General features: G+C 37.9%; 2 pseudogenes; both read left to right on the forward strand.

Moving 5' to 3' along the window:
• The first annotated feature begins 3,754 nt into the window (after nucleotides 1-3,754).
• On the forward strand, nucleotides 3,755-51,872 carry LOC149193607 (SWR1-complex protein 4 pseudogene; annotated as a pseudogene).
• A 19,380-nt stretch (nucleotides 51,873-71,252) lies between these two features.
• LOC149193608 (abscisic acid receptor PYL9 pseudogene) overlaps nucleotides 71,253-72,089 on the forward strand; it is a 1,142-nt pseudogene continuing 305 nt past the window's right edge.

The raw sequence follows: 72,089 nt of genomic DNA on the forward strand, positions 1-72,089 counted from the left end.
CCTGCTATGGCCACGGGGTCGTGTCCTTTGAATGGCAGTCGAGAAATTTGGTGAATTAGGTCGGTCGTGATGGGAATCAGCTCCTCCAGCCAGAGATACCCATCATGCACCAGGCACAGCAGCTGCCTGATGATGAAATTGGTGATGGGCGTGTGGTGGTAGTGGGGTATCCATCGCAGATGGAGTAACCCAGCCTTATCCACACCGCGCAACCATTTTTGCTTCATTAACTTCTCTACGGCTAGGTGTGGGAACTTCTCACTATCCGTGAGGTCCCAATTCTTGAACTTCATGGTAGGTATTCATCCCAACGACGGACCTTCAAACCTTATACCATGGGGGAGGAGTGGGGTTTGGAGCGCACTCTTCATGGCCTCCAGGTCCTTTGGTATCTTTGCTTTCCCCTTCCATTGGGGGACGTACGGAGGTAACTTTGTCGCAGAAGGCAATTGTGAGACATCCTCTACCTCATCATCTTGTGCCTCAATTTAAGTGATCAGAGCTTGCAAGTCTTCCTCCTCCTTGTCTATTTCAATGGTGATGACTTTTCCCTTCTCTGCCATTGACAATTTGTCAAACCGTGGATTTCTTGGGGATACATGGATTAGCCCCATAGTTTGCTTATCTTTCTACGACTGTGACATTCGTGGTGATTTTGGGACTTCTAGCATACCTACCACCTCTCCAGGCTCCTCATGTGTCATATGGGGCTCCGCGGTATCCTCGGTGAATCGAACTCTTGTTATAGCAGCAGTCATCGTATCTATAGTCAAAGGTGGTAAGAGTATGTGGCACTCACTGCTCTGTAACTTCTCAATTCTCACAAAACAAAGTGTTCCTTCAAGGCTAGCCCCAGGGATTTTATAGTATCATTTGAATTTCAATTTGACCATTCCCCCCACTTCTGAGCCATCAATGCCTTCTTGGTGGCAGATTGTCCGAAATCTAGCTCTTAATTCGTGTCTTAATTGCCCACCACCCGCTCCTTTTTTCCTTAAGTTGAACCTCTTGTCATGAACAATGACACCAACAGTCACTTCCCAATCGGTTCGGACTGCTGGTATGTGCAGGTCCCAATCGGTTCGGCCCGCCTGGTGTACCCTGTCCAGGATTTCACATACCTTCTTGAATGCTTCTACGTGGAACATTTGTGGTGTGCATCACTTTTCCTGTTGTTGCATCATGTTCTGATTTTCGATCCTTAGTTCGGGGTGTGTTTGTGTGGACTGCACAGCACATGTCTGTACCCATTGACATAGGTGGGTGCGCAAGCTACTCTGTCATGGCTACCCGACTCTCATTTGAAACTGGAGGCTGCCAAAATGTAGGCACATCATCCTTCTACATCCACACCAATCCTCAAAATTTCCTTGATGTGTACCCCACCATCGTGCGGGTGTTGCGCGTAATGCCCACTTCAACACATTGAACCGTTGTTGTTCTAGTACTGCGCTTTCAAATTTGCTCAGGAATTCATCCACCACTGTCAGTCCATCATATGTCAGCAGCTCTCATGCCTCTATTGTCATGCACCGCAGTGATCTAACCATCATGTTGCAATTCATCGTTGTCACTTTGTGCAACCAATTCTGTTAGCGCTCTACTTCTTTGTCTGAATCCGAAGTGCAAGAGCTTTCACGCTCCCACGAGATTCTCCCATCTATAGTCGGATTCACCCAAACCTGACCCCATGTAGTTATCTTGTAAATACAATCTAGCTTATCATCGCTTTCATCGTCACACACTGGTTCAGTGTAGCGCGTTCCTTCAGCTAGGTCTAGCGGGACTACTACCCGTAGTGACTTTTTCTCAAATATCATTTTGCACTTCTTCAGATTGATGACTTTGCTCATATCAATGTCCTAGTCGATTCCTAATAGCATAGGATAGGGATTGTTGTCATCGAAAATATTTATCACTTCAAAATCCATCTGTGTGCTCACGCCTTCATTATCAACTGTTACCCCTTGCAACCTTCCCATGGGCAAAATCTTTTGTTGGTTCGCCATTCGTAATTGAATAGGGGACCACTGTAACGCGGGCCTGCCCATACATTCCCATGTTTTCTTTGGTAATACATTCATGTCTGAACCCAGATCTAGGATTACATGATCCATTTTTTACTCACCAATCTACGCCTTCAATCTCATCTCCCTTCTAGTGTGCAAGGCATGCTTTCCCAATTTTTGGACTACACACAGTTCCCCTGACCCCGTGCATCTGGTGATCATTTCCTGTAGCCTTTAACCACCTTGTTGTCATGCAGTAGTTTCATGCATGTCTCCAGGAAGGTAGTAAACATTGAAGGACCCATTCCTGGCTCTGGTTGATCCTTACTACCAGAAGTGGAGGCCTCCGCAAAGCTCTTCTTAGCTTCCATGAACGTCTCCTTTGTGCGTTCTAAGTCAAACTCAAGTTCCTTTGTTGGAGCCTTGCGAACCCATGTATCTTCCTCGGGCTGCTTCCCGTTATCCTCCCCCATGGTCACACCGCTTCTGAGCATCATGTTCACATTCGAGTCTTCATCACGTGGTTCAGACCTCACCATTTGTATATTCTGAGTCGGGGGAGGCTGGAGTACTCCCTTTTCACACATTTGTGTGATCAATGTAGGACAATCTATTGTTTCATGATCAAACTGAGCACAGTATGAACAGGATATCCTCATTGGGTTGGTACAATCACGAGCATAGTGCCCTGGTCCTCCACAATTGTAACATATTAACTGTCCGCAGCCCCTTCCTGGTCCCATTCCTCCTCGTCCCCGACCTCGCCCCTGAAATCCAGCGTGCGCCATCCCCACAGTTGTCGAGGGCTCATGTTTCTGTTTGCATTCTATAAGATGGGGTCTTATCCATCATTAACTTGTAGCTACGATAAGTGTGCTCATTATGGCCTACTGACCTACAGAAATTACAAAACAACTGTTGGGGAGTCTGTGTATTCTTCTGCAACAAATGACAATTATTCGTCATGTTTTTTCCTCCTATCTAATAGATCGCACACCATAACGCGAGTGTCACACTCTGCCTTGCTTGTTCCTCTGGTCTCAACGGCATTGGCCCCCTTCCTGCCAAGTAGTTCGCGAACACTGGGTAGTGATCCTTGTCATGGCCCTGGCCATTGCATTTTATGCACCACACTTCCTCGCGCACCTCTGGCCGCGGTGTTGTATCTTGCTTAAAACTTTGCATTTCTAAGCATAGATTCTGTATTTGTGCGTGGATTTTTTGAACTCCCAACCCAGGTCCTGTATTAGGGTCTCATGTAATCTCATCACCATCTCCAATGCTTCGGCCTGGGTAGAAAGTTTCTGCTGTGATAGTGTTGTCCTCAAGTGTGGTGTCGAAAATGCTACAAACCATGCATGATGTTGTGCATCCGTTAGCATCATATTGGTCTCGCAGATCATACTCTTCAGTCTTTGGTCTAGATCCCAAGGAGTCTCGCCTGGAAGCATCGCAATCTCTTTAAACCTGATGATTGACTGCGTCTTGGATTTAGGCCTGCTAAATTCTCTATTCAACGCATTCTAGATCTCTGTTATCCCTACATTTGGGTGGTCGTTAGAGTGCTTGATGTACCACGTCAATGTGCAATCCTGCAGTGCACTCACCAATGTAGCCTTCTTAATATTGTCATCCGTGACACCTTGTGCTTCCCATACTGCTCTTACCATGAACCAGAATTGGTCCGGATCCTCATTCCCTACTCTTATGAATACCAGTAGTTTGATCGCTCACCATACCGAACTATGGAGGCGGTGGAGGTGAAGTGGGCGGGGATGGAGGTGAGGGAGGTGAAGCAGGTGGCGAGGTGGGTGGAGGTAACCATAAAATCTATCGCCTTATCAAACTGACCGCGCTTCTCGGAGAAACTTTCACGAGCTCATCCTCACTCTCCCATGAGGGTGAAATCAAGGGATTGTTTTCTAATTCTTCACTACTTCTGCTTCTGTAGATTCTTCCGCTCCACGTAGTCCCAAACATTAATTTATTCGCATGACCTGTTTTTCACATAAGAGCATCTTAATCTAGGTCTTCAAAAGATTTAATATACTTACCTCGCAGTCCCTTGAGAAAACATCATTCTGCCTCGCTGTAACTGACAGTCGTGTCCATCACAAACTCAGTGATAAATCCTCCTATTATTCGGTCAAGCCAGTGGTTCACAGCTCGCGTTATCTTATCCTCTGTGGCTTCTAGTCTGTGCACTAGCTCCAGAGTCCACACTATCGGTTGGTCGAGACTACACCTCCCCTAGCTATCTTCTAACCTCGTGATCCACTCATTTAGCTCAGACGGAAAGGATGCAAAGAAAATCTCGTTGATTTCTGTATACACGTAGCGATCCAGTCACCTTTTCTTAGATACTTGTGGAGTTCTGTTTTCCTGTGTCGTGAACTCATGAATCCTCTTATCCAACCACTCTTCAATTTCCTTCTTTGTTGGGTTCCAATGGCACAACATTAGACATCCCTTATGTAGATCTTAGTCCCGGCAACGGAACCATTTGTTGGCTTAGTGGGGCCTGATCCAGGTTCGGAAGTGATTTAGCCAAGCAAATCCTGGTACTACTAACCCTTTCGGCAACAGTCCGTGGAGCGCAGGCTAAGGTCTCACCCAAAGTAGTATTGCAGGGTGTTGGAACCAGGTTTTCACACCCTGGGGATGTCTGATATGTGGTGATTGGTACGCGGTCCCACCTTTGCACTCACTGTGCTATGCACACCTGCGGACACCTCGCGCCCTATGATACTGCCTTCGCTCAGTTCTATCCATAGCGCAACCCGTGTTATTTACTAAAGTCTTCCTGATTTAGTCTCCGTTAGCCGATTAATTAGATTAAATTCTCTTATAAGCAATCATACATGTAATTATCAATTACGCGCAGTAAATAAAAGAGTACAGTAACGCATAACATCAACATACATATTCGAGAATAGATGCACAAAATAAACTTCTCTTTATTAGCTTTCAAATCCAAGTACAATCCACTGACAGACCTGACTCTGCCCTATGCACTCAGCTGCAAGGGTTCGCGCACTCAGCTACGGACTCTACTAGGCCTCTGCACACTCAGCTGCAGAGCCTCTTCCCACTACTATGACCCAATACACTTCACCTTTCCCTCTATGCTCTGACCATGCCTTTGCATCTGTTTATTACTTTCTTAATTTCCAAAAACTAACTTTACACTTAGAGCCTCGCTCTATTTATATAATCCCATGGTCCGCGGACCATGGGTAGGCCGACACAACTTTACATTATTTTACAATTCTTAGGGTGGACAACCCTATGACTCATCCTAAACTTTCGCACTCCGCGTTGTTATCGACATATTTGGGTACTGCAACCCCAATCATATATGTCCATAAACCAAGGGCTTCTAAGCCCCTAAAAGTGTTGTTTCATACCCTAAAGGAGCAAGGTCAGCTGATTACATCATCTCCTAGAAGTTCTCCATGAAAAACTACTCAGAACTGGTCAAAGCAGGACCATACAGACTGCCCAGTGCTAAGGGTGCGATGCATCTCACCTGCCACATGAAAAAAGTGTGATGCATACTAGAAAGCCCTTCTATAGGATGCGATGAACGAGAGAAGACAAATGGCACAAGCAGTTTGCTAGGTGGAGACCCTGAGAATCTTCTAGAAGCTTCTCGTTTGACACTTTCCTCTCTGAATTCGTCCAAGGATGAGTAAGAGATCATGAAATCTCTAAGTGGAACCAAGAACTATCAGAGAGATGACACTAATAAAAATCCTAGAATCTTACTCATCCCCCTGCAAACATCTATATATGAATCCCTCATCCCAAAGATCCAAAGGCTGGGATTTTCTAATTTTCAAGGAAGTGCTATTGGTTTCTCTTTGAAGACATTGTTGGGTGATTTTGTTTTGTATGAGGTGAAGAGGGATTTCATGCTGGGAGGATGGTGCTGGGTTAGACCAAGTGGTTGTAATTCTCTCTTCTACTACTTCTATCAATAAAGCTATTTGAGTTTTCCTCCATATTCTTGTGTATCTCTGAATATTGTGTTGATATATGCACTTGTATGGTTAATATATATCTGATAATATATTGTTTATAGTGATAGATCTATATGCTTTGATGGTATTATGTTGCTTTGACTCTACAGGTGCTCTTTGAAGCGGGACAAGTAAGGAAGTAGTGGCGAGATTCTATCAAAGGGGAAAGGAAACAAGCAAGGAGCCAAACGAAAGACTGAGGTTGGTACTCTCTGCTTCTTTCTCATCTATCTCTCGTAAAGGAAAACACAAGTGACTTTAGTTTGTTTGTTTCTAAGATAGCTACCTGTCTTAGTGGGACTAGTAGCTCTGAATAGACACTAGTTTTCCTGATAACAAAATGGTGACTTTGCTAGGGAGCGAATAGTTTGATTGCTTGTCTCTATTTGTTTTCTTCATAAATTACAGACGGAGCCTAAAGTTAAGCCAGCTAGCCTTTGAACTACATTTTCTATGCAAATTCAAATTAGATCAACGCTGCTTCAGTCAATCTCTGGGTTTGTTTATGAACTAAACAACTAACTTGCAAACATCATAAGTGCCCTAGAGGTAGCTCAAGTAAGCTCATTAGATCAGCCCCTATTACTTTGTATTTACTGACTTTCATTAGCTCAGCCTAAATCCCTGAACTAAGCTACAAACTGTGACCAAACACCAAGTTAAAGTCTCGTCCCTAGACCATCACATTGTCTCCTTTTGGTAGACTGGATGCATCGCACCTCCCATGTGCAGTAGTTGGGATGCATCCCTGTTTCCCTGTGTTACAGGTGCGATGATCAGACAACATTGTTTATGCCTCCAGATTTTGGTTTTTTCTTCACTGTCTTCAGCTTTATTCAGGAGTTTTGTTGTCTGTGATCAGTATACCACTGTTGAAACTCCCTTCCTTTGCATTATTCAGCCTCCATTGTACAAAGAATTGTGAATGTTTTATGTATTTTTCGCCATTTACGGTTCTCCTTTACAAAATAGTAACTTAATCGAACTATCGTCTTTTGATGTGAAAGTGTCGCAAGTGTCTTTTTCATTCAAAGAAAAGAATCCTTCTCTTTTTTATATTCAATTACATTGTTAATCTTGTATTTGATCTGAATTAATAGTATTTGAAGTGTCGAAAGTAGTTTTCAATTCAAAATCGCAAAGTGTCATCTTGTCTTCCTTTCGTTTTTTTTTTTAAAGAAAATCGTTAGTACTGTCGCTTTGAAAGAAGAAATAATTCAGATTTGTATTTAGCATTCTTTTTGTCATTCACACATTAAAAAAGCGGAAAACAAATACATGCATGTGCATTTGCATTTAGACTACTTGTTGATTTTGATTTAGGACAGCGCATCTAGTGTGTGCTCTCTGCTCTGTGTTGAAAGGATTTCACTTCTCTTTCCTTAGTAGCTAGGATTTTCATTGCAAAAAGAAGAGTAAACGACTGTTTATCATCTTAGATTGCATATTTAGGAGTTGTATATCTACATCACGCAGTGAACCTTAAAGGAAAACTTCTTAAGAAAGATCAACTGTAAAATAAATTCAATGAACATAAAAACGCTTTGGAACCTAACGCACAACATCTAGAAGTCTAGGCTAGAGACGTATTCCGGCGTCATAAAGCCTAGTAACTGTCACTTTCATTGTAGGTTCGGTGATTCCTCCTCTTTGAGACGACAAGTGCCAGTACAGACTTGTTCTCCCATGTACCATCGAGTATATATTGGGAGACCACAATAGGCTATATCCTTTATCCTTAGGAAGTTGTGTCTGCCGCCCTATCGATCGCAATGCACTGAACACAGCATTCGGGAAGATTGACTGTCGTACCATAAAAATTATTCTGTAGTTCTGTGATTGGTTTGGTAATCCCTCTATCTAGATTTCCAGAGTAGTCTCTTTTATTCCTTTTCATACTCCTTAAAAGAAAAGGTCCATCTGAGCACTTGTCACTTCAGGCTCATTAAAAATTGAAGGCGACTAGAGTCATCTTTAGCATTTTCTCGACTCTTAAAAATTGAAAAAGAAAGTTGTGTCAAAGCGTCTAAAATTAATTTTAATCGGAATAACATCATTGTTCCCTCGTTGATATTAGGTTGAGAAAATGGATTCCACCAATCAAGGATTTCCCCTTGGAGGAAATCCTAGTCCTTTCTCTTCTTGGGGAGATGTTGGTGCACCACATATGGCCACATTGTCCCTTCCAAGATTGACAATTGGCCTACCAATATGGCTTTTCTCGACCTCTATCATTCAAAGCACCGTGATTCCTAAGCAATCGAATCAGCAACTAGATGATACTAGAGTTGCCCCCCAACCTTCTACTTCATTTGTTTCTCCCTCTCCTTCTTCCTCTTTGCTTGGTGAAGATAGTAAAACTAAAAACCAAGTAACTGAGAAGAAGAAGAAAGGGAAGGAGAAGAAGAAGAAGAAGAAGCCAATGGCAAAAAGGGGCAACCGTACATCGTCTAGTGAAAATCAACACACTGCACCATCCAAACCTAAATCTCCATGTGTCATCTGCAAAGGGGACCACTATCATCAAGATTGTCCTTGCATCCCATGGATCTTAAGGGATTGGTCTCCCCACTTGCACAATCCGGTGTCGTCAACCTATGAAAATCATGTTGAGAGTACACCGTCAACTAGTGAAAACGAAGTCACCGGACAAAAAGGAAGATCTAAATTTCCTTGCAGACTGTTTGAAGGCGATCATGCCCTCCACCATTGTCCCTTCCTCGATGAAGCTAAAAGAGTCTTGGATAACCGTCCTGCTTCACTGTAGTGACTTCCTCCTAGATACAAGAAGCTCTTGCCAAGTCCATTGCTAGTTGAAAATTCGACTGACACACCTTTTTTGTCGGTCGAAGCACCTATCATTGAAGGTAAACCCTCTGAGTCCACATCAGACCAAAGTCAACAGGTCAAGACAGTAGTCGACCCCATCTTGTCTTCAGAGGATTTACCTTCAGATGATACAGTCACCAAAGAGGATGAGAATGACACCGTTCAAATTCTTTTTGTAAACACAGACTCCGATGAACATGGGGGAAATATGCCCATTCCTTTACCGTAGGAAGGAAGTTCGTCAAAGGTGTATCTGGCCATTTATTCAGTCCCACCTCCAAGCAACCTAGTCGTCTCCTTTGATTGGAATCTACTAGGCAGACCCCTTCTACCATCTAATGTACCATTCCGAATCATAGTGCAAACTTACAAAATGGTCATGGTTGGTACCATCATAGATGAAGGGGCTTCTGTGAATATCCTTTCCTCAACTGCTTGGAAAGCGCTTGGTTCGCCATCGCTTTTGCCTGAGATGCGAAATCTAATAAGCTTCGATAAAGGAACTAGTCGACCGTTAGGGATCCTTCCAAATTTGCCTATACCTTTGAGAAGGAAAACTGTTTATCTGAACGTAATGGTAGTCCAGCGACCTTTAGATTACAATCTACTCCTTGGGCATGACTACATTTATAACATAGGAGCTATTGTTTCCTCACTTTTTGGAGTGATGTGTTTTCCGCATGAAGGCAGAATGGTCCAGCTCGTAGACCAACTTTCATTCCCCGGTTCACACATAGCTAATAGTCAAATACCATCCCTAACAGGTCTTTTTGTGCAAAGAATGTCTCATCAATCTCCAGTCCGTCCACCTGATGAGCGCGAGTGATTCGGTGGTTGTGACTAAAACCCAGGTGTTGGGCCGTGAATACGACCACTTTTTAAACACTTATTTTATCCATTTTTACTCTTCTTTATCATGTCATTTATTATAATTTATTATATAAATCCAATTTATAATGATTTATACTCTTATGAATGAATATTATTTATTCTCCTTTATTTCTAATAAATTGATGATTATGCATGATTTTATCAACGATAGTTTTAATAAATTGGTTGTAACATTATTCACCATTTTTAGCCTCCAATACAATTTCCAGATTGAAGATTTGATCATTAAATATTCCAACTCAGAAATTCGCTGGAATAAGAAATGACAGTTTTTCGGTTGAAATTTTGGGCAAATGAAGAAGAATATAGAACATCTGGAACATGGGTTTTGTCCAGAACGGACCAAATTAACTTTAGCAAAGAACAGTTTGCCCAAATTGGGCTTTTATTGAGAGAAACACAGGGTTCTTTGAGCACGATTTTCTCAGATTTACTATGTGGCCGTTTTCCAAATCTCAGCTGCAAAGCGAAATTCGCCTTGCTCTTGTTGAAAGATAGATGGAAATATATTTTCTTGTTGATCAATTGGTTATAAGCAATCCAATTTTGTAATAGAAATCATGTTGTAATTATCTATGTTGTAACTGCTCTCTGATCTCTCTATTTAAATGAAAACAGAGATCAGAGAGAGGCATGGAAAAAATGATGGAATTGAGGACTCAGAATTAGAGATTCAAGAGAGATGATGGATTACTCATGATGGAATAGGATAGGATAGGGGGAGAGGGAGATGGAACGAGTATTATTCTAAACTGTAATTTTATTTGCAGACTCTCGCTGTTGAGAAGACAAAACTCACTGTAATGTTGTTCGATTTGATGATTAATATATAAGTAGAGTTATTATTCCTTCGCATCTTCTGAAGCACTATCGGCAGTGATCACTGGTGGTTAAGGGCCCAACCCAGTGGATTCACTTGTCGTTCCTATACCATTATTTCATGATCTTTACTGTGTGATGGTTTGATTTTATTTGTATTTATTGTAATCATGTTACTTTACTGCTTGGTATTTCCAGACTGAATGAATTGATCTGTTTTATATATTGTACTTAAATTGCATTTCTGTTCATTTCCTTCTTAACAGAGATCACTGCTTTTCGCCAGCATGTTGTTGTGCTGTTCATTTCATCTTCAAAGCTGCGCTGATCACTCTAGTAATTTAACAGTTTTTTGTTCATTACAGTTATATAATTTTGGCTGCTCATTTCTAATACTTAGCATTGTTGTTCATTTACTTTCTGCAATAATTTAAGCTTGCCTTTCAGCATTCTTCTAGTTAGCACAATCGTCTCATTTTCATTAAGTTGTAGTAATATGATTGATTTAATTCTTTGCACTTTCCAATTGGTTATTTAGTGTTGTGTGTGAGATCAACAACTGTAAAGGAGATTGGCTATTGCTGCCTAAGTTCTCAGATTGTGGATCTTATTTATGCTTGATTTAATTTATATCAGTTAAACAAGGATAGGTTTTGCTGTTCAATCCTATTTATAGAAGTAGATGATGTTCCATTTCCTGTCATTCGAAAATCATCATTGCTTTGGTGTGCAGAAGGTCTGAGACTGTAGTGAACATTAACATATGCTGTCTATTTCCCAGTTTGATGATCCTTCTTTTGAGTGTCTTTTTAATTGCATTAGTTTACAGAGGGAAGAGTTACTGTTACTGTACCCTCGACTGATAAATTTTTGTAGTTTTCTGAGTGAATGATTTAAGTTTCCGAGTGTTAAGTTTCTTTTAATTGTAAGTAGATTTTGTTTCAAGCATTCATTTACTTTTCGATTTTAAGCACTATACTGTAAAACATTACTCTTGAGTAAATAGCTGCCTCAGACTGAGTACACTCTTGAAATTAAAATTCGTCCCTGGGTTGACAATTAATGTGAAGGTAATTAGGAGTTAAAAAGACACCTTTTTATCGCTCGACATTTTGGCGCCATTGTCGGGGAGAGTGTAGCCATTTTTAAAGAGTAGTGTGCATCTGATGAGTGCTTTCTAGGAGAGAATTGGGTATTAAAAACAGAAGGTAAGAACCTACGTACAGAGCATGTAGAAGCCCTGCTCCCCCACCCACTTTCCAGCAGAATTGTTAATTTTTTTTTCTCTTCAAGTAGAAATAAATGTTTGAATTTTTGTGTGAATGACTAAAAAAAAATAAAAATAGAAATTTGAAAAAAACAAATCTCATGATTTCACTCAAGTGGTGATGTAAGCACCACCCATTTCACTAACTGATTGACAGGAACATTTGAAGAAGGAGCCTCGAAGAAACACATGAAGAACATCTTTTATTATGGTAAGAAATGACTCACATTTCTACTTTTGAATTTCCTATCAAAGATCTAGGAGGAGTGACACAAATGCACATAATTCCCCCATCTTCTCTACCAAATTTTCATGGCTTGACAAATGAAGATCCAAATACATTCTTATTTGAGTTCGAAATACTTTGTAGAGGATATGATTATTGTACTGACGATCAAAGGTTGAAAGTGTTTCCTCTTACTCTAAAAGGAGCAGCTCTCCGATGGTTCATGAGCCTAGGTGGGAACTGTGTCCAAACATGGGAGGACATGAAGAACATATTCTTGAAGAAGTACCAATACTATTGCAAGGCCAATGAAGATATTTTCAATATGATACAAGGGGAAGATGAAAGCTTGGAGGACTATGTGGATCGATTTCAATACAACCTTCAAAAATCAAAGCATAAGCATTTGGAAAAAGAGATCTTGAAAACACTCTTTCTTAAAGGAATCAAAGATGAATTTTTAGAACTCTTAAATCTGATAGGAGAAGGTGATGTTTTTCAGTTATCATATGATGATGTTTGTGAATTGTGCATAAGGTATTCAAGAGGAATCTCCAAGGTTGGTAAGAATTCTAGAAATGTTTGTTCTTCCTTTTCCAAATCTGCTACAAGAATAGGAGACATAAGAGCTGAAATCAATGCTTTATTTGAAAATTTTAAAGTTGATTTTATTAGCTCTCTAAATTCAAAATTGGATGTTTTGCAGGTTCATAAAAATCAAGAATTTGATGAAGTGTTTTTCACTCATGACTGAAAGGAGCATACCATAGATGATTTTTCTTCCTTATCTAATTTGGAAGTGGCATATCAAATAGATGGGGAAGCTGCAACAAAGTCAATAGGTTTGGTTCAAAACACTTCTTTTCCATTCTCTTACTTGCATAGTCCATTATGGAATACTAATGTGTTAGGGCAGACATGTCAATCTCAATATAACCACCACCAATCTTGTCTACAAGTTTGGCATGGTTCACCTTATGATTGCATGACTACTCTCCCTCATCTTGTAGCACAAACATATTCTCCATATTTTTCACTAGCTCTTCCAAAACATCCTGCTTGCATATCAAATTCATCCACTCAACCCAACCAACCACATCATCACAATGCTCCATTCCTTACACATTTTCCTGCTCAACTAATTCCACACCCTCACCATAATAAACCAGTACAACATGCTTACAATGTTGAACTGCAAAATTTACCCACCCTTCCCACCCATTCTATCTCACATGCGCCATTAAAGAAAACTTACAATGAGATTCAAAATGTTTCAAATTCAAAAATTATAGAAGTTATGGAAAAACATGAGGTTTCTTTTAGTTTGCATCAACAAGCCGTTTTAAAAGCTCAAGAACTTCATGATATGATGGATATGGAAAATCAAGCAAGTAAAGGATATATTGAAGATTGATTTCACTCCATCATTTGTTTACAGCATCACTCCATACTTCAACAATTTTTGACACCATCTTTTCAAGGGAAGTTTGCTTCTCATACCCTAATATTCATTAATATGCATTTTTCAAATTTGGGTATGTACATATTTGAAGCCCTATTTCGAAAATTGTTCCATTGAAAGTACTCTTATACGTATTAATATTTATTTTTCAATCAAAATAGGTTAGTGTAGAAGATAAAATAAAAAAAATGACATAAATACATTTTGTTGTAAAACTAGTTTTTTTTTTGTTGCAACACGCTGTGGGAATCAACATCGGTGATAATTTTTTTTAATTCACTTGTATATGTAGACGATTTATAATAGAAATAATAGTTCTACAAACACTCATATTCACTTTTATCACCAATTTGAAAAGATGCTTGAATATCATATTTTTTTGGCTTGCGGGCTTGATGACATTTCTAAAAACACAGTCGGGACACTCATGTTTTGAGGAACAAAAAGGGAATATTTTTAAAACATGTTTCTATCCTAGGTAGCCCTTGATTTCTACTTTCCAACCCAATTTTAATCACTCAATTTGGATTTGAAACAGAAAAGTTAGAACTGAAACATTGACAGGGTGTCTAGAGGGCAGCTCAGGAACAGAGTTGGGACAGTCTGTTTTTGGAGGCCTAAATGATCATATTTTGAAAACATGTTTTTATGGTAGATTCCCCTATGAATCTAGTTTAAATTTCAGTTTGAATCACTCATTTTCGATATCGTATGGGGAAGTTATGATCAAAATACTGACTGTCTATCGTAAATCAGCGCTCTTAAAACTCCGTCTTTCCAGATGTTCCTTATAGTATTTGACCTATCAATTCTTCTTGTGTTCAAAACCTGTTTCTATTGGAGATAAGTAAATGAATCTAATTTAATTTCCAATTTGAATCATTCGAATCCGACATCAAACGGAAAATTTATGCTTGAAATATCAACTGTTGGTCTAAGCTGGGTAATCGAAAATGACTTTGTTATGCAGGTTGTTCTAACTAAAATTGACATATCATATCATTGAATCTTTAAAACCTATTTCTAATGGATATAAAACTTTGAATTAGCTCTCATTTGGCTTTGGAATCACTCAATTTCAACGAAAAACAAAGAAGTTGTGATTAAAACACTGCTGGTTAGTATGGTCGACCACTGCTCTCCCGCAGATGACAAATAACTTTTACTTTGTTATTTTCTCAGTGGATTTGTTATACAGAGTAACTACTTGTTTTTTTTTGCATAATTCTTGGATTAGGAAAGCCTGATCACCTCTCTTTCTCCATGATTTAATGTTTTATTGCAGGTAGACACTCGTTTTTTGCAGGTCTTGGGAAAATAAAGAAGGTCAATTTATGGACAAGTGATTTTTGAAAGAAATTTTATGAAACAAAGGAATTTCATCCAACTCATTACCCAACGGATTCATAATAGAACAAATGAAGAATTGATTTCAATTTGAAGATTCATGTCTTATCACTGCTGCCAAAACATTTTTCAAAGAGATCATTTTTTTTTACATAATATCATAGCTGTTGTAACTTAATTTATTTATTTACATACTATTTTTGTTGTTTCTTTTCTAATTTCTCTTATATTTTGTGTTTCAGGTGTTGCTTCATTCAAAGTGTAACTCATCCTTAGCATCAATGCCATGAACAACTAATTTTTTTTTTTGCATGCTTTCATTTTATGATTGTCCATTTTGCTGTTCCTTTTTCACGTTTTGTTGTTCCTTTTCGAAATGGAACAACACTTATGCACTTTCACGTTTTGCTGTTCCTTTTCGAATGGAACAACACTTTTGCACTTTCACGTTTTGCTATTCCTTTTCGAATGGAACAACACTTCTGCACTTTCACGTTTTGCTGTTCCTTTTCGAATGGAACAACACTTCTGCACTTTCACGTTTTGTTGTTCCTTTTCGAATGGAACAACACTTCTGCACTTTCACGTTTTGTTGTTCCTTTTCAAAATGGAACAACACTTCTCCACTTTCATGTTTTGCTGTTCCTTTTCGAACGAAACAACACTTCTGCACTTTCACGTTTTGCTATTCTTTTTCGAAATGGAACAGCACTTCTGCACTTTCACATTTTTGTTGTTCCTTTCCGAAGGATAAACACTTTTACATTTTTGTTGTTCATTTTCAAAGGAACAACATTTTCACATTTTTTTGTTTCTCTTAAGGAACAACACTTTTTCACATGCATTTTTTTGCTATTCCCTATAGGGAACAACACTTTTTTGTGTGTATTTTTGCTTTTTGGTGTGAATTTCCTTTGTTATTTCCTTTAAGGAACAACATTTTTTGAGTGTTTTTGTTGTTCCTTCAAAAAAACAACACTTTGGGAATATTTTCGAGAGCAATCCTTTCTTCCTTTTGTGGGATTATTCCTAGTTCATCTCAACCACATTTTACTGATTCTCTTTCATGGCATGAAGTACACTACTTTTATGAAGACAAGAATTATGGATTCTTTTGAAGCGAGTTAATATCATTCATGTTATGATCTTTAACAGGACAGCTCCTTGATGATAGCTTATTTTCAAAAGGGACACAATTATTTATATACTACTTTACTGCATTGTTTTATGTTGTACATGATATTGATTGATCATCTTAATATCATGCTGGTTCCACCCTTCCTGGTTATAATCTTCTCTGTCTATAATAAATGAGATCATGGGTATATTTTTTTTTTCTATTGACATGTTCAACTTCTTCCACCATCCCTACTCTTAAGGAGTACTGAGCCTCCCTCTTTTTATCATAAAAATGTGTAATAAAAACAAAATTTTGTTCGCAGATGGAGGGTAGGGGGCCTCATTACGAGCCAACCTACCATGTTCATAAGGCTGTAACAAAGTGACATTCCCATTATGGCCACCACACCAGGGTTATGATCCATTGGATAGCCATATTATCCTTGGAACAGGAGGTCTCATCACAAGCTGGCCTAATCACTTTTGCTACATCCCAGTGAATGGCAGTGTGGTTATCTGGTTACCACGCCAGCACACTGATCTCTTCTGTAGAACAACACTGGAACTCTCCATTTATAACTTGAGGATCCTGGCTCATATGGGTTAAAAAGCAACCTTGTCGAGGCTATGGACGCCTGCTGGCAGCAGAGGCTCTGCTTATGCTATTGAAGTTATATCTTATCATCAATTATTACTATAATACCCTTTTCTTGTTTTCTTCTTTTTATCGGAGAAATTATTTCCTTAATTTTTTCCCTGTTTTGAACCTTTATGCATGAGAAATTGTTTTATGATCAATCACATCATTTTCAGCTAGAATATTGTCAGTAAAGAATCTTTTTGGCATCTTGTCGTCCTTTTTCTCTTTCAATCCAAAGCGTCCTATCTCTTATTCATAACTATCTTTACACACTCTGCTCTCATTATAACCATAACTCTCGCCGTACTATCATTAATATGTGTACTCTGCTTCATTTACTGCTATATTGTTCATTCCCTAGCCTTGTCGTCAGCATAACACCTCCATACGCTTTATGGTCATGGAATTCATTTTCTAATTAGAGGAGGGAATGTATGCATTATGGGATAGCATGCGATATGATTACTGCACTCTGCCATAACTTGTTGATTTGACAAAAGTTTTTTTGATTGAAAGTTTTGCATGCATCTTATCTATTTCTATTCAAACTTAACACTATGGATTCAAGAACATTGTATGAAAAATAGTGCTTTGTTTACAGGAGAACAACAAGTATGGGCAGAACTTTATTCGCAGCATGACGACACTATTGCAACTAACAGAAGAGGCTCAAGCAACTCGCGAACGTGAAAAATTCTTTAGACATGATGTGCTTGCCTGGATTCCACCTTTTGCATCACTTTCAATGCCAACTCTGCCTACATCAATTTCAACAAATGTCAGTACATATATGTCATTCCACATTTTTTTTTAGAGGTAAAACTTGAGGTAAAATAGCATAATTTTCTGATTTATTACAAATTTAGGAGAACTTCATAAAAATCCATTTTGAGCATTATTTATCATCCTTCAGTCCACATCTGTACCGCTTCCCATTTTTCAACGACATATCATATTTCAGTTGGGGGCATGTTGCTTTCATTCATTTATTTCTTATGACCATGTCATTCATATTCTTTATCATCCATTGCTATTCTTATTCATTCTCAACACCTCCCTTATTCCATGTTGCTTTACACCAAGCATAGACTTCAACAGATGGTAGCAACCACCTCACTTTTTTTCTAGCATCGCATGAGGGCATACTAATTCTTCAGAGAGGGGGAGGAATTGCTATGCATGATGGATGTTTTCTACTTTCTTTCTCATTTAAGGCATACAATTTCAGTGCAGAAATTGATTTCCATAATACTTTTAAAAACTATGAACTCAATTCTTGTGATCTCTAGAAAACACAGACGTATTATTAAAATACACATACCCAGATAATTTCAAGATAAATTGGTTCATAAAATTTCGGAAATCATGCACTCTCACCTACAGCCATTTTGTTTATATCTCATGATCCGTGCATCAAAACGATCTGATTCTTGGATCATAGAGGCATTCATATATTACAAATTTACTTGCAATGTTTCAACAAAAGCTGGTTTGTAGTTTTTGGGAAAATGGTTAATGAAGGTTGCTGTCACTTATATCATATTTTGTTGCAACTTCATTGTTATGCCTTCATCAAAATCGCTAAGTTTGAATATTCATTAATTAAGGAAGAATTCATTTGTTCTATCCATTTCATGAGCTGAGAAGAACAAATTTTTTATTGCTTGGTTAACACATGGGTTTTGTCTTTGGGTTGCATGAGGACATGCAATATATTCAATTTTTTGTTGCATGAGGACATGCAATATATTCGGTGTGGGGGTATGTTGGGCCGTGAATATGACCACTTTTTAAACACTTATTTTATCCATTTTTACTCTTCTTTATCATGTCATTTATTATAATTTATTATATAAATCCAATTTATAATGATTTATGCTCTTATGAATGAATATTATTTATTCTCCTTTATTTCTAATAAATTGATGATTATGCATGATTTTATCAATGATAGTTTTAATAAATTGGTTGTAACATTATTCACCATTTTTAGCCTCCAATACAATTTCCAGATTGAAGATTTGATCATTAAATATTCCAACTCAGAAATTCGCTGGAATAAGAAGTGACATTTTTGCAGTTGAGATTTTGGGAAAATGAAGAAGAATATAGAAAATCCAGAACATGGGTTTTGTCCAGAACGGACCAAGTTAACTTTTGTAAAAAATGGTTTGCCCAAATTCGGCTTGTATTGAGAGAAACACAGGGTTCTTTGAGCATGATTTTCTCAGATTTACTATGTGGCCGTTTTCCAAATCTCAGCTGCAAAGTGAAATTCGCCTTGCTCTTGTTGAAAGATAGATGGAAATATATTTTCTTGTTGATCAATTGGTTAGAAGCAATCCAATTTTGTAATGGAAATCATGTTGTAATTGTCTCTATTGTAACTGCTATCTGATCTCTCTATTTAAATGAAAACAGAGATCAGAGAGGGGGATGGAAAAAATGATGGAATTGAGGACTTAGAATTAGAGATTCAAGAGTGATGATAGATTACTCATGATGGAATAGGATAGGATAGGGGGAGAGGGAGATGGAACGAGTATTATTCTGAACTGTAATTTTATTTGCAGACTCTCGCTGCTGAGAAGACACAACTCACTGTAATGTTGTTCGATTTGATGATTAATATATAAGTAGAGTTATTATTCCTTCGCATCTTTTGAAGCACTATCGGCAGTGATCACTGGTGGTTAAGGGCCCAACCCCGATGGATTCACTTGCCATTCCTATACCATTATTTCATGATCTCTACCATGTGATGGTTTGATTTTATTTGTATTTATTGTAATCATGTTACTTTACTGCTTGGTATTTCCAGACTAAATGAATTGATCTGTTTTATATACTGTACTTAAATTGCGTTGCTGTTCATTTCCTTCTTAACAGAGATCACTGCTTTTCGCCAGCATGTTGTTGTGTTGTTCATTTCATCTTCAAAGCTGCGCTGATCACTCCAGTAATTTAACAGTTTTCTGTTCATTACAGTTATATAAGTTTGGCTGCTCATTTCTAATACTTAGCACTGTTGTTCATTTACTTTCTGCAATTATTTAAGCTTGCCTTTCAGCATTCTTCTAGTTAGCACAATTGTCTCATTTTCATTAAGTTGTAGTAATACGATTGATTTAATTCTTTGCACTTTCCAATTGGTTATTTAGTGTTGTGTGTGAGATCAACAACTGTAAAGGACATTGGCTATCGCTACCTAAGTTCTCAGATTGTGGATCTTATTTATGCTTGATTTAATTTATATCAGTTAAACAAGGATAGAGTTTTGCTGTTCAATCCTATTTATAGAAGTAGATGATGTTCCATTTCTTGTCATTCGAAAATCATCATTGCTTTGGTGTGCAGAAGGTCTGAGACTGTAGTGAACATTGACATATGTTGTCTATTTCCTAGTTTGATGATCCTTGTTTTGAGTGCCTTTTTAATTGCATCAGTTTACAGAGGAAAGAGTTACTGTTACTGTACCCTCGACTGATAAATTGTTGTAGTTTTCTGAGTGAATGATTTAAGTTTCAGAGTGTTAAGTTTCTTTTAATTGTAAGTAGAATTTGTTTCAAGCATTCATTTACTTTTGGATTTTAAGCACTATACTGCAAAACATTACTCTTGAGTAAATAGCCGCCTCAGACTGAGTACACTCTTGAAATAAAAAGTTGTCCCTAGGTTGACAATTAATGTGAAGGTAATTAGGAGTTAAAAAGACACCTTTTTATCGCTTGACACCAGGGGGCATGCACCCTGGTCTGCTTCAGCAGGAAAACTTCAGGTATAGGGTAGGTTTCCGCGGAGGATATATGACTAGTCTGACACACTCGTCCATTTAGGAAAATGGGATTAGAATGGAATAAGATACCTCCATCAGAAGGTATGCCTTTCTCGACGGAACAAATGTTTTGCTTGCAAATTGAAGGGTAACCTGGAAACTCTACTTCGCTATACTTGGGGGCATACAAACCCTTTTACATGAAAGTGAAAAGCAACCATTTATTTTCTTAGTTTGTAGATTCTTAACCGTTTAAACTCATAGGATTGGTCATTCCTTGCTTACATAATAAAGGGAGTCGGAGCAAAATTTCGAATGGTGCAAGCTCCCTAGAAAATGAACCTATCGATGAGACATCCTTATTATATGACTGGCACAAGCAGTTTTACGCAAAGTTTAAGCTCGTTAAAAATTAAACCTGGCAATGAGCATATTTTCCACTAGAGTTTAAGCTCATTAAAAAATGAACCCACCTCCGGTAAGTAACCATTGCGAACGCATTATCGTCATCTTTTGAGCCTTGGTTGTGTTCTTACTATCACCTCCACTCTTTTTTTAGCCGATCATATGCCTCCATTTGATTGTTTACCCTTTTGAGGAACAGCTACGATGAGTGATCCCATTAGCCACCTTCTTTACACTGTCGTGATTGAAAAGTTCCAAACCTTACCTGGAACCAGCTGATGTCCGAGAAGATCACTCGTTCCTCAAAAAAGGAGTCTCCTTTAAGCTCTTTTCATTTGACTCGTAAAATATGAAAAGATTGCCGAGCAATTGGCCTCTCCAGCTCGTTAAAGTGATTGGAAGTGCCATCCCTCCTCTAGATTTTAATATTTTTGGACCTAAGGGATTATTACACAAACATATTGAGCATTTTTCTTGTTTGGTTCATTAAAACTATCGAAAGTCGTCCCTTTCGCATTGTTTTATACATTTTTAGACTTAAGGGATTATATTACGAAAAAGGAATATTGGAGTTTCCTTTCCGTCTCTTTTCAGACTCTCTAAAATTGAAAAGAACCGAGTTATCCTTGTCATTAAACTTGTTAAAACAATAGCGACAAACTTGTCCATTCAGACAAGAGCGAGTCTCACTGTCACTAGACTCGTTAAAACATAGCGATGGGTTTGCCCGAAGGGAAAATTATAGAACAAGCATATGTTATCCTCCTCAAGCTTAAAAAAAATAAAGAGGTACTGGTCAGAAATGACTGGGGAAAATTGGGAAGAAAACTTGAAGAAACTTTATTGGTAGCAGGTCGCTCTTGAACATGAAACTTTCACTCCATCACCATGATTGAGTTGGGTTGGGTTATTCCGTTCACCGGTCATATCACCATTGGTCCACCGTACCATCCACTTTTGGGGTTAACGCTACCAATGCATTTCAATGTCGCTGATATGTTCAAGAGAATTCGCTCAGAGAATTCACCTATCCAGCTTGTGTCTCATCCACTGCAATACCTTTATGCTTCATTCTTTCATGACCACCACACTGAACCTTGTATCATCAGATCGTTTTCACCTCCACAAAATCATTTGCTCTGTTTCGTGTCATAGATGAGGGATTCATTAAGGCCCTCCTATGACGGGTCACTTCTTGTCGACATCAGCTCATTATCTAAGAAGTCAACCTAGGAACAACCCTTTCAGTACTTTGAAGCTTGCATGCCTCAATGGCAAGTTTCTGACTTTCGGCGATAGGTTTATATTAATGGCCTTCGACTAAAAGATTTTGCGTGGTTTTCGACATCGACTCATGTATTCACACCACATGAATTGTACTGCAGTCGCTTGAGGGTCACCATCATCATCGGTGATTCCTCTCGTGCCTGTTAATAGCTTAATCATTGGCTGGTAATTAGGCGATGTCTTTCCATGTTCGACATTAGAACATCTTTTCACATGGACCGACTTGTACTTTCGGGCGAAGATTAAATGAGTTTTGAAGACCCCGGATCTAGTTTCGTCCATCCGGGCTGTGATATATTCAGGAAAATAAAGACATCAAATGTACATCATTGCTTCACAGATGATCATCCAAACTAAGGGATGATGGCTCTACCAGAATCATCAATCTGCACACAGACGGTTGTCTGTCCTATGTACATGAAAATGAATTTATAAAGCTAAGCATGGGAATGCCTGCCTCAGCTAGATCATGAAAATATTATGAAGATAATGTATTGTATTGTATCTTATTACATGTCACCTTCTAGTTCGAAAAACCTCGGATCCTCATTATAAAGCATTTCACCCGACATCAAAAGATTTACGACCTCATGCTTTGGGGGCAACTGTTATCGACATATTCGGACACTGCAACCCCAATCATATATGTCCATAAACCAAGGGCTTCTAAACCCCTAAAAGTGTTGTTTCATACCCTAAAGGAGCAAGGTCAGCTGATTACATCCTCTCCCAGAATTTCTCCATCAAAAACTACTCAGAACTGGTCAAAGCGGGACCATACAGACTGCCCAGTGCTAAGGGTGTGATGCATCTCACCTGCCACATGAAAAAAGTGCGATGCATACTGGAAAGCCCTTCTGTAGGATGCGATGAACGAGAGCAGACAAATGGCACAAGCAGTTTGCTAGGTGGAGACCCTGAGAATCTTCTAGAAGCTGCTCATTTGACACTTGCCTCTCTGAATTCGCCCAAGGATGAGTAAGAGATCATGAAATTTCCAAGTGGAACCAAGAACTATCAGAGAGATGACACTAATCAAAATCCCAGAAGCTGACTCATCCCCCTGCAAACATCTATATATGGATCCCTCATCCAAGAGATCCAAAGGCTGGAATTTTGTAATTTTCAAGGAAGTGTTGTTGGTTTCTCTTTGAAGACATTGTTGGGTGATTTTGCTTTGTATGAGGTGAAAAGGGCTTTCATGCTGGGAGGATGGCGCTGGGTCAGACCAAGTGGTTGTAATTCTCTCTTCTACTACTTCTATCAACAAAGTTATTTGAGTTTTCCTCCATATTCTTGTGTATCTCTAAATATTGTGTTGATATATGCATTTGTATGGTTAATATATATCTGATCTTATATTGTTTACAGTGATAGATCTCTATGCTTTAATGGTATTATGATGCTTTGACTCTACAGGTGCTCTTTGAAGTGGGACAAGTAAGGAAGGAGTGGCGAGATTCTGTCAAAGGGGAAAGGAAACAAGCAAGGAGCCAAACAAAAGACTGAGGTTGGTACTCTCTGCTTCTTTCTCATCTATCTCTCGTAAAGGAAAACACAAGTGACTTTAGTTTGTTTGTTTCTAAGATAGCTACCCGTCTTAGTGGGACTAGCAGCTCTGAATAGACACTAGTTTTCCCGATAACATGTGTCCATACTTCGCGGAGTGCTTACAATACATTGACCAAGACTCGGGCTTTAAGTGCCAAAAACATGCTATGGGGGGGATCTGCTGCCCAACAGGATTGTTGGCTTAATGGGGTCTGACCCAGGTTCATAAGTGATTTAGCTAAGCAAATCGTTGTACCACTGGTCCTTTCGGCAACAGTCCACAGAGCACGGACTGAGGTCTCACCCGAAGTAGTATGGGAGGGTGTTGGAACCAAGTTTCCGCGCAGTAGGGATGTCTGATATGTGGTGGTTGGTACGTGGTCCCACCTTCGCACTTACCATGCTACGCATACCTGTGGGCACCCCACGCCCTGTGATACTATCTTCACGTAGTTCTAGCCGCAGTGCGACCTGTGTTATTTACTCAAGTCTTCCTTATTTAGTCTCTGTTAGCCAATTACTTAGATTAAATTCACTTATAAGCAATCATACATGTAATTATCAATTGCGCGCAGTAAATAACAGAGTACAGTAATGCATAACATCAACATACAGATTCGAGAATAGATGCATAGAATAAACTTCTCTTTATGGGATTTCAAATCCAAGTACAATCCACCGACAGACCCGACTCCGCCCTGCGCACTCAGCTGTAGGGGTCTATGCACGCAGTTGCGGACTCTACTAGGCCTCTGCGCACTCAGCTGCAGAGCCTCTCCCTACTACTAGAACCCAATACAGTTCACCTTTCCCTCTATACTCTAACCATTCCTTTCCATCTATCTATTACTTTCTTACTTGCCAAAAACTAACTTTACACTTAGAGCCTCACTCTATTTATATAATCCGATGGTCTGCGGACCATGGGTAGGCTGACACAACTTTACATTATTTTACACTTCATAGGGTGGACAATGCTATGACTCATCCTAAACTTTCACACTCTGCGTCCGTACTTTGCGGAGTCTTTACATTACATTGACCAAAACTCGGGCTTTAAGCCCCAAAAACATGTAATGGGGGGATCCGCTGCCCAACACACAAGAAGCATGCCAAAGTACAAGCGAAGGAGCAACATGCACATGCAACATCAAGCAAGCACCAAGATAATCGAAGAATTTGCACACCTTGCCATGTGGAGGTGAAGCTATGATACACCAAGAGAAAATCCATCGCTCAGAAGCACTGCAACTTGAAATCCACACCACCACTAGCATGAGCACACCAACTCTATCATGTCGAGTCATTTCATGAGTGATCTTGGAGACATCACTACTGTGGGTGACACTATTGTAATCAATGTAATGTAACATGGAAGTCCGAGAGACCCACATGTAAATCTGAAGATTCATGTAAAGTTGAAGATTCATGTAATTCAAATAGTCATGAGGGAAGTCGAATAGTCACAAGGGTTGGTTTTACCCTTTGTTGGTTTGTTGGGGCCTGACCTAGGTTCAAAAGTGATTTAGCTAAACAAATCCTGAAACTACCGGCCCTTTTAGCAACAGTCCGTGGAGCGTGGACTGAGGTCTCACCCGAGGTAGTATGGGAGGGTGCTAGAACCAGGCTTCTGCACCCTAGTGATGTCTTGATGAAGCCTGGGAAGTTCATGAACCGATCATGCGTGCTTGCACTGCTCTGCGTAGCCGTCTAAGCTTCACGTAGCTCTGTAAAGAGCGCGAAGAGGCGCTGTCTAGATCCTTTATCCTTAATGTGTTATTATTATAGATCTTAACTTAATTATGTGGGCCCAATATTCTCATCAATCATTCAACATTCATAACAAGGGCGCACAATCATAAACTATAAAGAGATTCATATATATAACAGAAGCATAAACATAGAATGTTCCAAAATCAACTTATCTTTTATTAATCCTCAGTTCAGATACAATCCCAACTCTGCCCTGGGCACTCAGCTGCAGGGGTCCGCGCACACAGCTACGGACTCTACCAGGCCTCTGCACACTAAGCTGCAAAGCCTATTCCTACTACTACCACCCAAGACTCGGACTTACAGACTCAGAGCAAATCCAGTATACAAAATCCATATTATATCTCTACGCTAAGACTAAGACTGAATTTTACACTTAGATCCTCACTCTATTTATACAATCCCATGGTCCGCGGACCATGGGTAGGCCAACACACTTCTATATTAAATTACATTATTTTAGGATGGACAACCCTAGACTCTCACACTCTGCACCCACATTTTGTGGGGTCTTTACATTGCATTGACCAAAACTTGGGCTACGAGCCCCAAAAACCCGCTATGGGGGAATCCGCTGCCCAACAGGCCCCCAACACAATCATCGTGACTCATCCTGAGTCACTCAGCTAGTGTGGCGATTGTTGCGCAAAGTCCATCCAACTGTGCATGCGTGGCATGAAGGTCTGCAACTCACCATGTTGTCGTTGTCTAGATTTGATCCCTTTCTGCTTCGAAATCATCTGCATCTGACTTGATTTTCTACTGTGATGTCGACTTGTAGTACCTGTGTTTATAGTCTTACACCTCTATCTGGCTCCTCAGGTCGCGAAGACTGTACTTCAGTCAATTAGTCAGACAACTGGCCCACCCGTGTAGGGCTTCAGGTGACTGCCATTTACTCTTCCTGGGAAGGGCTCTCCATTAAGTTTGACTAGCTGGACTGCACCTCCGTCTGTGACCTCCTTTACCACATATGGTCCCAACCAATGCATTCTAAATTTTCCAGGAAATTTTTCGAACTTGCTGTCATACAACAACACTAAATCATTTACCTTGAATGTGCACAACTTGATATGGTGATTGTGCCAAGATTTCTCACGTTGTTTCTGTACCTACTGATGTAATCCTGCCAGAAACCGTTCTACATCAAGTTCTTCCAATTGTGTGAGCCTCACTTCCAAGGGTTCGCGGTCTGACATGCCTGTCATCGCTGCTATCCACAAACTGGGTACGATGTATTCCATCGGCATGACTGCTTCCGTGCAATAGACTAACCTGAAAGGTGTCTAACCCATCAATTTCTTGCATGTGGTTCTGTACGCCCATAATATGGGAGGTATGCACAAGTCCCAGTCGTTTCGTTGCACATTACATACTTTGTTCAATGTAGTCTCTAGAATCTTGTTGAATGCTTCTACTGTCCCATTAGCTTGCGGATGGTATGGTGTACTTTGCTGATGATACACCTGGAACTCCTCAGTGAGTGCACTGATAGTTTCATTTAGGAAGTGCGTTCCGTGGTCACTCATTAAAATTTTCGAGCATCCAAACCATGTCAACACATTGTCAAACAAAATTTTCGCAGCTGTGGCAATCATGCAGTGCTTAACTGGCTATGCTTCTGCCCATCAATTCAGGGACTTTGTCGCGGTGATGATGTAGGGCACACCCATCTTCCCCCGAGGTTTGATTGGCCCCACAAAGTCTATTTCCCATTTTTCAAATGGTTGTAGCATCATCTGTGGATTGAGTGGCATCTCATCCCTTTGTGATGGTTTCCCAGTCCATTGGCATACGTCGCAGGCCCAACAGTATGCTTTCAAATCTTGATGTATGGTTGGCCACCATAGCCCAGTGCGAAGAATCTTCTGTGTTGTCGCTCGTCCTGCATAGTGTCCTCCTATATCCCCCCCATGTGCTTCCACGAGGATCTTTCCTCGTTCAAATTCAAGTATGTATCTTCATAATATCTCATCATTTCCCATTTTGTAGAGGTGCCCCGCGATGAGAGAAAATTCCGTTGCGTGTGCCACCAATTCTTTCTTCTGGTAGACTGAATATTCTTGCGGCATAGTTCCTGTGGTTAAGAAATGGATTATATCTTCGAAGTGGTCGTCCGCGACACACACTGCAAAGAGTTGTGCATCAAGTAGTCCTTCCTCCAAATTTGTTGGCTCCTTGCCAGTCTCAATTCGTGATAGGTGATCTGGTCCTGCATTTAGGCATCCCAGCTTTACAATGACCTCGAAGTCATATTCTTGAAATAGTAACAGCCATATGCATATGCGCCCCACTAATACAGGCTTGTTCACTAGGTATTTCAACGCGGAATGATCGGTATACATCTTGAAGTGCCCACCAAGTAAATAGTGGCAGTATTTTTGGAGCACGTATACCATTTCCAATCCTTCGTGCTCAGTAGTAGAATAGTTATTTTTGGCTTTGGACAGTCGCCGACTCACGAACACGATTAGGTGATCCACACTTTCTACGCCTTCCTACATAAGTACAGTGCCCAGTGCAATACACGACGCATCAACATGTACATGAAATTCGATGTCCCATTTTGGGAAAACCAAGATGGGAGCGGATGCCATTTTTTCCTTGAGAACATCCAAACTTTTCTTACAATCATCATTCCAACAATATGTAGCATCCTTTTTCAATAACTGTTCCATTGGCACTATTATTTGTGCATAGCTCTTAATAAACTTTCTATAGTAACCAGTGTGCCCCAAAGTGGCACGTAGTTGTTTGACACTTCACAGTGCTTCCAGATTGAGAATAATGGAAATCTTCGCAGGGCCCACCATTAGGCCTCGTTTGCAAACCACATGGCCGAGCAGATTTCCAAAGGGGACAAGTAAGGTGCACTTTTTAAGATTCAGTGCAATCTGGTGTCGTCGGCAAGTATCCATCATCAACCATAAGTTTGTTATATGGTGTTTAACTAACCCAAATACAGTCTAATCATCCAAATAGACCTCCAAGAACTTGTGGATGTATTCCTTGAACGCGGCCACCACTACGCGCAAAAATATCACTAACGCGTTCTTGAGTCCAAAGGGCATAACATTGTATTGAAAATAGCCCCATTCGGTTGCGAAGGTTTTCTTGCTCCTATCTTTCGATGCGATCTTGATCTAATGGTACCCTGAGAAGCCATCCGTGAATAAATAAGCTTCTTGTCCGCCAACATTCTCTAATACTTCATTTGTAAATGGTGTCGGGAATGGATCGTGAACACAGGTGTCATTAAGCTTCCTGAGGTCCACACAGATTCTAATTTCACCATTCTGTTTTTTTCTCCTGTACTACCTCTAATTTCGCCCTTCTGTTTTTTTCTCCTGTACTACCTCTAATTTCGCCCTTCTGTTTTTTCTCCTATACTACCATAGGACTCACCTAGTCAGATTCTTCCATTGGATCAATACTTCCGGCTACAAGTATTTTGTCTAATTCTTCACAAACCTTTTCTTTATACTTCGGATTCAAACGGTAAGGTCGCTACTTAACTGGCTTCGCATCCGGTTTCAGAGTGATCTTCATCATCCCTAAGTCGCCAATGATCCCCTTTAAGTTCGTGATTTTGGTCAGGAACAAATATTGATATTCGCGGAGTAACTCGGTGACCTTATCTACCGTAGCATCATCCCAATAGTCCCCAAGCGTTGCGTACTTCGGCTTCGCATCTGTACCGATGTTTACCTGCTTTGTTTTTAGCGGCGCAATGATGTTGGGATCCTCAATTGATGGTCCTCGAACATTGCGACACCCTTCAGTTTCTAGAATATTAATATTTCGGGGGTCATCATCATCCTCCTCTACTTGTATGTTATAATATTCTAGGGCACTGCTTAACTGGGTTTCCCATGCTGGTTGAACTACTTCCCGTGGTTCCTGTGGTATTTTGAAGATGGTGACTTTTACAGCTTGCAGCGCATCATCAACAGTATTCGACCATCGGTCTTCAAATGTGAATGTTAACAAAAATCCCTCGCACAAGACATCCCATTCGCCTGTACCATGTTGGAGTTTTGTTTCGATATACCAATTCATGGGTATGACATCCAAGGTATGGTAGAATAAGTGTACCCATTCAGGCTGAGGTTCTTCTCCATAGGCCTTGGTCCATTTTGCGAGGTGTGTGCGCAGGTCATCGTGTCCATCGTATTTATCTGCTATCCGTATTTCTGGTTTCCCGAATCATAGTCACATCATCCTCTTATAGCCGCGCCAATTTTCAAAATTTCCTTGATGTGTTCCACACCAACGTGCAAGTGTTGCATGCAGTGCCCACTTCAATGCATCGAACTATTGTTGTTCCGGTACTACGCTCTCAAACTTGCTCAAGAATTCATCCACCGTTGTCAATCCATCATAAGTTGTTAGATCTTGGGCCTGGGTTGTTACACAACGTAGTGATCTAGTCATCATGTTGCAATTCAACACTGTCACTTTGTTCAACCAATTGTGCTAGAATTTGTCTTCTTCGTCTGAATCCGAGGTGCAGGAACCTACGTGCTCCCATGAGATCCTTCCATCTGCAGTTTAATTGACCCAATCCTGATCGCACACAGTTATCTTGTAGATACAATCTAGCTCATCGCCGCTTCCATCGTCGCGCATGGGTTCAGTGTAGTGCGCTCCTTTGGCTAGGTCTAGTGGAACTACAATGCGTAGGGACTTTTTTTCAAATATCATCTTCCACTTCTTCATATTGATGACTCCATTCATATCGATGGCCCAGTCTATTCCTAGCAACACGAGATAAGGATTGTTGGCATCAACAATCTCTATTACTTCAAAGTCCATCTGTGTGCTCATGCCTTCGATATCAAGTGTTACCCCTTGCAATCTCCCCATGGTCAAAATCTTTTGTTGGTTCACCATTCATAATTGAATAGGGGACCACTGTAACACGGGCCTACCCATGCGTTCCCATGTGTGCTTTGGTAACACATTCGCGTCCAAACCCAGGTCTAGGATTACCTGATCCATTTTGTACTCACCAATCTGCGCCGTCAATCTCATTTCCCTCCCGGTGCGTAATGCATGCTTCCCCAGTTTCCGGGACTACGCACGGTTCCCTTAATCCTGCGCACCTAGTTATCAACTCCTGTAGTCCTTTAACTGCCTTATTTTCACGTAGAAGTTTCATGCATGTCTCCAGAACGGTAGTAAGCATAGAAGGATCCATTCCTGTCTCTGGTTTATCCTTAATACCTAAAGTAGAGGCCTCCACGAAGATCTTCATAGCTTCCATGAGAATCTCCTTTGTGCGTTCCAAGTCAAACTCAGGGTCCTTTGTAGTACCCTTGTGAACCCATGTATCTTCTTTAGGATACTTCCCCTTATCTTCCCCTATGGTCGCACCACTTCTGAGCACTATATTCACATTTGGGTCCTCCTCACGCAGTTCAACCCTCATCATTTCAATATTTTGAGTCAGAGTAGACTGGAGTACCCCTTTCTCACACATCTCTATGATTAGTGTAGGACAATCTATCATTTCATGATCAAAATGATCACAGTATGAATAGGATACTCTTGCCGGGTTGGGAAAATCATGTGTAGTGACCTAGTCCTCTGCAATTGTAACAGATTAACTGTCCGCAACCCCTTCTTGGTCCCATTCCTCCTCGTCCTCGACCTCAGCCCTGAAATCCAGCATGCACCATCCCTACGGCTCAGTCGAGGCCTCGCGTTTCTATCTGCATTCTATATGTTGGGGTCCGCTCCATCATTAACTTGTAGTTTCGACAAGTACGCTCGTCATGGCCCACCGATCTACAAAAATTACAAAATATTTGTTGGGGAGTCTGTGTATACTTCTATAATAGATGACAATTGTCCATCGTATGCTTTCCTCCTATCTGATAGATTGCGCACCATAGTTCAAGTGCCGCACTTGGCCCTACCTGTGCCTCTGGTCTCAACGGCATTGGTCCACCTCCTACCAAGTAGTTCACGAATATTGGACAGTGGTCTTTATCATGGCCCTGGCCTTTACATTTTATGCACCACACTTCTTTGCACACCTCTGGCCATGGCGCCCTATGCTGTTTCAAACTCTGCATCTCCAAGCATAGATTCTGTAGTTACGCATGGATTTTTTGGACTCCCAATCCCGGATCTTGTATCGGTGTTTCATGCAACCTCATTGCCATTTTCAATGCTTTGGCCTGGGTTGAAAACTTCTACTGTGACAGTGTTGTCCTTAGGTGAGGTGTCAAAGACGCCACAAACCATGTGCGGTGTTGCGCATCTGTCAGCGTCATATTAGCCTCGCGGATCGTACTCTTCAGCCTCTGATCTAGATCCCAAGGGGTCTCGCCTGGAAGCATTGCAATTTCTTTAAATCTGATGATTGACTAGGTCTCTGATTTCGACCAGCTAAATTCTTTGTTCAGCGCATTTTGGATCTTTGCTATCCCTGCATTTGGGTGATCATTAGAGTGCTTGATATACCATGTCAGTGTGTGATCCTGCAGCGCGCTCACTAATGTGGCCTTCTTAATGTTGTCATCCATGACTCCTTGTGCTTCCCACATTGCTCCTACCATGAACCAAAACTGGTCCAGATCCTCATTCCCTACTCCTCTAAATATGGGTAGCTTGATCTCGCTCGCCATGCTGAACTTTAGGGGTGGTAGAGGTGGGGTGGGTGAAGATGGAGGTGAAGTAGGTGAAGCGGGTGATGGTGTAAGTGGAGGTGATAACTGTGGAATGCGTTGCCTTATCAAACTGACCGCACTTCTCGGAGAAACCCAGGTGTGCTCTTCCTCACTCTCTCACGAAGGTGAAATTAAGGGATTGTTTCCTAATCCTTTGGTACCATTGTAGATTTTTCTGCTCCGCGTCATTCCAAGCATTAATGTATTCACATCACCCGTTTTTCACATAACAGCATCTTAATCCAGGTATTCAGGGATTTAATGTACCTACCTCGTGGTCCCTTGAGGAAACATTGTTCTGCTTCACTATAGCTCACGATCGTGTCTACCATGAATTCAGTGATAAATCCCCCTATTAACTGGTCGAGCCAATGGTCCACAGCTTGCACGATCTTATCTTCTTATGCCTCTAGTCTGCGCACTAACTCTGGAGTTTACACTATCGGTTAATCAATCTTGTATCTTCCCTGGCTGTCGGCTAGCCTTGTGATCCACTCATACAGTTCAGAAGAGAAGGATACGAAGAACATCTCGTGGATTTTCATATATACGTAGCGATCCAGCCACCTTTTCTCGAATGTCTGCAGAGTTTTGTTTTCCTATGTCACGAACTCGTGAAGCTTCTTGTCCAACCACTCTTCAATTTCCTTCTTTATTGGGTTCCAGTGGTGTAACATCAGACATCCCTTAGGCAGATCCCGGTCCTAGCAACAAAACCATTTGTTGGCTTGTTGGAGCCTGACCCAGGTTCAGAAGTGATTTAGCCAAACAAATCCCGAAACTACTGACCCTTTCGGCAATAGTCCGCAGAGCGCAGACTGAGGTCTCACCTGAGGTAGTATGGGAGGGTGCTAGAACTAGGTTTTCGCACCCTAGGGATGTCTTGATGAAGTCTCGGACGTTTGCAAACTAATCCTGCGTGCTTGTGCTGCTCCATGCAGTCATCTGACCTTCGCGTACCTTTGTAAAGAGAGCGAAGAGGTACTGTCTAGATCCTTTATCCTTAATGTGTTATTATTATAGATCTTAACTTAATTATGTGGGCTCAATATTCTTATCAGTAATTCAACATTCATAACAAGGGCGCACAATCATAAATTGTAAAGAGATGCATATATACAACAGAAGCATAGACACAAAATATTCCAAAATCAACTTATCTTTTATTAATACTCAGTTTAGATAAAATCCCAACTCTGCCCTATGCACTCAGCTGCAGGGGTCCACACACATAGCTGTGGACTCTACCAGGCCTCTACGCACTCAGCTGCAGAGCCTCTTCCTACTACTACCACCCAAGACTCAGACTTACAGACTTAGAGCGAATTCAGTATTCAAAAACCCATATTATTTCTCCACTCTAAGACTAAGACTGACCTTTTACACTTAGAGCCTCGCTCTATTTATACAATCCCATGGTCCGCAAACCATGGGTAGGCTGAGACACTTCTATATTAAATTACATTATTTTAGGGCAGAAAACCCTAGACTCTCACGCTTTGCACTCGCATTTTGTGGGGTCTTTACATTACATTGACCAAAACTCGGGCTATGAGCCCAAAAAACCTGCTATGGAGGGATCTGTTGCCCAACACCCTTGGCTATAAATACCCCTCTTTTGTACATGCAAAATACTTTTCACCTTGGCTCCTCCAACATAGCCTTGAGAGTCTGTAGTCTTTTATTTGAGGAGCGAGCAGTGGCTCCAATGCCCCACTATCGAGGTTGATGATGTATGATGTACCGATGTGTCTTGGAACTTTCGCTTAATTCAGAAGCCTGATAACAGACCAACACATTTTTACACATGTATTGCATTTGTTTGTAAGACTATTCTTTGGACACTTGTAATGCATGTTGCTTTAACCTGTGTTAAAACAATTGAAATACTTCGGTTTTTCTAATACATATATTTACAAAAATGTGTTGTATAAGTTGTTAATGTTGTCTCGCTTGTGTTGGCTAAGCCATCGAGCACTCAACATAATCATTCCCATAAACTTGTTATAACGACCGTTGCACTCATGTGGACTACTCCGTTGGGTGTTTTACATGTTATCCATTTACTGTGTGTTTTTTAGTGCCGCATTCATGTGGACTATTCCGCTAGAAGTTGTGCATGTCGTATTGTGTTGTGTGTCTTTGACAGAATTGGGACTATTACCTTTCGACCTGAAACTCACTTCCATCCTCTCCCTCTGTGGTGAAAGAGCCTTGACACAAGTAACACTAAGCACTCAACAGGGACACGAACCTCGTTGGTCAAAGACAAAGTAGACCACTCTCATGTGCTGACAAGAAAGAGCTAAGGTAAACCTTTAAGATAATGGCAACCGGGCCAACGTACTAGATGGGACTCCTACACCAAACAGTGTGAGGTCTAGTTGAGACTTCATACCGGGGAGATCCCCTAAACGTTGGCAGGTCCAGCACCATCAACAAGAGTATAAAATATAAGCATGATATTGTTGTCTCATTTTTTATGTCTATCTATTTGAAGCATTGAGATACGGTTTTGATAGATTGTGTAGAATAAATTCAGGGGCATATATTTTCTTGATTTCTTTTTAACCCATTATATCAATTTTGTAACAAGTGGTCCCGGTTTGAAACATTGTGAAAAGTGCATCACTATATGTAAGAGGGAGTAGTTTCTTCCTCCCAGTAGCAACTGGGGAAATTTAGTGAAGGTTCGAGCCTTCTACATGTTGGAGCCTACCCATTGGAAAAATATTGCACCAGTGTAAAATTGTAAAAAATTTCTCTAATATTAATAAGGTCAAATAGAGACAATAGTGGTGGTTTTCTCCAACTTTGGATTTCCAACTAAAATCCTAGTGTCCATATGTGTTTGATGTGTTGATGTGGCCTATGGTTTGTATGTTTTTTTTGTTCCTTCTCATTATAACATTGTGATCTGCTAAATGAGGTCATGACTTAATGATGATTGTGAATTGAAAGAATAAGTTAAATGAAGTATAATTGGGAATGAAATATTGATTCAACCCCCTCCCCCTCTTAGTATTTCTAACAATTATATGAAGACTTTGGGGGAAAAAGAATCAAACTTCTAATTTTTTCAGTGTTTTTGAAGCTCCTGCATTCTAAGAGGCTTGATTAAGCTTTATACTAGATTAACTCTTTAATATATGAAGCTATATTGAGATTTTCTAGTTGATAGTCCTTGTATGCATAATTTGAGGCTTGAATGGTCCCCATTCTTTTTCTTTTGCATCATTTCTTTCTATGTACACAACTATTGTAGCTTTGTTGCTGGTATATACTCTCTTATTTCCATTGATACTTTTTGTTCATTTGTGTGAATAGATTTGTTAATACTCTGATATATATATATATATATATATATATATATATATATATATATATATATATATATATATATATATATACTAATAATTGTATATTTGTTGTGTTATAAACTTGCTAATTGTTCACTGGTCATGGATTTAATTTTAATTTATGTTCGCAATATATTCTTTTATTGTACCATTAGTTTGATTTAAATGAATGTTTTTATTTGTTTTTAAAACTTGCAAGTGATCTTTCTTGATGATAATAATGATTGAAGAGTCAATAGGGTACTACGAGACACTAGTGGATACTTGATCAACCAAGTAAATCTAAGTGAGTTCCATGCTTAGAATTTATTTCTCAACCGATAACCCACATTATTGAAACAACATTGTTGTGTGGGCCTTTCATAAAGCATATCTCACCTCACAACCTAATATTCTTCCTGTGTAGTATATTGTAATTTAGGTTGAAATGAGTAGTTACTCTTTCATTGGATTGAGTTGTTAGAGTTTTTACTTACATTACATTAGTTGAGTACAGATAGAATTGTATTAAATAAGGAAATTGTTAGCATGTACATAAATAGCATGCCATATCACAAGTTTAGGTACTCATAGATTGATATTTTTCATCCTAATTTATGCAAGTAAAATGGGACAAACACTACCATTTCTCACCTCTTTTAGCTTTTCAAAAGTGGATAAGCTTACAAATTATCCCATATTCCATGACCCATGATGGCCTCACATACCCATGTAATTACCTTCTGATATTCCAAAGTTCAATGGAAACCTGAGAGAGAACCCTATAAAACATATCACCAATTACTATTTGTGATGTGCATTTGATTATTTGGTGGATGATAATGTTTTTTTGCACCTCTTCTAGCATATCTTGACCACTAATGCCACTAAATTATATATTGAACTTGTTTGATTATCATATCATGACTATGTTTCTTTGGAAATAAAATTCTTGAACCATTTCTAATTACCCTTCTGGAAATATATTGGAACTCATGATAGCATGCATAAATTTAGGCGTAAAACCTCTACTCACATATCTGATCACATTCATTAGTGTAGGTGATGTAAAAAAATTATTCAGACTAATATTCTTGATTGATTATTGAAATATGGTTCACTCAACCTTTATTATCCCAAATTTCCAAAAGATGTTGTGATGGTAGGGTCATCTATCAAAGAGAAATCCAACTTTCACGTCCAACACCCTGCCTTAATTTATTCTCAATCAACCACCCTATATGATATAATTCCTAATGTCCTTTGGATTTCAACCAATCCTCCTTAATCAAACTCAAGACACCATGTTGATAGTATGCTTGGTTTCATATCCACTAAATATGTTAGCTAGTTAGTTATGTAATTAAGCCAAATGAGTGTTTCATCACAACCCTTAGCTACTATTCCCACCACTCAAACTACTATAGTCTAGGAGCATACCTATAAGGTGCATTCAATATAGTCCACATCATAGAATAATCTTCAATAATTTGGAGGAAAGAGGAATAAGAAAAAGAATAAATATTTGAAAAATGCACAGGGAACTACGTATTAAACCTCCAGGAGTGGGAACACTAATGATGAGAGGAAGAACAATATTCCTTGCAATATTTTTTATAGAGACCATCTTACTAATGAGTGACTGAGGATGAGGTTCATCACTAATTTGCACAATGGTCATGTAGTCAGCAACCTATTATTTTTACAAATACATTCACTATCCAACAAAAACAACAAATGGCTTCCCATTATCTTGAAAATATACACATGGAATAGTAGATAAATATTAACAAGGATACCCAACAAATGCAATTTTTTTCATGTTCCTTGAAGAAGTGAAAGGCTAAGAACTATGAGACTCTTGAGAGTGGTTCTTTTTCTAAGAACTTTATGATCACTACTCCACCCAATGGACCTCTCTCGATAAATAAAAATTTAAAAACTATGATACACCTTCTAAAGGGTGTTCTTTTATGGTAAACCCGATGCACATATTTTCCATAAATATAGTACTGTGGAGGATTTGGCCTAAGCACCATGTACCATGTTTACCTTGGAGGTTTTGAAAATTTTCCCTATGCAACACAAAGCATTGTTGAATATGATTAGAGTATTATATCCCGTAAATTCAAATCTCATTACTTTTTATATACACATAATTCAATATAGTATCTCACATCATATTTCTTTCCAAATCAAAGTATGGATACTATAAGGAACATATAATGCACACTTGTAGAAGAGGGATCTTCCAATTTCATTATGTCTAAATCATGAGCATTATTTTTGTTGCATAGCACTCATGCAATCCAACCCTATGTTACGGGTCTTTTATGGCCACACTTTATTTCCAAAGGGAGTTCTCCTAGCACTTCCTAATGAGCTTGGGGGAAGAATTGTCTTTCTTGAACTCAAAGTAGTTGATTCCATAGTCAACCATAACATGCTCCATGGTTGGATTTGGTTTGTGCTATAATGTTTTTTGTTTCCTCAATCTCTAATGTTCTTCAATTTTCACATCAAGTAAATATATTTACAATTGATCAACTTGCCTTTGGGATAATTGATAATATGACCATTTATGGCACCACTATTCCATTTTTTGGTGATACACCTTCCTACTTCTTAAATGTCAATGTTTATTGGTTTGAAAACTCATTCCTCATTGGTATATTCCTAATTCCACTGCCTCATACTTCTACTATTGTTTCTCCCATGAACATGATATCTTCTGTCACCAGTGGACCCCCTAGGAATTTTGATCTTTGGATGGTCCCTAGGGACGAAAAATCCAATGGAAACCTAATGTTGTCTCTAGTAGAAGAGATTTCCACTATACTGGTAGCAAAAGAACCCTTTTATTTTGATCAACTCCATCCCAATTTGTAATATGATCAAACTATTATGGCTACATAGGTCATCACTCCACTTATTTCACATGACTCCCTTAATATTGAGCTACCTTCATGATAGGATCTTTGAAGTCATGAATTCAATTGATAATTCAAGGGACAATATGCCTCAACATGCCTTTAATATCCCATATTTGGAAATGATGATCCTTGGCATAAAAAATATTGAACTGAGTTTGGGGCCATTTCCTATATTATCTAATGAAGTGCCACCCTTGGACCAAGCCAAGTCTTGGATTTCTAATACTAAACTTGCAACCAAATTATCCACTCCAAATTGCCCCCATTGGAAAGTGTCTTATACCTTATTCCTGTCCTGATGGACATCATCAAGGAGCTATGCTAGATCTTGACACTACTCACGCTTTATGTCCTTAGGATGTTCCTGATAATGATATAATTCAAGGCTCTCCCTAGAATCATCAACCTTTTGGAACTATAGAATTATATTACATGTTGTGTGGCCCAAAAATGGTGTGCCATATGTTACTAACAACGACCCATGATTTTATACACATCAAAATGAATATTTGGTCAATGCCTAACAATTGGCACTACATGTCATAACCTATCAAACTACATTATTGATTGCATATTATGTGTTTTAATTTTGGTTTTATGTGTGATGTGAATATTTATGATACTTATCATGGTTGTTTTTTTATTTTCATATGATGACAAGCTACCCTTGGCCCTTGTTATAGGAATACCCACGACGAGGCGAAGAGTTTGCATACATTATTCCTCTAGTTATGTTGACATTTGTCACAACAATTTACCATTAGTACAAGAATGTAAGTACATCAAAACATGTATTTCCACTCACATATGTAGAAGTGATAAATAATATCCAAATAGGCATAGAGTACATTATATCCAAAATCCCAAAAAATTATAAAATAAAATAAAAAAATACATCAACTAGATTTTAGGTACATGCTTTTGATATCAAAATATAGGGATATGGCATTTTGTATAGTCCACTTGCATTATTGACCATTTTTGCTATCATTGATGTCCCTTAGCTCTAATCCTATTAGTTTGTCACATTATCTTTTCCTTTGTTTGCATCATAATGGCATGCAAGGAGTAACCCCACATATGTGATTGATTATTGGAGTAGTCAGTTGATGAATATATACATGAGTGGAGAGACTTTGGGATTCCAATTTCAAGGTCTCTTGGTTTTCTCTATTTCATAACTGAAACTATTTACAATAATACCAATCCTTTCAAATTAGGTGACAACATCTCCTCCCCCTAATATGAACAGATGTTGGTGAGTCCAAGCATCATTTTGAATCTTTCAAACTTTTCCCTTCCAAGTGCTTTGGTGAAGATGTCTGCAATCTACTCATTTGTGGAATGATGTTGTAGGTGGATTGTCTTGGCCTCAACATGATGTCGAATAAAAAAATATTTTTTATTTATGTCCTTGGTTTGATCATGGAACTTTGAGTTATCATCCAACTTTATTATAGAAGTGTTATCAATCAAAAGAGGAGTTGAATGCACTTGTTTCTCCTGCAAATCCTCCAGAATTTTCCTGAGCAACACAATTTCCTTAGTTTCTTCAGTTGCTTCCACATATCTTGCCTCAGTTGTGGAATCGACAAGAACTGATTGTTTGTGTGACCTCTAGGAGACAAGTCATGATCCAAGATTGATAACATAACCTAAAGTAGATACTCTGGTTTCTTTATCTCCATAGAAATTTGAATAAGAGTATCTAATCAAGCTGAAATCATTCACCTATGTATACTTGAGTCAAAAGTCTTGAGTTCCCTTTGAGTACTTTAGAACTCTTTTTGCAGTAGACTAGTGACCCTCACAAGGATTTTTCATAAACTTGGAGAGGATTCCAATAGAAAATGAAATGTATGGTTTTGTAGTAGCCAAGTATTTGAGAATTCCTATGAGTTGTCTATACTCTGTTCCATCGTCAAATTCTTTTCCTTTAGTGGATGTGAGATTTGACTTCTATTCCATTGGAGTAGTCAAAGGATTACAGTTAGTCATGCCAAACATTTTCAACAGATCTCCAGTGTACTTCTTCTGATAGAGAGAATATAAGCTTTGGATGTTGTGTTACTTCAATACCAAGATAGTAGTGAACATAACCTAAATATATCATTTCAAAACCTTTCCTCAGTTATTTCTGTATGGATGTAATGTAGCTCTAATTGTTCCCCGTGATTAGAAGATCATATACATACACCACAAGGTATACAATTGTTTTGCAAACTTTCTCGATACACAAAGTTGCATCATCAAGATCATAATGTTTGAAATTGAGTTTCAGAAGATGCTCAGTTAACTTCTCGTACCGGGCTTATGGTGCTTACTTGAGACCATACAAGGATTTTAAAAGCTTGCATACTTTATGTTCCTAAACCTTCACAAAATATCCTTATGGTTGGGACATAAAAACATTCTCTTTTAGATCTCCATTCAAGAAAGCAATTTTTACATTCATTTGATTGACTTTCCAACCATTTTGTGCTTCCAAGGAAAATAGTGTCTGGATGGTAGCCCATTTTGTTGTGGGGGAAAAATTTTCCTCATAGTCAACCCCTTCCTTTTTTACAAAACCTTTTTCCACAAGCCTGGCTTTGTGCTTGTCAAGTGAGCCATCTACTTTATACTTGTTTTTGAAGACCCATTTGCATCCAGTTGGTTTGGTTCCCAATGGAGGATCAACCAGATTCCAGGTGCCATTCTTTATCAAAGAATCATATTCTTTCTGCATCATCTATTTCCATTCATCATGAAAAGCAACTTCCTTGAAGGAAGTTGGTCCAAAACCTGTAGAAAAATTCAGTTAATAATCATAAGAAACATCCATATCAATAGGTGAATCAGGACTGTCTACATCACCTCCATTATGTTTAGAAAAGCTTCTTGTTCTTGTCTTTCTAACCTGATCAAGGTGAACTCTTTCAAGTGTCTTTGTTAGCCACTTTGGAGGACCTTCCTAAGATATCCCAGGTTGCTCAATTTACTGAGATGGGGCCGCATTAAGATTTAGTCTCCCAATTCTATCAATCACAACACTCAAAGTGTCATTAGTGGCTGGAGCTTCATGTGGGGGAGAGAGCTTCCATTGTAGGGATCCCCCCTTCAAGATGTGGAATATCATTATAAAAATCTTGAAAAGACTTTGCATGTTCAAATCTATCCAAGAAATCAAGATGCTGCTCAACAACATTGTTAGTCTTGGATGATTCAAGAAATGTTACATCTCTAGATATTATAAACTTCTTATTTACTTCATCATAGAGATAGTATGCTTTGGAGGTATTTGAGTACCCCAAGAAGATACATTTGTGACTCCTTGCACCAATTTTGTTTCTTTGTTCCTTAGATATCGATGCATAACAGGTGGAACCAAAAACCATTAGATGCCTCATTGAAGGAATGTGAACATACCACATTTCATAGGGATTCTTTTTTTTTATATCATTCGGTGGAAACATATTCTTTATATACACAACACATAGAATTGCATTAGCCCAAAACATCATCTTAACATTCTTGAAAAACATTATCAAACGTACCATATTTAAAATTGTCCTATTCATTGTTTCAACTACTCCGTTCTGTTCGGGGTTATTAGGAATGGTTGTTTGATATTTGCTCCCATGTTGGTGAAGGTAGTTTTCAAATTAGTTTCCAATATGATATTTTTCATAATTTCAATCCATGCATGAAAATTCTTGAATGTTTCAAAAACTTCAGATTTTTTCTTCAATAAATAAGCCCAACACATTCTGGTGTAGTCATCAATAAATGTCACCATATATTTATTACCATTTGTAGAAGGAACGTGAATTGAGCCACATAAATCAGAATGAACGAGTTCAAGCAGTCTATGTGCTCTCGAATGAGAATCATGAAAAGACAGTTTGTTGTGCTTTCCTAACATACAAGATTCATATTTCTTACATTTCCTAGGAATTGTAGGCAAACCAGTAACACCATTTGTCTTCAACAAACAAAAGTTTCCATAGTTCAAGTGTCCAAATCTAGAATGCCATAAAAGACTTGATGGAAATGTACCTTCATCATAGTGAGAACTGTATGAAAATTATTGCGCATGAGCATAGGTTCCTTGCAGCTTCATAAATCTTTCTTGTTCTATCCCAGTAATGACAAGTGAGTGATCTGATGCTTTTCTGACCTCATCCTTGCAATCAAATATGTGAATGGAGTGTCCTTGCTGGAGGATGTGAACCAAAGACAACAAGTTTATCCTCAACTCCAGGAGGTATAGAACATCATGTAGAAGAAACTCTAGAAGTCCAGGCAACTTGAGTCTGATGGTGCCAAGCCCTAATGGCTTGAGTTTTGACTTGTCTGCAAAGTAGACTGCTCCATCAACATTGTCAGTGAATTCTTCAAAGGAATCTCTCCTGAAATTCATGTGGAAAATTGCTCCCAAATCAAGGAACCAAGCATATTTCCATGAAGCAAGCAAAGCATTGAATAAGTCTTAAATTATTCCAATGTTGTAATGTGCCACAACATAATGAGCAGACTCAGGTGCTTTACCTTTCCCTTTGTCAGTTGTTTTACCTTTTCCTTCATTTCTTTCTTGCCCAATTTTTCCAGATGGAAGCTTGCATGTGGAAGCATCATGTCCATCTCTATTGCATCATATGCAATGAAGATCAGGCCTTTATCCTTGGAAATGTCTGCCCCTCTACCTATAATATTCTTCCTTCCTTTTCATCTTCGACCACCTCTTCCTCTAGAATAATCTTGTGCATGATTATTCTCTTTTCTTGCAAGGCACACAACTTCTTCAGAAGATTGAGGAGTTGTCTTCTTCGCAAAAGCCTTCTCTCTTTCAGCAAACTTATTCTTAAGGGATTCAAATGTAATCTCCTTAAGCTTGCCACTTGCTTGCAATGACTCAAGATAATGTGAATAGGTGGAATATATTTCCTTGACATAAGCTATGAGAGGAATATCTATTTCAACACCAATGGACTTTATGTCATGCATAATGGATCTTAGTTATGATGCTAAAGAAAAAGGGTCATAATTTTTCAACTCAAGATTGAACAACTTGATCATCAATTGAACAACTTCAAGTTCAGAGTGTGAGTCGTACAATTCCTTTAACTTCTTTAAGGCTTCAAAAGAATTTGAAAATGGTGAAATATGTATACTCACCTCTTCATTTACTAATGATGCAATCAAGGCATAAGCTTTGTTGTTTTTGTTTTCCCAAATGGTAAGCTCCTTGTCTGAAGTGGATTTTTCAAGTGCATTGTCTCCTTCTCCTTCACAAACCCCTTTCCACAACTCATTGAAAATCAAGGTGTTTTTAATCTTCTGGAACCACTCGTGATAGTTCTCTTTGCCATTAAAAAGTACCCCTACAATGGAGATGAGTGAATGCACCATATAGTCTAATTTGACCTCAAAATAATTCCAATGATTACAAGAAAAAAAATGATATATTAGTAACAATGACTATATTCAAAAATACATTGATGTATCTACATCACATAAAAAAAATTATGTCATACTAACCATATATAACAATATACCACCACCTCCTTATAAAAACTTATATATATATATATATATATATATATATATATATATATATATATATATATATATATATATATATACCTCTCTTTTAAAACTCATATATATATACCATAGCCTCCTCATATATAACATACCAGAAACTTTAAGAAATACTCCATATGCTTTTACGATTTTTGGTTAAAATGGAACATAAAGTATATTATATATTAAAAAAGGGAGTCATGAAATATGCCACCACCTTTTAATATGGACATACGGCCCTCAAAAATGGAGCTCAACACACATGTTTTATGTGTCACCATACCATGTAATATATCAGACCAGCGCACATACTACATACCATTTCAAAAGCAGAATAGACATGGGCTCGCATCTGACCAAAATGACCACACCACTTTACCAAGATTACCGTTTCACTTGCAGAGTTCGGTTCACTGTTGCAGTGGTTTCGACCTCCACAGATTTAATGTAGCGTTCATCACTTCATGGTATATAGTGCCTTAATCCAATGTAGCCCTCGTAAAAATTTCAATGCAGAGATGGATAGCAGTGCACGGTGTTTTAACATCGGCTCTCGACCACGAACTGCAACATGTATGAAATGATTAAAATGTCATTTGGGATCAACACACCACTGTCTCGACAGGGGCCGAGGAAAGACTAAGTGTACAACAAATTGTAGAGTTTCTGCCAAGTCAGGGAAACAACCTACGCAGATAGGAAATGGCAAAGAAAATGGAAGAGGAGTTACGATGCAAAAACCTAAATTTAGAACCTGAGCTCTACCTCTATACCATGTTAGGTCATGAGTAACTCCACAAATGTGATTGATTATTGTATTAGTTACTTCATGCATATATACATGAGTGGACAGACTCTTGGGATTCCAATTCCAAGATCTTTTGGTTTTCTCTAATGCATAAATGAAACTATTTACAATAATTCTAATCCTTTTGGATTAGGTGTCAACACATAAGATGAATGATATTGTCTACCCTTCATGGAAACCATATAATGACACTCTCTTTCCATTTGGTGTCCATGCTATGACATTTCATAGCCCCAAGAATCCTCCTATAAACCCACCATGACACGAAGTTGAGCCTCATTCTTCTCTCTCTTCATCTAGCTTCTAGCCATATCCTGGAAAGGATCTTGGAATTTTTTATGTTTCTTTATGCTTGTTGATGCTTGTGCTACTAATGTCTCAATGCCTACACTACACTACGATTTTCCCTCACTTCGCTTACCACCACTACCATCACACTTTCCCTCTTACTATTTGCACTACTTTTTCCTCCATTTTGTAAAACCATACCCTTGCTAGAGAGATTGTTGTGATGACAAGATTAATGTTGCTAGCCTCGATGTTTTCCTCTACTTAGAGTAGTTCCACCAACTTGAGCATAGATGATTGCCCACTTATGCCACTTATTTCTATAGGAAAATATTCCTTTTCATCCCATTGATGCTTGCTAAACCATGAAACAAAATGAGTTCACTCTTCTCCATCTCTTATATTTGTAAAAATGTGAGAACAATACTAAGCATACTTTTATTTATTTTTTAGGCTTGTTAAAACCTTGTCAAAATACACTATGTTAAGCATACTTTTACCTCTGTTTTAGGTAAAAAAGCATGAAAAAGACATTGTATCAAGTAAAATTTTAATTCTTCTTTGGTCTCATTAAAATTGAATGAAGAAGACAATATCGAGCTTACTTGTATTCTCTTTCATGCTCAATAATCTATGAAGGAGATATTAAAAAGGTGGTTTCTGGCGTGGGGGCATAATTGATATCTCTAATAGGGAGTTATAGCATCAATTGTGTTTCTCATGAGCATGGCACTTATTTCTGCCATTATCTTAAATTTTTGTTAAAGTTTTCCTGGGAGATATACCGTTAAATATGGATCATATACTCCTTTTAATGGTTACTCTTCTAGTCGTTATGGATCATGAATCAATGCCTCATGCACTGTTGCATGACAACATGTAGTGTTCATGAGTTAATGCTACATGGTCACTATTATGTTGGTCCAACTATGTTCAAGGGAAGCTTAAGCTTCAGTCAACCATCTACAGTCTTGATGTCATATTGAAGAGATATATTTTCATTCTTTAATAAAAAAAAGTATGGTGGGAGGAATTTATGACCACCCTATTAGATTTTCTTTTATGTGACCATTGAGTTTAAGTTAACCATAATATTTAGATTTGTGACTAGTGTAACACTACAAGAGAAAAATGAAATATAGAGCTAATAGATAGTGTTGTGTTTGGAATGTTCCTTATTCAATCAATATGTAAATCATTGTGTTATGTTTCACTCATACATGATCTCTTGAAGAATTCATGAATATGTCATAAATATGCGGTCTTTAGTACATTCTAAGAACTTACAGCTCTTATGGAAAAGAAAACAAAGAAAAATATATAAGGGTTAAGGAGATATAATAGTGGAGAGATATATGAAAATGAATTTGGTAGCTTCATAATCATTGTGGTACAGAAAGGAAAAGGACTATCCCATACACAACTTAATAAAATGGAGTTGTAGAAAGAATAATAGAGACATCGATGGAAAACGAATAAAGTAAGCTTAATGGTTTAGGATCACTATAATTATTTTAGGAAAATATAGTGGGTACAACAAGGAACCCTACAAATATATCATCTTCATTAGTGTTGCTTGATAAGAGAATGCATCTGATATGATATTTTAAGAAAACCTCTCTTACGCATCTTAGAGTTTTTGGTTGTGCTGATTATGTTTATGTTCCTAAGAAAAAAAAGGTAACCTAGGAATAAAGAGAAAAAAAAGTATCTTTATTGGTTATAAAGGTCATGTAAAAGGATATAAATTTGAAAAAGAAATCCATTTATAATCGAGACATAATCTATAAGGAAAGAAGAGTTGCTTCAACTAGGAGGAATTTCTAATAAAAATAAAAACTAGATAAAATACATTTCAATTAGATAATATAAAATCTAACTCAACAAAATAAAATGAACTAAATGAGGAAGAACATTAGACCTTAGTCTTGATGAGATCGGTGTAGAAAAAAGACAACCAAAAAACATAACCCTATTGATTTTCGATCTTCTTTTGTTTTATCTTCTCTATATGAAGGTAGTTGATTAGGAGAACAATAAATATTAAAGGAGGCCATGGTTGAATATCAAGAGGCCTTGGACAACATTGAGTCATGATATTTGATCAAATAGTTTATTCTGAAGAAGAATCACAAAGCCATATAACCATATGCACAACAAATTAACACACAAAAATTAAACTGGCGGAAAAGGCAGAACCATCATGTGGTCTCTCTGCTCATGTAATTCACCTTATTCAAAAAATTTAATAATACATTTAAATACATGAGTAAGTGGTCTTAAGATAGTGCAACTATCTTAGACTCACTTGGTTGAGACAATTTCTCAACTTACACGCCAATTTTAGGAGAGCTAGTTGGAGAGAATCTCTCATCCAAGCTAGACTTCTTAGTTTGAGGAAGTCTCATGATTTTATTTATTTAATTTAATAATTGGATTTATTATTGATTTTTAAGAGAGTGAGGCTAACATTCCCCCCCTCAATGACAAATCCAAAACAAACAAGGAACCATCTTCCAAGTTCTCAAGTTGATCCTCAAAAAAAATTTGCCTGAAAAACCGCCAAAGCTGGATGTTGAAGAAACTACAATATGAAGAGACCATGAGTCAGTTGCATGACTAATTCATCTCTGAATGTCGCTTGACAACTCCATCATGTGCCAAGCCACAAAAGGATCCAACTGTCCTTTTCTTGAAAACAACATTCGGTGTCCACTAACACAATTTGATGAATACCCACTGGCGTATTTGCTGATGATGATCGCCCAATGGTGTCTTTGCTGATGATGCCCACTGGCTGCTTCATTGATGTTATTGAGACTTTCAATCTGACAACCACTTGTCAATTTCCTTGACATTTTCCCCCCTTTTTCAGCTGAAAGGAGAGGCAATATTCTCCAAAATATATCTGAACTCGCCCCCTGTAGGTGGAGTATTTCACTGGTGTACTCCTCCGTTCAACTACACGAGAGTACCATCTTCATTTGACTGTTGGCTGCAATATGTGTGAGTGAATCTAATTGTAAAACTTGGACAATCTTCTGGCTATGGATGACCATTCCCAGGGATCAATCCATGAATAATTTATCTTCAATCTAGCTGACTGTCATTGGTTGCAACATTTCTCTGATGTATGATTTGCCTTGCAGCAATGGCTACAAGGATGGAGATCAAAACATTGATTTTCTAGATGACCGATTCTTTGACAATGAGAGAATTTCGGTTTGTCTGCAACTTGAGTTTGTGTGCATTTCTGTTTGTCTATAACTTCAGTTTGTGTGCATTGATGTCGGTCTGCAAGTTGCTAAGAACTTGCTGAGGTGATTTGTTCATGTAATCCAGCTTTGACTAACTGAATGGGCTTTGAATAATCAAGGATATGTAAGTTGTCGTTATCTTTGACATATCCTAAGTCGCGTCGATTTCGATTACTTTGAATTTCTTCCCATGGCTTGATGATGGGTTTGGAAGAAAGTTGAACTAGAACAACTTCAACACTTGAAGTTGGTTGGATGAATGAAGTCAAATGATTAACTATCTCTGGATTGGTCAAAGACTTGGAAGTAATACTCTTCTCTTGCAACTCATTTCTCTATAGTTGCAACTCCAGTTGAAGGAACTCAATCTTTTCATGTGCATGTTGAATATGCACTTGAATGTCAACAAGAGTTGTTTTTCTGATGTTCACCATGTTGTTAGCTGATGATAAAATCAAATTGGTAATAATTTGGGACAGTTGAATGTGTGTCGTCGTGTTAGCTTGCTCACTTTGAATTCAGGCTCGCCGGTACTGTTGCTTATTGTTGATGTTGTAAACACTTGCTAGAGTTTTATGACTTGTTTGTTTGAACTCTTGATTTCATGCTCACTTGATGACGATTATGTTGCTTGAATGCTTCACTGACACTTTGTTAATGCTTCAATCAACTTCACACTGGCTCGTTCATTGTAGATGCTGTGCTTTGAAATTTCGCACTTGATTTTGACACGCTCACTTGCTTGGTTGTTTAATTGACACACTCACTTGCTTTGATTGTTTGAATGACACGCTCGCTTGCTTTGCTTGCACTTACTTGATTGATTACTGACACTTTGTGCTTTCTTGAATGTACTCACTGAATGTCTTGATTTTAAAAAAGAAAGGGTGTCAAACACTATTGAAAATGCACCCAAGAGACAAATGACAAGTTCAATCTTGATGACTCAGTTGAAGACTTACTTGACTTAATGTATTCACCTTAACAATTCAAATTAGGGTGTCGGTTACAACCGAGAATGCACCCTTACAATTCAACTGAATTTGACTTTGATTACAATTCAACTTACAAATTATGATTTGCAAGTTACAGTTTGTATTGAGCTTATTAAAAAATGGTGCAAGTGCAATTGCCAAAAAATTGTTGTTGAATTGCTGCAAAAAAATTGTTGATGTAGATGACAACTTGATTGGATGTTGATGCAGAAATGTCTTGACTTGAAATTCTTGATTTTGTAGCATCCTTAACTTGATTTCTTTGATTACATAATGTGAAATGTGCTTGCTTGGAAGATCATCTTATCAAGTTGATGATGTGATGCTTTATGCTTGTGTACTTTAAGCTTGATTGCAGGAGCTTCATTAAGTGTTATTATACTTAAGCTTGCTTATGTGCATCTAGTTGTTTAAGCATAACACAAAGATATAATTTGAACACAAGTCATGCACATGCATTCATTACACACGGTGTACCTAAGATCCCCTTATTCAATTTTGGGCGGATCTAGGACACAAGCACCACAAAAAATATGCCTTTTTGTTATACAGGTGACAACCAGCTCTTACACCTAAGAACAACTTTTCAATTACAATATTTTGTTTGTTTGGACCCTTTTTCAAACAACAAATTCACTTCAATGCCTGCTCCTTCACTCTCAAAATACTAAAACAATTACCTTCCCTTAAAATTCACTTATCACTCCAAATATTACAAAAGAATAATTTCACCTTATCACTCCACAAAATCACACCTTATCTCTCCAAAATAATAAAAATTAATGCACCTTTATTTCATCTAAAAAAAAATCTATGATCACTTGTGTCTCCAAAATACATAAACTCCTTAATTCTCCATTACAAATATACATAAAAATAACTTTATAATCCACCCCTTTTCTCATAAAGCTTTTTTGGAAATAGGAATTTCCAAAAGCACTTTTACAAGTCACCGAGGAAGAGCCCCAAGAGTTAGCTCAATCGGTCAATCAAGTGCCTCACTAATGGGAGGTCACAGGGTCGAAACCCAAAAGATCTTGGGGTTAGGTCAATAAATAGGCCGAGGGGTGTGACCCCATTCAGGTGGGGTCCACCCTAGCGTTGTTCGATTCTGAATGTAGCGGACCCACTGACCATGGGTATCCGTGAACCAGTAGTGAAAAAAAAAAAAAAAAGTCACCGAGGAATATAAAATATTTTATTACTTTTATAAAAAGTAATAAAATACATTTTCAAAAGCTTATGTCTTTAAAATATGTGCATTAAGTATCATTTTAAGCATACCTTGAAGGAAGTGCATCAATTCTTCATAGTTGGACTCCTTTTCATAGATGTGGACTTTCTCTTCATTTACTTTGCGGTGGCTTCTCTTTTTTTATGGGAGTTGTCTATAATGCGACTTTTTGAGATTCCGGTGACGGAATCCGGCGGAAGAAATTGAGATGAAATCATGATTTGTTGCAGTTAAAATGGTTTTTTAACTGCATATTCGGATTCAGCACCCTGAAAAACCCCTGGGACGCTTTCATTGTGCAGAAATTAGCTATCAAACTTGGATTCCAATAAATTACTGCCGGATTTTCACCGGAAAAAATCGCCGGAAAGGCTTTCAAAAAGTCGCGTTAAAGACTACTCCTTTTTTATGTAGGTCTTCCTCTTAAATTCAATGTTGATGCTTTTTCCAATGCAGGTTTACAAATATTCAATGCTCACTTTCTCCATGATGATATGTGATATGGCTAAACAATCTCATCAAATCATTGTCGTCAATAATTGAAGGAACAATTCTGAAAATTTCTTCTGTCAATTACTGTGGAACACATTTGGGCTTTCGAAAGGCCCTCTTGTTCATGATGCCACTCAAGAGAAATGCCCCAAACCTGCCAAAGACATTTCAAAGAAGCCGGATGGCATCTCACGCGAGGTGTACGCACTCACAAGCGGTTTTCCCCTCGTCGTGCCATCGTTGGACATCTCTAATTTGAAGAAGCGCCCTCCATCAGAGAATGAAACAATCTCTTGGAATGGTTTCCTTTTACATCATCAGCTCAAAAAGATAACTTGGAACTTTACCATTGGGTTAAAGTTGTAAATGGTGTTCGTCCAATAAGGGATAATGCTTTCGCAAAATATAACAAAGTTGTGGATGTTGTAAGGTACACAGATGAGGAATATACAAAGTACTTGAGTAACTCTAATTGGACTCGAGAAGAGACAAACCAGCTCTACGACTTATGTGAACAGTTTGATCTTCGATTTATTATAATTGCTGATAGATTTACTCCATCACGAAGTGCAGAGGAACTGAAGTGCTGTTACTATACAACTATTAGAGCAATCTCGCTGGCCAAAGCTCCGTCTCACGAGGAAATTGAAGACCACCCTATTGTTAAGGAGCCATATAACATCATAAGTGAGGTTGACCGAAAACTGGCATTGGTTGTAATACTCTCTCAGTCAAGGCAGCAGGAGCGTGAGGATGCCAAGGTCTTAGCTGAGGCAAAACTTATTACTGAAGCAAATAATGGAGATGCAACAGAGATACCTACCACTGGGCCTTCGATCTTGCTTCCAATGCTGAAAAGATGAAAACTCCAATCAGCTGCTCCAGGATCTATAGCAAGTTTATGAGCACAGTCTTGTGTTGTCGTATCCTTCTTATATCAACGCTACCTCTCTCTTCTCATTCCTTTCTGATAAACCATCGGGGAATTCGACCATGAATATCATTAAAACAAACTGCATAGCCGGAGGAACAACTGTAATTCGAAGCATCAAAGCGCTCCAGGTCCAGAATCTTTGAATCACCAAATGGGTCGAAAGAATATGAGTTTGTAATGGCCGTTGTGTTTCCTACAGACTCCAAACATGATTTCGTGGCAGACAGCTGTAGGCGAAGTAAAAATCTTGATAATGAAATCAATCAACTGACGGAAGAATTTAGGAACCCTGTTAGGAAGACCGTATATGGTGAAACTGCGGTTTTAGATGATAGTACTCGTCCTCCGGAGAAGGGTCTGGAGATCTCTTGGTGCACAACTCAAATAACAATGATCTTAAGGTTCCACACATTTCTTCCACGCTGCTATCGTTGACTAATAGCAGGTCTTTTAAAGTTGGTCTTGATGAACAATCTTCTCCCGGAGCAAGTAGAGGACACGAGCAAAGTTATGACAGAAATCATAACCATCACTTGAAATTACAGAGAATAAACATTAGAAATCAACAAAAATTGTAGCTCCCATATGGCATGTAGCTTAATCTCCAACGACATTTGAAAAAAACATAAATCAACCATCAGATTCACCCACTTCTCTCAAACAGATCTGGGTGTCCTTCTCAATGCCATCACATGCGAGAGATTCTCAATAAATAAAATACAGTGGCTCTTTAACACAACCGCTACAAATGCATACTTGGCTACATCGCACGCTACAGTTCCCAAGAATGGAACTATTTCGAAATTTTCGTATTAAATGCTTAAGATCCTCTTCTTCAAGATTGTGCCAAGACACCAAAATCTCAAACCTCCTTACTTTTTCTAGACACAATTCATTTCAAATGCTCTTCAAATCTCATTACTCGCACTTGCAGCTCCAAGTATCACCCAATTACAACGAACAGGTTGAACACCATATCTCAAGGGATATTCCACAAATCAAATCCATATTTATATCCATCTCAAAATGATTCGATCCAGCAATTATAACACATATACATGAACAATCATATCGATTGCAATGTTAACCTCACATACACCCAGAATCTTCGTATGCTCCGATACTACATGAAGAAGAATCACAAAGCCATATAACCATATGCACAACAAATTAACACACAAAAATTAAATTGGTGGAAAAGGCAGAGAGCTATCATGTGGTCTCTCATGCTCATGTAATGCACCTTATTCCAAAAAATTAATAATACATTTAAATACACAAGTGGGTGGTCTTAAGATAGTGCGTCTATCTTAGACTCACTTGGTTGAGACAATTTCTCAACTTACACACTAATTTTAGGAGAGCTAGTTGGAGAAAATTTATCATCCAAACTAGACTCCTTAATTTGAAAAATTCTCATGTTTTTATTTATTTACTTTAATAATTAGATTTATTCTTGATTTTTAAAAAAGTGAGGCTAATACATTCAAGAAAAATCACAAGTATCTTGTGGTTAAATTAAATTCTATTATATTGTGGTTAAAATAAATTATATTATATTTCTTTCATTTATTTTTATTCTGTTTTATTTTGAGGTAGAGAGGATATATTTCAAAAACCATTCTTACATGGAAATCTTGAAAAGGAATCAACATGAAATAGTCACAAAGTTTTATACTAAATGAAAAAGATGTGATGGTTAAAATAATTGCCATGAATGTGGTGTCATATTTTGGCCCTTATATATTAGGACTTGAATTCCCAAGAAGCAAATTCAATCACTATATGTATTCCAACTACTTGGATTTCCAAGAAGCAACTTCAATCACTATATGTATTCCAAGTGAGTTGGTAATCATTTTGCTTATGTATTATATTGTATGCTAATGATATCTTAGTGTTTCTACACGGCAAGGAAATTATTAACGATGTTATATCTTAATTTCCCCTTAATCTTGATACGAGGGACCAAATTTTATATTGGTGTGGAAATTAAAAGAAATGGTGAAAATGGGAAACTCTAATTAAATGGAAAGAATGTGTAGAGACAAGTAATTATGGAGTTTTAATATGAAGAATGTACATTGTTCAATATTTATATTTTGATAGGTGTAAACTTATTTATAAAGTAGTCGCAGTGTACAATAAGTGACAACAAAATTTTATGTTTTTTTATGTACTTTTTTATGTTCTCTATGTAAATGTCAATAGATGTTTGATGTATGCCATAGATTGTATTAGAGTAGATATTATTCATATATGATGAATTTTGAGTAGATATATTTCAAAATTAGAGAAGGAATATTAGACAATTATATAGAGGGTTTTTAGATAATTGTGTAGAAGTTTAAATTGTCCAAATTTCTATCAAAAATAACTTATTCGAAATAGAGTGATAAATTTACATGGTTTTGCTGATGCAAACTACATTGGAGATCTTGATCATAGAAAATCTACATGTAGTTATGTGTTTATCATATTTGAGTGAGAAATTAATTAGATACGTAAGGGCTAACTCATAGTTGTAGTTTCAACTAAAAAAGTTGGGTACCTGGGAACCACTCATGAAAGTAAGGAAGTTGTATAATTGATGAGAATGTGTTTAGGTATTAGTTTTATACATAAACCTTATAAATAAGGAACCTTGTTTGTAATCATAAATATAAACATATGAATACATAGTGTGATTTTGTTAGATGCATGGTTGAATGCAACACAATGTTGTTTGAAAAACTAGATTCTTTTAGGAATATTACAGATTCGTTGACAAATTCTATTAGTACTAAGAAGTTTTCTTTGGTGTAATAATCAATGACCATAAGAACTATTTGACAATAATTTTATGAATCTTTTGCTATTGTTATTTTGCAAAAAAATCAACATATAATAAAAGAGCACATATACGTAATATTTCTTACATGTAGAGTGTGCATCTTAAACTATACCCTTGACTTCCAAAAGATATTTTTAACCTAACTTCAATTCAATATTTTCTTTTTATTCTTTTGTATCTAAAGGAATAAACAACTGAACAATATTGTGTTCACGTTACATGAAATTGATTCCAACTGCTACCATTATAATCTCTAGGCACATACATACGCCCTTCCACAAACAAATGTAAATTTAGAAGAATTGAAAAAAAAACTCTTCACACATAATACTTCATTTACACAATTATCCGAAATTAAATTACCTCACCAAAACTAACTCCAACTTAATATTATTTAATCCTAATTGAAAAAATAAATTTATAATACAAATTAAAAATTAATTAATAACACACAATAACGAAATATTATATTATAAACATTTTAATTAATAGCATCATAGTGAGAAAAATGCCCGTGTGCATCATTTGATTTCCGCTTTCAATTGTAGAGCACGGTCAAACGTTATTTTTGCGAAGAATATTTTCCCAGGGTACTTTTTCTCAAGAAGAAAAAAAATTCAGAACAACAAAAGTAAATAATTTTTTAATGTAAAGCCAGCTCCCTTACGGACCACCAGCGGGTTATTTCAGGTGGCGTGGTTTTCCTTGATAACAATGATGTGTCAATTGACATTTGCGGATAGCAGCCAGAGATGCTGTCTTCACTGTTGGTTTTGACAAACTGAGTTTGATAGGTTTTTCCACCTTTTGAAAAAAAAAAAAAAAAAAGAAAAAAAAAAAGGATTTTTTTTTAGAGAATATTCTTCTGTCATAATGACGAAACATAGTTTTTCTCGAAAACAAGCAGTGTCATCATTGGAAAAATAAATATGCTTTTGGTAGTGGGGTATTTATTGAGAATAATCGTTTTATTATGCGACAATATATTTTGATTTTGATAAAATCGACCGTTCACATAATTGACTCTTCAATAATTGCAAACTCAAGTTGTTATTTTTTTATTTCTCAAGTTGTTTATGTATTTATGTATTTTAGAGATTACAATATATTTAATATTTGGTTTAAAAAATTGTGATTTTAGGGTATTTAAACTATCACAATTATTTAAAAATTTATTTTTTGTTTTATTTTTTTCTCAAGTTGTTTATGTCTTTTAAAGATGATAATATATTTAATGTTTGATTTAAAAAATTTTGACTCAAGGGTATTTAAACTGTCAAGATTATTTGGGGATTGTATCTCATGGGCCACACCAATCTTTAACATGACTAGATTTTTTCCCACAGAGTTTCGAATCGGTAATTTCACATCACATAGTGACTTAACAATACACCTCATCATTGTCTATTCTATGCCTCATGGGCTTACTTATTTCTTTTTAAATGAATCCATTATTAGTGAATTGATATTGTTTTTATCAATATTTTTATTTTCTTAGTATTTAAATATAGGATATTTTATTTTCTTAAGACTTAATTTATCTTTTGTGTTGAGTTTATTTTATTTATATAAATAATACTTAAGAGAAATATATATTATATATCATTTGAAATGGTAAATTTTTAAATTAAAAAAATAAATTCTTAAGAATTTAAATTTTTGTTTTTATTGTAAATTCCAAAACTTTGTATTAGTCGAAGAAACAGAGATACATCGATAAACTGGTGCAGGCCGAGGGAGTTCCAATAGAAAAAATAGGCCTCTTCTGCATAAACCCGACATAAACTAGTTATTGACATATTACATAGTCACTGCCTAGTTGAGCTTACAAGCTTCACACCAAATAAACGCATAGAGACCAAAAAAAATGACATTCCCAAATCGACATACGAGAGACCAAAGCCCACTCTCATAACTAGAGTATAAGGAGACACATTTCATCGGAGCCAAAAAAAAACATCAGCATAACTAAACCAAAACACACGACCATACCAAACTCTGGGTCATGACACCACACATCATTGTAATCCCTTTGGAGAAAAGCCCATACTAGGCTGGATTGGAACACTAAAAGCACCACTTGAGGAGTCAACCGCCGTCAACCAATCACATCCCTTCAATGCTAGTCCTCATCAGATGAGGAAACTTTTATCAAAGCATAAACACTAGAACCAGGCAACTCACCATGGTCATGACCTTCAGACTCGCAGGGAGAACATGGATTTCAACATGTCTCAAGGGGGTGTCAATTCCATCCGCTGTAAAACACAGGTTCCTTAACATTCTCTTAACATCATCCAAGGATGCAAAGAGGTATTTCTCAACTTATTTGTCTTTGAGAACTAAGCCCAATATTATCTTCATTTTCCAATGAAGGGCCGCTGAACTTAAGAATTGTTTTTTTATGTCTCTAGTGTGTCTTATATCTAGAACCCATCCACCCAAATCTTCTAGCAGTTCTGAATCAAACAACGACTTCCTTTGTTTCACCCACCTTCACCTCCAATTATCTTATTTCCAGACGCACACTTGGAGGGACAACTTTGAAATAGAATGTCATTGATTCTTGGGAAAAAAATCTCATGCCCCTCTGACCAGGCCAAGCAACGCTTTTGCCACCCCTTCTTCTTCTTTGACATTTCCTTGGAGGCATGTCGAATTCAAAGAGGGGTTGATTGAAATCTTTATAGGTATTGTTATCACTCCAAGAAACTCTCCTGGGTTGCAAATCAGAGATGCCTGGTAACATATAATCTTCAATATTGTTCTCTGAACTATTGGAATAAATGATGGTTTGGATCAAGCCAGATAACCATTTCAACTATGTTTTTACTCAAGACATGCATGAACACCCTCAGCTTACAAGGCTTTAGACCACTAATGCTCAATAGTTTGTAGATTCAATGAATGGATGGAGAATACTGACCATACTGGCAGATGCATACATAAACATAAATGAATGGCTAGCTACAAGCAGCAAAAGAGAATACTGACTGTACCAACAGATGAATATATGACCACATATGAATGGCTAGCTATAGGCAACAAAGAAGCTTGCAACTCTAATTTATGAACACAGAGATAAGATGATAGTTATCTGGCATTAGATACAAAAGAAACATGACTAAACTATCCAAGTGCAAGCTTAGAATAGAAGAGAAATGAACATTGAACATATAACAACAAAATAAGCTTGTATTACTAATGAATGCAGATGAGAAGTTTGAGTAGCAAAGTCTCTACAATCTCCAGAAGTTTGAACCTGTATTACATCTTAGTTTCAGCTATTTATAGCTTGTTTACAATGCTCCTGAGCTCTAAGAGGCTCGGAGTCTTAATCTTGTCTGAACTGTCCCTTAAGTGTTTGATTCCCTCTATTGGCAAGCATGGCTCGGGGGTTTTCCCATTCTGACAAAGGAATAACCACCTTCAGATATTTTGGATAGCTTGTTGCGCTGTCTGGGGGCTCTCTCGTGCCAAAGATGCCCCATAATGTTTGTTTTGATGAGTTGTGCTAGGCTATTGATGCGTTGTGCTGCTTCTTGGCCTCTATGTCGGTTTAAGGAGGAGCTGCACACGTTGTGGCCCTTTCAATGGTTTAACCATGCATGCTTTCTGTTAAAACAGAACAATGTTGCCCTATTGTGGACCTCTGTTGAAAATAATGAATATTTATGTTTTAAGCAGAAAACACAGCAACGTTAAGAATTCTTGCCCCTCTCTATCCTTTTCGGGCTTCAAAAAGTCCTTAAACATGGATTTGTATTTTATCGGGTCCGCCCTTGTCGCCATCGCAAATCGCAAAAATCCTGCTCCTGTGTATTTTCCTTATATTTGGAAATACGTGAAAAACACTGAAATACCCTTTCGAGTCCGGGCTTCATCGCAATCGGTGCTACCCCAAGGTTCCTTTGTATTTCGTTATATAACAAAATATACAAAAATGCATTAAAACAAGGCTTTGGTGTGAACTTCAAATATTATAAAACATGTTATATAATGTCGTTGGGTCCGGCTATCAGGTCGCACCATATGTATATGCAAAATGCCTCGCCACATGGTTTCTGCCGATAGCGATCCGGCGATGTAACATCGGCCATCGATCTATGCGCACGATCGATGGTCCATGTTTAATCGCTGATCGCAATTGCTCCTTCCCCCTGGTCTATGCCGATAATGCTGACTCGCCTTTGCCAATTGCAACCTGTTGATCCGATCATCGGCAATCGCTGATCGGCGGTGTCGAGCACCGATTGCCACTGCCTGCGATCGCTGATTTGAGATTTTCCGCTTAGATATGGGTCGTTGATAAGCCAGATCTAACGGTTGTTATGCATTCTTGAGTTTTAAGCCTGCGATAAGGGTTTTTGACTATTTAAATGCGTTTTTTGCCTCCCGATAGTGCATTTATGCCCTTCCAAGGGCTCTCCTCCCTTGCTTGTTTCGATCTTTGGATGATCTTAAGCACTTTTGAAGACTTAGGGAGTGCTTTGGAGCATATTTGGATCCATTTGCATGATTTTAAGCAAACTTTGGAGACTTTGGGAGTGTTTTGGATCCATTTTTGGGCCAAACGCCAACAAAGCTAACATTGGCTCTTTCTGGGGATGAAAGCCTCCCTGTGAGGTTTCAAGAACTACAGAACAATGCATTTCCTGTAAAAAACAGATCAAATCTTCCTCCTAGTGTTGCATTGGGCATGGAGTCTATTTAGCATGAAATAAAAACTTGAAAACAACATATTTATAATACCAAGGCTTGAAAGCCTTAACTGAAATAAAGTTTGAAGAATAGCCCATTGAATGGGCCATCAAAAACATCTCCTCCTTCCTTTGAAGCATTCCTTTTGAGAAAACAGTCACCAAACTGAAAATTGACCCTTTTTACCTTTCTATGAAAGATTTATTTCTCTTGGTCAATGTGCATATCAGCCAATTCATTAAAGACTTGCAAAAGCCTATTGATTTAATCCTCTACTTCAAAAACTTTCCAGCATTTGGTATTATCAGGCAGAGATGGTCTATATTTCACCTCATCTTTGTATGCTTTCAGCCTTGTATGTTTTTCTTGGAAGGTTTTGTACACCTGCTGAATGATAAGGTCTGCTTCATACTCTGTTGTGTCATTTGTGACCTGAAAAGTTAATATGAAGGATGAATCAATGCATTCTTGTGTGGGGGACACAAGGACTTGACCTGTTTCTTCAGCTTCCTTAGAGTAAACCCCATCAAAGAACATGTCCCAAATCCGTGGGCCTTCTTCCTCTGTGATCTAGCAAACTGGTTTCTTAAGCTGCGTAGAGGCCAAATGATAAGGCTTGGTACTATCAAGACCGAGATTATCCATGATAGCCTTGGGCATTGGATGATGGCTGGCTCCAGTGTCTAGAGAAATTGTGAAGGATTTTATCATGAATAGACAGAGAAACATAGAATGATGGGGAGCTATCTTCACAATTTTCAATCATTGGACTGAGAATAACAGCTGGTTGGTCATCTTGCAGATTTACATAGTCAGTGGAAGCTTGGGTGACATTAGGCTCAAGAGCCTCAAGGATGGATGCTTTGAAGGACTCATTCTTCACTAGTTCAATCAAAGGCATAGATATTCTTGGCTTCTGAATTTCTAATTAAAAACTAAAAGAAGAAGGGGACTTGTCAAGGCCTCTTACCTCTATGGCTGGAGCATTGAGGATGATAGGATCAACTGTTGGTTGCTTTTTCTTATTAGCTTGTCTTTTTGCAGGGACAACAGCTTTATGAACATAAGTTTCTTTGACATTATTCATCATAGACCTCAGATTATATTGGTGTTGATCTTCAGTTTGTAGAATAGCTTCATCATCCCATTCTTGGCTGATCTGGTCATTGAATAATGACTTCTCATAGGCAGCTTTGGTTAAAAAGGTGGCACTACCTTTGTCTTCCATACAATGGATCTCATCATCCTCTTCAAAGTGCTCTTCCTCCATGACCACATTTTGAAGAGGGGTCTTCACCCTTTGGTATTCATTGGCATCTTTGTTTCTTTGCAAAATATGCAATTGCTCATTTTCGCTTCTATATGGATTTGGATTTGGAGGAGCAAAGGTATTAGGAACCCTTCCTTTCCCAGAATGCTACTCAACCTTTAATTTGGAAACTTCAGAGGCCAATGACTCTATCATATTGGCCATTTTATCGATCTTGGGATCTGAAGATGATGAAGGCTCACCCCTCTGTCTCCTTCTATCAGCATTACCTTTGAGCTTTTCTGCAGCCATGATGTTTGATTCTACTTCCAGGGCTGCATCTTGCATATCAGCCAAAGAAGCACATCGCCTTTCCCTCAATAGTAAATAGAAGTCAGAATCAAAGGCACTGGCATAGATGAGTCTAGAAGAGGTAGTGGTGGGTTTTACTTCAGCTAGTATCTTGATGTACATGTGGTTAAATATCTTATTAGAATCAAATAGCAGCTCACCATTTTCCCTTTGTAAGTTCCCAAACTTAGTGTGGTAGTAAAGGAGATCCTTTTTATACCCCCAATGCTTTATGGATGCATCATCTAAGGCCTCAATATCTGCTATAGATATTGGGGTTAGTTCTCTGAACCATTTTCTAGCCTCTCCATCTAGGCTTTGAACAAATACTCTCATCTAGACATCATCTTCACTAATGTCTAGGTTCTCATCATAGCTATAGAATGACTCGAGATGTTCTCTAGCTGAAACACCTTCAGTCCTAGTGAACTTAGGCATATACTTCTGATACTCTCTAGTAGGCATAGTATTCAAAGGAGTGGGCAGTATTAGAGGTCCATACCTAGCAACTATGATTCTTTCCATTTTCGTGGGTGCTTGTGGACCTGCCATAGGTGTGCTGGCTAAAAGAGTACTGGCAGTCTGAATGATAGAGGGCTTAGGAGTGACTGACAGGACTAAAGGAGTATGATGGATAGGGGGTGAGGTTTCATTTGGGCATACACCAAAAGGAAAACCTAAAGAATAAGGAGCTTTAAGAATCTCTAAGAGTTTTTCTTCGCTGCTAGTATTAGAAGCTATACTCTCAACATGTATGTTATAGATCCAATCCAAAAATATAAGATAATGCAATTATACCCAAAAATAACAAGATAGAAATAAATAGAAATGATTCACTTTATTGATCAAACCCTTAAGGTAGGGCAACACCATACATTCACTCCTTAAGGAAGGAGAACACTCCACAAACCATATGTCTATTCATACAATATTCCTTGACCATCTCTCAATGGGGAGTCTCTAGCCTCTATATAGGCCTCATACATACCATACCATGGGTCAATACCATGGTTCCCTCAATACCATCTATTTAGTACCATGGGCCCCTTACATTATTACTAACTACTTGTGGTCCCTTACATGATACGGGTTAACCACTATATTTATTACTATGGCCCATCCCATTATTACATTATTCCATTGGGTACCTCCCTTTGTACCTCATATTATCCCCCTAAGTATATTACATTCCACCCCCCTTAACATGTTTTGTCCCCGAAACATGGGAAGAACACAAATAATAAGATCTACTCAAAAGAGTAGTCCACTGGTATCGTGCACGTGCATCTAGCCATCCAAGAGAAAGGTGAACCCTCGATCTCACTGGTGCCTCGCTCACTTGAGATGGAAGTTGATTGTGGCAGCTCTTCTGTGTTGATGTGTAGTAGGTGGATCTTCGCTTCTCTCTATCTGTCATGCGGGGGTTGTTGTCCTTGTGGCTAATTGGTTGCCATCTTGTTGGTTGTTGTCTTGCGGGGTGATGTGGGTGATGATATGTTGAAGTTTTAACCCACGGTGTCTTTTTCTTTAATTCACCCCTTACTGGAGCCTAACTGTTATCTTGTGCATGTTGTGGTGCCTACTATGGTGTCTTATCTTCCAATATTACTTCAACCATTGAGCCCTCATCTGATGTATCAACACCTGTAACCTTTTCTGCTTCAGCCTCTGTTTTTGTTTGATTGCCGATCATCAATGGCTCATCATCTGATATGTCAGTCCCTGGAACATCTTCCGCTTCAGCCTCCATGGACTCTACCTGTTTATTGATGGAAATATCCTATAATGTAATTTTCTTCTTTTTATACCAGAGCTTTAGGAATTTCTTCTGCACGTTAATATTTATAGTACCCACCGATTCCATCCACAAGTATCCCAAAACAACATCCTCATTAGCCATATCTAAAGCATAAAAATCAGAATGAAATACATACTTGTCCATAGAAATCTTCAAATCTTTATAAACTTGCACCTGCTCATTATTAACCTGTGTGTGCTCCATGTGGTTCATTGGCACCTGTAGTTTTTTTTACCAAATTAACATTCATAAAATTATGCTTGCAACTAGGATTTATAGATATAACAATTTTCTCCTTCTGAATCAATCCATGAACCTGCAATAAGGAGACACCAATAGAAAATAACCCCTTATGTGTCTCATTCTCCTTTTTTCTAGCACGAGACCATTTGTCTAAAAGAATTCTTTCAAATTCTGCATCTGAAAGTTCGGTCAACTGTTTGTTGTCAAGTGAGAAATACCATTTGTAAGCCTCATCTTTGAAACCAAGCCACACTGAATCCTTCCAATTTTTTGCCCATACTGACTTTTTTGTTTTATGTATTCTTCAATACTAGAACCATTATTTTTTCCTGTAAAACATAGAACCACCATGCAGAGAGTTTTGAAAAAAATTCACTTACTTAGCGAAAATTTAAAGTGGCCACAGTTTAGTCAATATTGCTCAGAATCCCTATTATGTGTTATATACCGAGGAGGGATAATATGGGGTACAAAGGGAGGTACCCAAGGGAATAATGTAATAATGGGATGGGCCATAGTAATAAATAAGGTGGTTAACCCGTATCATGTAAATGACCACAAGTAGTTAGTAATAATATAATGGGCCCATGGTATTAGATAGATGGTATTGAGGGAACCATGGTAATGACCCATGGTATTGTATGTATGAGGCCTACATAGAGGCTAGAGACTCCACATTGAGAGGTGTCAAAGAATATTGTATGAATAGACATATGGCTTGTGGAGTGTTCTCCTTCCTTAAGGAGTGAATGTATGGTGTTGCCCTACCTTAAGGGTTTGATCAATAAAGTGAAGTATTTCTCTCTACATTCATATCTTGTTATTTATTGGGTTTATTTGTATTCGCATATTATTGAGGGAACCATGGTAATGACCCATGGTATTGTATGTATGAGACTTATATAGAGGCTAGAGACTCCACATTGAGAGGTGTCAAGGAATATTGTATGAACAGGCATATGGCTTGTGGAGTGCTCTCCTTCCTTAAGGAGTAAATGTATGGTGTTGCCCTACCTTAAGGGTTTGATCAATAAAGAAACATTTCTATTTATATCAAATCTTGTTGTTTTGGTGATTATTCTTGGGTATATTATTACTATCATATATTTTCATATCAGACATATAACATTATGACCTGTTTTTGGAAATGGAATGACCATTATGCATCTTCCCATGTGATAAAAATCTCGATTTAGGCACTAGAATTTCAAATCCACGCTGCAACTCTCCCGCCATCACCAAAAATTCTAAAAAAGAGCTGATTTTAAATCAGCGATATCTCCCTCATCTGGACTCCAATTTGGCCGATTTTTTTTTTGAACTTGGGTGTTTTTCCACAAACAATCCAGATTTGCAATTAGATTCTTCATATTTTCCCCCAAAACATACATATTTGATCTACAAATTCGCCGCTCCGAAAAATGTCTACAACACCACTGATTTTTAGATTAGTGATATCTCCTTCATCCGGACTCTGATACCACTTGTTATAGATCTAACCCAAAAATATATGATAATAGAAATAACCCAATAAATAACAAGATCTGAATATAGAAATGATTCACTTTATTGATCAAACCCTTAAGGTAGGGCAACACCATACATTCACTCCTTAAGGAAGGAGAACACTCCACAAGCCATATGCTTGTTCATACAATATTCCTTGACCATCCCTCAATGGGGAGTCTCTAGCCTCTATATAGGCCTCATACATACCATACCATGGGTCAATACCATGGTTCCCTCAATACCATCTATCTAATACCATGAGCCCCTTACATTATTACTAACTACTTGTGGTCCCTTACATGATACGAGTCAACCACCATATTTATTACTATGGCCCATCCCATTATTACATTATTCCATTGGGTACCTCCCTTTATACCCCATATTATCCCCCTTAGCTATATTACAATGTATTTGTTCTATTACAGGCCTTTTTTGAAGAGATATAGGAGATTGTTTAGGTTTACCTGAACATGATCCTTTATCCAATACCTTTCTTTCTTTGATGATCTTTTCAGGGTCAGGTATTGGGTCAGCTTGTGACTTCTGAGCATTTCTCTGAGTATGCCTCACAAACTGAGCAAAAACTATGATATGGATTCACTAAGAGGTTCGGCCTCCAGTAAAGTCGCCAGATAGATGATTACAACAAAAAATGTGCCTAGATTTTATCTATCATCAAAGCTAGATCTGTGTCGTTTCCTAGGGAAGCTAAGCTTCAGTTTCCTCTCCCCGGCAACGACCCCAATTATGTTATCACTCCAGGAAGCTCTCCTAAGTTGTAGATCGGAGATGCCCAGTAACATATAATCTTCAATATTGTTCTCTGAACTATTGGAATAAATGATGGTTTGGATCAAGCCAGATAACCATTTCAACTATGTTTTTACTCAAGACATGCATGAAAACCATAAGCTTACAAGGCTTTAGACCACTAATGCTCAATAGTTTGTAGATTCAATGAATGGATGGAGAATACTGACCATACCAGCAAAAGCATACATAAACATAAATGAATGGCTAGCTACAGGCAGCAAAAGAGAATACTGACTGTACCAGCAGATGCATATATGACCACATATGAATGGTTAGCTATAGGCAACAAAGAAGCTTGCAAATCTAATTTATGAATGTAGAGATAAGATGACAGTTATCTGGCATTAGATACAAAAGAAACATGAATAAACTATCCAAGTGCAAGCTTAGAACAGAAGAGAAATGAACATTGAACATATAATAGCAAAAGAAGCTTGTATTACTAATGAATGCAGATGAGAAGCTTGAGTGGCAAAGTCTCTACAGTCTCTAGAAGTTTGAACATGTATTATATCTTACTTTCAACGATATATAGCCTATTTACAATGCTCCTGAGCTCTAAGAGGCTCAGAGTCTTAATCTTGTCTGATCTGTCCCTTAACTGTTTTATTCCCTCTATGGGCAAGCATGGCTTGGAGGTTTTCACCTTCTGACAGAGGAATAACCACCTTCAGATATTTTGGATATTTTGTTGCGCTGTCTAGGGGCTCTCCCATGTCAGAGATACCCCATAATGTTTGTTTTGATGAGCTGTGCTGGGCTATTGATGCGCTATGCTGCTTCTCAACCTCTATGTTGGTTTAGAGAGGAGTTGCATGTGCTGTGTCTCTTTCAATGGTTTAACCATGCATGCTTTCTGTTAAAACAGAACAACGCTGCCCTATTGTGGACCTTTGTTGAAAATAATGAATATTTATGTTTTAAATAGAAAACACAGCAACGCTGAGAATTCCCGCCCCTCTCTATCCTTTTCGGAATTCAAAAATTCCTTAAACATGGCTTTGTGTTCTATCGGGTCTGCCCTTATCGCCATTGCAAATCGCAAAAAGCCTGCTCCTGTGTATTTTCCTTATATTTGGAAATACGTGAAAAACACTGAAAACCATGAAAAATCGGCCTTGGCGGACTTAAAAAATTATGTATTTCCCTTTCGAAACCCTTTTGGGTCCGGGCTTCATCACAATCGACATTGCCCCAAGGTTCCTTTGTATTTCATTATATAACAAAATATACGAAAAATGCATTAAAACAAGGCTTTGGCATGGACTTCAAATATTATAAAACATGCTATATAATGTTGTCGGGTGCGGCTATTGGGTCACACCATATGTATATGCAAAAGGCCTCGCCCCATGGTTTCCGCTGATAGCGATCCGGTGATGTAACGTGGGCCATCGATATGTGTGCACGATCGATGGTCCATGTTTAATCGCCGATCGCAATTGCTCCTTCCCCCTGGTCTATGTCGATAATGCTGACTCACCTCCGCCGATTGCGACCCGCCAATCCAATCATCAACGATCGCTGATCGGCGGTGTCCAACACCGATTGCCACTGCCTGCGACTGCCGATTTGCGATTTTCCGCTTAGATCTGGGCCGTTGATAGGGCAGATCTAACGGTTGTTGTGCATTCTTGGATTTTAAGACTGCGATAAGGGTTTTTGATTATTTAAATGTGTTTTTTGCCTCCCGATAGTGTATTTCTACCCTTCCAAGGGCTCTCCTCCCCTGCTTGTTTCGATCTTTGGATGATCTTAAGCACCTTTGAAGACTTAGGGAGTGATTTGGAGCATATTTGGATCCATTTGCATAATTTTAAGCAAACTTTGGAGACTTTGGGAGTGTTTGGATCCATTTTTTGGCCAAATGCCAACAAATCTAACAGGTATTTCCCCTACCTGCAAAAGGAAAGACAGACCAAAATTTATCTTCGACCAGGTCAGGGCAGCAACACATTGTGTCATCATGGTAGGCCAAATAAAATTACTATACTTAGAGAGCATACCATCAGTACAAACAGGAGGTGACACAAAATCCACTATAGACTCATAATCCTCCACCATTTAACCCATACAACACCCCTTCCTAGCACCAGACCATTCAGAGACCCAAAACCAAAGGGAAACAACACAACTCTTAGACCCAAGCACGATATTACGGGAACCTAGTGCATCTCTCTGTAAAATACCACCCACACCAACCACCCACGACGTGACACAAAAAAAAACCTACTGCACAAATAATCATGATGCAATAGAGATAGAGCCAATTAACAAAACATCAAGCCCAAGACCATGCAAATGAAAGGCCTTCAATATTAAGACTATAAACAAACGAGACAAAAACAAATGCACCTTAAGAAACAAAAAAAAGAAAAAAGAAAAAGAAGTAAACGAAAAGAAACCAATTCCCAAGACCTAGAGTGAGAACAAGGAACTAAAACTTACAATCCCAATTCACTAAACCACTAAGAGGAGCTCGCCACTCTATCACTGAGAAAAAACCCTGCATCTAGAACATCGTTTTCAAAAACCACCGGAGGGAAAATATGAGATTCTCCCTCCCACACATGAAAATATCTCAAAGAAAACACGCTAGAAGAGCCTCCATTAACCGAGGCTGAGAAATACACCTCAGCACTCATAGACTCCTTCTTGTTACACGCCATCAATCATAACCAACTCCAACAGTTTACAACATGCTCATGCATGTGAGGGAGATACTAGGTACTCCAATATTAAATGAGCATGTGAGTGACCAAAAGTGGTGAACACATAAAACCAATCTCCATCCTATCAGCATTAACAACCATTGGGGGATCTTTTCGGGGGATCTTTTCTCTTTTGTCATCATTAATTATAAATATTAATAGTAATTTTTTAAATTAAAAAAAAAAAAATCTAAAAATTTTCAAATTTTTCCCTTTTGTCATTATTAATTATTATTAATATTGAATAAATGATATTAGTTAAAGTTGTATCTTTGAATTATGTCATTGAAATAGTTAAAGTTGTAACTTTGAGTTAATAAAAATGATATTTCTAATTTTAACACTTTTACATATTTTGTTTGAAAAATAAAATATTTAGATTATTTCATTATTTTTCTATCATTTAATTTAAATATATAAATTAAAAATATTAATTAACTTAAAAATTTATAAGTATTAAATTAAATTTATGGATATTAAAAACAATATTTGTTTTTTATTAAGGAATTTTGTAAAGTATTGAAATAAGTCTTTAATCCAAAAAGTCTTTGAATGTTCATACTAACAAAAGGGTTAAAAAAAATTAAAGATTAAAAATAGCAAAAGGATATAGAGACCAAAAATAATATTTTATATTTTATATTGTAAACAAAATAATTATAAGTCTCGTTCTAAAAGAAACTAATGTATAAAGTGAAAAAAATAGTTTGTAGAAAGGTTGAAAATCTCGAAGTTAATGTTTTATACATGATTTTACTCAATAAACCTTTGTTGTATCATGTGTGTTTATGGCATACTAAACAATACCTTTAATTTGAGGATATATTGGAAAATCCCTTTAAAAATAACATTATTTAAACCCCTACCAATACGAACCCAATACACCTTCCCAATTTAAAAAACCCTACTTTCACTAGATATTGTAGGTATCCATGTTTCATTAACATTTTTTATACCCCGTCATATTTTTTCATTAATTTTGAGCTCCATTTTTTATACCTGCCAATATAAAAACCCTCTACCCCCTATTATATGCTCAATATATAATGTCATTTTTTCCACAATATATATCCCCAGTATGAATACACGTGGTATGATATTTCTCCCCCGAGGAAGCCCCCGTGATGTTTTAGAGAAGAACTTAAAGGTAAAAGTGGATAGGACCTTGCTAAGTAGAGGCAAGTAGCCTATAGTTGATGGATTTAAGGTGCAGTTCAAATTTGTCCAACTATAGGAGAATATCATCCTTGGCCTCATCATGATTAACGAGTAATCTCCCAACAAGTGTTTGAGGGTGCCAATAGAAGGCAACCTTCTTCCAGTATTTTGTATCATAAGACCTTGAAATTCTTGTGTTGGAGATCTAATTGCCCAACTCTACATCAATATCATAGTCATGAATGGTGCGTCACTCCTCTCATATTTTAGTCTCCACCAGAGTATGTGAAGGAACATGGTCCTAAAAAGCATTGGTTGCCTCATGATCCTAGAGCTTAACACAAGAGGTGAAATAACTTTCCTAGAGTCCACGGGAACCGGTTAAGCCTAGCCCGCCCTAACAATCCAAACACAAATATTTGCCCCAAGGCCACATGGTCACACAAACAAAGATAGATTGTAGCCATGATAGATAAGCCACAAATAATAAGTTGGAAGGAGTGCATACAACAAGAAAAAAGGAATTATGGTGCAGAATGCAAGTAACTGCTCTAAGAATAAAACCTCTTTCATTTGACGAAAAACCTATAAACCAATTAATACATACCTTCTACTTTGCACCATCAAAACCAAGGCCTCTAATGAATACTTACCTAATGATTCTATATAAATGAATGATAATAGACATGGTTTTAGAGAATTATTTTGCTAGTAAAATAAACTAAATATGAATAAATATTGTTTCCATAAATTCCTTAAACTCTACCTACAACTAACCATTAATCACATAAAATTTGCATGAAACAAAAAAGTTTCAATTATCACACCACATATTATGTGATCATGTCCTAAATAACTCCTCCCATCCCTAAACCACTCCTCCCTTCTCACACCATTTCATGGTGAAAACAGTGCTTAACATAATAATAAATATAAATAAAATTTAATATATTTAAATATTAATATTTTACATTTATAAATATTATTAGGAAAAAAATTATTCTTTTAAAATTATTCAATCAATCTAATAATTTATATCTATATATATATATATATATAAATTTTATAAATTAATAATTTTAATTCACAACAATATCGCCCTCTGTGAGAACATTCAGAATAGATATAAATATCAAATTAAACATAAAATTTCCTCATTATAAATAACTTGTACGCTTTAAATCTATCATTTCAAAAAATTTAATTCTAATTTTCCCCTTATTATTTTAAACCTTGAAAAAGGCATTTACATTATTTTTAATTTCACATAAGTTTTTAAATAACTTGTACGCTTTAGATTTATAATTTCAAAAAATTTAATTCTAATTTTTCCCCTTATTCTTTTAAACCTTTTCAAGGCATTTACATTATTTTATATCAGTTTTTAACTCTAGATGATTGAATGACTTAAGAATCATTAACGTTTTTACTATTTAATTACCATTAAACGTCAAAAAAAACCGGATGCGCATTTCAATGGGCGCCCACAATTTGAAGCATAAGAAAAACAAAAACTAAGGACCAAAACTTTCTGGATATTTTGTGGATGTAATGTCATCACCCATAAAATTAAATATAATCGTTTCATTTCATCCATTCTTGACCAGGCGCAACTGGAGCATGTGCGCACCATTAAAGACTCACCGAATCTACATTTAAGTAAAGTTGTTGGCTCACGCCATATCCAGTGATGGTTTTCTATGGATGGATGGGCATACTGAGCTGCACGCCTCCAACTATAATTTCGACGACGACTAAGAAGTCCAAGTTGGAGATTTTATAGAGATTCGATGGAGATTTGAGGCATCCCATTTGCTGTCTCATCCTCAAATTTCGCTCTTTGACTTTTGTGGAGTCTGCGAGATCGAAGACTTGCAACTCGACCCAAACCCTTAAATTTATGCAGTAGACAGTATTGTTTCGGCGCGCTACAGGTCTAGGACTAGGACTAGGATTCGCTTTGTTTGTTTGTATGAACCTTGAGAGAAACCCATTTGTTTGTATGAAATTCAGAGAGATCTCGTTGAGTTTGATTAGGAATTTAGGGAGATTTCGTTGGGTTTGATTAGGGATTTGAATTTTAAATTTTATAGTTTATCTAATAGTTATGGTGGCAATTAATTTGATTAAAAATCTGAACCATAACTAATTTGATCAATCTTAAATCTCATAGTTTACCTAATAGTTATTATCACTGGTAAAGTGAATTGGGCTGCCCCATGGAGACTTAGAAATAGAATTAAAGGCTTACCCGCAATAATGAAGTTTTAATCTCTGTCTCACGAGATGTGGAGGTCATCGGGGGATTTGATCTTGCTACGCCCTGAAAAGGAGGAGCCGAGCTCCATATTGTCAGGCGGGTCGAAGGAAATCGATAGGCTTTGTGCCGTAAATTACTTGCAGGAAGGAGGAGGATTTGGGGAGTGGCTGCAGGAGATGGTCGGGCGATACCATTCGAATGGTGGAGAAAACGAGGTGAGGTGCTCATCTGTGGTTGTGCAGCACGTGGAGGCACCGGTGAGCGTTGTCTGGTCACTGGTTCGGAGATTCGACAAGCCTCAACTCTATAAGAACTTCGTCCGCACCTGTTGCATTCGGGGTGAGGCCGATTCGAAGGTCAAGGTCGGCTGCCTCAGGGAGGTTGAAGTTGTGTCTGGTCTTCCTGCGGCCACGAGCATCGAGCGACTGGATATTCTGGACGAGGAGCAGCATATTCTGAGCTTCAGCATCGTGGGAGGCGAGCACAGGCTCAACAATTATCGATCCATCACAACTCT

The sequence above is a fragment of the Pinus tabuliformis genome, chromosome 2_2, assembly GCF_031772625.1.
Source record: "Pinus tabuliformis cultivar Carrire ecotype Pingquan chromosome 2_2, CPIR1, whole genome shotgun sequence".
NCBI lineage: Eukaryota > Viridiplantae > Streptophyta > Pinopsida > Pinales > Pinaceae > Pinus > Pinus tabuliformis.